The 60948-nt window shown below is 35.3% G+C and overlaps 6 protein-coding genes across 10 annotated transcripts; 4 read left to right on the forward strand and 2 right to left on the reverse strand.

The window, feature by feature from the left end:
* Positions 1–8117: 8117 nt before the first annotated feature.
* On the forward strand, positions 8118–8708 carry LOC137734175 (putative glycine-rich cell wall structural protein 1). The gene has a single exon (XM_068473484.1). It carries the CDS (start codon positions 8118–8120, stop codon positions 8706–8708), a length of 591 nt encoding a protein of 196 aa, XP_068329585.1.
* Positions 8709–11359: 2651 nt separating this feature from the next.
* Positions 11360–17621, reverse strand: LOC137733736 (protein BTR1). Of its 2 annotated transcripts, none has more exons than XM_068472903.1 (8): positions 17239–17621; positions 15912–16150; positions 15709–15815; positions 13716–13909; positions 12441–12502; positions 11957–12052; positions 11816–11877; positions 11360–11729 (listed from the first exon to the last, which is right to left on the reverse strand). In XM_068472903.1, exons 1-8 carry the CDS (start codon positions 17324–17326, stop codon positions 11633–11635), a joined length of 945 nt encoding a protein of 314 aa, XP_068329004.1. In that variant the 5' UTR covers positions 17327–17621; the 3' UTR covers positions 11360–11632. The 2 variants fall into 2 exon arrangements, with proteins under 2 accessions (XP_068329004.1, XP_068329003.1); XM_068472902.1 differs by having other exon boundaries at positions 12441–12505.
* Positions 17622–25090: 7469 nt separating this feature from the next.
* LOC137734176 (probable E3 ubiquitin-protein ligase RHC2A) lies at positions 25091–25852 on the forward strand. Its single transcript, XM_068473486.1, has one exon. The coding sequence runs from the start codon at positions 25091–25093 to the stop codon at positions 25850–25852; it is 762 nt and encodes a 253-aa protein (XP_068329587.1).
* A 912-nt stretch (positions 25853–26764) lies between these two features.
* LOC137734177 (uncharacterized) lies at positions 26765–29019 on the reverse strand. Its single transcript, XM_068473487.1, has 5 exons — positions 28983–29019; positions 28379–28562; positions 28176–28320; positions 27256–27321; positions 26765–26938 (listed from the first exon to the last, which is right to left on the reverse strand). Exons 1-5 carry the CDS (start codon positions 29017–29019, stop codon positions 26765–26767), a joined length of 606 nt encoding a protein of 201 aa, XP_068329588.1.
* Positions 29020–34712: 5693 nt separating this feature from the next.
* LOC137734802 (uncharacterized) lies at positions 34713–39209 on the forward strand. Its single transcript, XM_068474084.1, has 6 exons — positions 34713–35054; positions 35174–35364; positions 35507–35552; positions 38032–38114; positions 38208–38324; positions 38926–39209. Exons 1-6 carry the CDS (start codon positions 34856–34858, stop codon positions 38995–38997), a joined length of 708 nt encoding a protein of 235 aa, XP_068330185.1. The 5' UTR covers positions 34713–34855; the 3' UTR covers positions 38998–39209.
* A 13233-nt stretch (positions 39210–52442) lies between these two features.
* Positions 52443–58988, forward strand: LOC137735133 (uncharacterized). Of its 4 annotated transcripts, none has more exons than XM_068474519.1 (8): positions 52443–54321; positions 55172–55290; positions 56225–56267; positions 56349–56851; positions 56940–57252; positions 58058–58229; positions 58387–58489; positions 58598–58988. In XM_068474519.1, exons 1-8 carry the CDS (start codon positions 53164–53166, stop codon positions 58713–58715), a joined length of 2529 nt encoding a protein of 842 aa, XP_068330620.1. In that variant the 5' UTR covers positions 52443–53163; the 3' UTR covers positions 58716–58988. The 4 variants fall into 4 exon arrangements, with proteins under 4 accessions (XP_068330620.1, XP_068330617.1, XP_068330616.1 ...); XM_068474516.1 differs by having other exon boundaries at positions 52443–52711; positions 52860–54321; positions 56225–56851; XM_068474515.1 differs by having other exon boundaries at positions 56225–56851.
* The last annotated feature ends 1960 nt before the right edge of the window (positions 58989–60948 follow it).

Here is a 60948-nt window from a genome sequence, read left to right on the forward strand (position 1 = left end):
TATAGTATTGAAGCATGAAATTTAAAAAACCATATAGGAATTGGATCCTATATTCATATAGGAACGTAAAGAAGCATATATGTAAGGCGTGATATTATATTATGTATTTTACAGTGGAAACCATGGCACTGAGAAGAATAACAGTTTTGTTCTAGTTCAATCTTCATGCTAATGTTTTGGTTGAATTGATTTACTATGTGCCACTGATGATCTCAATTTTTGTAAGCATGCTATATTTGTTCTGACCTTACTGAAGAGGTCCCCCCGATTAGCAAGCAGAACGAAGTCATCTACCAAGCAAAATGGTTTGTTTCATTGACTTTTGATTTCCATAATGGTTTATGGTATTTTGGTTTATATATATTTGGGTTGATCCCTGAAAGCTTAAATTGGTAATAAGATAAAGATATAATTGAATGAGTGATGTGCTAATTATTGTAGAGCATGTACATACATGATTACAATGTATTGGTTAAGTATGTCATGAATATGGATCCAATTTTTATATATTTTGGCAATACGTATCTACATGGGCATATGCTTATTGATTAAGAACTAATATTATTTTCCATGAATTGCTACGGGTGATACGTTAATGTGACAAGAAACAATTGCATAAGTGCTAGTAATTGTTTGATCAAGCAAGTATACATAATTTTCTAAAGCCAATTATGTATCTACAGTTCACATAGCTTGTGTATGTATTTACATTTGTTCTAACCTTGCATTGGAGAATTTCTTAAGATCCCTCAGTCGAACAAGGCCAAAGAAGAGGTTAGTATGACATCGGTATATGAAATTCTGGTACGATCTTTCCTTTTGGTCTTCATGATAAATTATATAAGGAATGGTTATGTTGGATTCATGAAGTGTTATATTGTTCTTGCAAAATCCAACCATGTCGTGACGTCTTTCTGATTGTAGGAGACAGAATTAGTCATATCCTATAATTTATCAATACTATTGGGATATGTTATGCCTATGATTGTAATAAAATATATTACAGTTGTGTTGCAGGGAAGCATATGCTAAGTTTTATACATGTCAATTATGTACATGTCTGTTAATGAATTTGATAAAATTCCTATACATGAAAGTAAGTCATACATATTTTGGCAACATTTGTTAAGCAAATGGCGCGTATAGTGTTGCTTGTATGGTTAATTTGGTTCAAGCATGAGATGTGACAGCTCGTCCTGGATTTTTCGTACCGTAGGGATAAAATGACGGTTTTGCCCCTAGTGGTTATGTTTCGTGTGTGTTGGTTTTTGGTGTTTTGGTTGGCAGCATTTGGACCACACACACACACCCACACCTTCATCCTTATCTTCTTTCTGTCCCGTGTCTCTCTCTTTCTCCCTTCTACGTTTTTCGTACGGACAAGGATCAAAACACTCGAAAACATTACAGATCGAAGTAAAGAACTTTGCCTTTGTGTTCGTGAGGTTCATACGAGTTCAACCATACCCATTTCAGGTAAGGAAACCTTTGTTTTCACGTCGAACCCGAGATGTTCAATTCAGGGTTATAGGAAGCTTGGTAAGGTCCTTAGGAAGCTCGGGGTGGTTCGTTTGAAGGTTTTGGACGTCAGGATTGGTGAGTTGCAGGTTTGGCAGGATTTTGTGAAGTTTCTCCGGCGAGATTCCGTTGGTTTCAGGGCTTGAAAGTGGTAAGGTTTTGTTTTATTTGTTGTAAGCTTCATTTTGGTAACAATTTTGTGGAATTTGGTTGAAAAACGAGTGACAAACAAAGATTAGAAAATTTTCCAGTTTTCCGGCGACGGCGACGGCGCCAGAGGTTGGCCGGAGAAGACGATGGAATATTTCGTCAGTTTGGACGGAATATTCCTAATGGCGTTAGGTTAACTTTAACAGAATCTGTTAGTTTTAACGAAATATTCCTAACGGCATTAATGGACGCCGTCAGTGTGCCAGGCACGCGCCTGCGTGTGGGCAGCACATGTGGCGGTGCCTTGGCCGGCACGTGGGGCGCTTGTGACGTCGAAAAATTATTTTAAAAATATGGGGATGTTCATGAGGTTGAGTAGATCACGTTGGTGTATTCATACACCCCATTTGAGCATTGTATGAGAAGTTATTACCTAGTTTTGGTTATGTGCTTTAAATTAATGTTTTTATAGTTGTTTCGCATATAGGTGAGACCTATCGCGAGGACGAGCGCAGTCACTCAAGGCAAGGGGGTTACGACCCTTCTACTTACCAGTGAGTGGGCTTTTGGTTTTCCGTATATACCTATATACTTGTGATTTTCATAGAAAATGAAATGAAACGTTTATATGTTTTAAATGTCATGCATTGCGTTTGCCTATTTAATTATGCATTAGTAGTTGCATATATGTATGTTTGGTGCTGCGGACGCACAGGTAAGTGCCAGGTAAGTTATGGTTTATGTTGTGATTAATAGTGATGTGAGATGCATAGAGAGCTCATAACCTGTACCCCCGGTGTTAGTGCTCCTGCCCAAAGTAGGCACAGTTCTTCACGTGATGTTTATCTCCTGCACCACACGCTCATCTTGGATCCAAGTTAGGTGCACAGTCTTGTCGTACAGACCACTATAGATGGTTCCGACTTGTAGGTGACCCGCGATTATTCGCCCAGTCTTCACATGATCGTAGCACTTGAGCATACTTATTTACACCCAGTCCTACCGTACAGACCACTATAGGTGGTTCCGACTCGTGTGCAGGTATAGTTAGTAAGTTGGAGATTTGAGCTCTAGATTCAGCCGTACAGGTCACGTTAGGTGACTCCAGCTGACAGATTACATTGCATTGATTGACATTACCTAGGTTATCTACAATTTATGTAGAGGCATTCGACATGGCATATTTCTGAGCATGTTTTGGATATATGTGTATATTCTATTTCTGGGAAACTATACAGGTTTTACGGCGAAAGGTTAGAACTTTTGTTAATGAAATGATTTGAAAAGCTTTATTTTTGTCCACTCACACTTTCTGTTTTGCGCCCCTCCAGGTTCTAGTTTGGATTGCTCTTTTGGTGGCTCTCGAGGGATTCACGGCATATCTGACAGATTATCACCAGTGTAGGACCACCTCTGGGTGTGTTTTGTTAGTGTTTGTTCCCCTGGACTGCACTAGGTTTTCTGTGTTCTGAATATTATTTTTCATACTTACGCTTGCACATGTATGTTAACTACCTTGTGTGTAGCTTGGTTTTTATTTGTTCGTACTTTTATTTTTATTCTTAGCTTCCGCACTGTGCACATGGTTACGTCACTCTCATGTGACGGCCAACACGCCCTGATTTTGGTCAGGGTGTGTCATGAGATGACATATTTTTAATATTGCCGTGGGTTTTGGACTATAATGAATTGTAGTTTTGTTTCCACTAATATTCACGATATGTGAATAAACTTTTATGCCATTAATAGCACAAGAAATATGTGTGACTAATCAATCAGGTTTGTCTACAATTTTGCTTTCCTATCTCAGTATAGTCATTTAATTGTACATGATATTGATGCATAACTTATGGATTGACTGAGAATGACAGAAAGCATCTAGTGACAAGAACAAGGGTATTATACAAATGAATAAGGTTTGTAGTAATGTGACAATTCTCATTTGTATTTTTATCTATTTTTATATAAGAATTATGGTTGGTCGTGTGATTATATATATGTTTACAAAGAAGTGGTGAACATATGAAGGCATGAGGTATGTAATCCATTCAAAATATGTGACTTAATTGATAAGCATGAATTTCAAACATGTATTATTGTTTGTGGTTTTTCCTATGCCTAAAGAATTTAAACAGTGCTTTGATTAGTAAATTTTTATGTGTCATGAGGGGAGAAGAAAAGAAACTTCTCAAGGCTAATGTACGGCACATATTGGAGATGTTTTCTATGGAAGAAAATAATTTTGGTTGTTCCTTTTATTTAATTTGATATTTACAAAGCTAATGCATGATTTTAATGCTATGTTTAGTAGTTTTGTGTTACAGAAAGAAATATATAAAAGGAAAGGAACATGTTTGATTTAAGAAAACATTTGAGCGATTTAACTTTTAAATTAAAGGAATGTATTGTTCTTTCCCATTACATAAAGTATTTCTATTAAGTAATTGACTCCATAATGATAAGTATTGACATTCTTGTGGCGAAAACTTGTTCTATATGTGATTAATCTCCTTCAAGTATGTTGTCAGGTTTTTGAGATTAATTTAATGTCAAAGGGAGTCATGAAGGAATTAGTGCCGTTTGTTGGCAAGACTCGAAGCTCGAATCAAGTTATCATAATTTTGTCACTTACAATTAATTAATCCATGTGACTTCTTGTATTGTTTCAGGGCGGAGTTGACCAATGCCTTTTCAACTAAGCAAGACGCAATGGCTTAGTTGACGATGGGACTATGTTTTTGAGTTACTTCAGTCAACTTTGCATCTTAATTAGAATAAAAGGGATAATCTTCTTGCCTACAGGTGTGGATTACTTCTTTTAGTTTAATTAAGATGGCAGCGTATGGGTTTTATTTCACCGAAGTTGTGAAAATCTTCATCTTGCCTACATGTGTTGAAGTTTTTCATGAAGGTACTTTTGTGACATAAAATCTAGAACTAGAAACTAGTTAATTTTCTTGCCTACAGGTGTAAATTAATTTAGTTTCATGAAGTTTATTGGGATAAAGTTCCATGCCATTAGTGACAAATATTTCCACAATGAGCCCCATAAAAGGTTGTGGTTTGAAGGCATGGAAATCAGTTGCATCATGACGTATTTTGTATCTCTTCATGAGACTTGTTGATGCAAAGTATTGGACCCATGAAGGTTAATCAAAGATTGCTAAGATACGCATTGTTTTAATCTTATGCTTGTAAATCTTTTCAATTTGAACTATGATGTCGGTTTAGAGGATGAAATTTGACTACTAAAGTTTCCTTTGGACATCGAAATTGAAATGATATGAAATTGAATTTGTTATGGATGCATAAATTCATGATAGATGCACATAATTGTTTCTGGTAGATTGCGTATCTTGATTGAAATCGGGTGAATGACATGTCTAATGGTCACCAATTGGATATGTTTAACATACAGATGTCTAATATGTGTCTGCAAATTTTCAAAAAAAAATTCCATGTATTTTAATTATGGTGAATTTACTAGTAACCCATGCTCGTGTAGGCAGTTTTACTGGCAGATTGTGTTGGTCTTTTTGAGATGTGACTTTAGACTACTATTTTGAACCAAAACGGCTCTATATTTTTATTTTATGAAGATTAGTATGTGTATTTTGATCAGTATAACATTGGTAGCAATCAAGCATGTAAATTAATTATGATAAATTCTAAAGTAAGTGTAACTCATTGCTGAAATTCTGTTTGACAATTTTATGTTGGTTGTAATGTCTATTTTATTATGTCCAAAATATAAAGCAGTTTTATTTAGGTACATCTTTGAAAGAGTGTTTGCCCAAGTGGGAGAATTAGTGAATGAAAATTGGACTTCACACTCATTAACTTATTTGCAAGTATAAACTCTGAAAACTTAGTAGGAGTTGTTCTAAAATTTTGAGCATTAAGTCGACTTGCATGAATCTATTAAAGCATTATTCTATCTTTCATGAATTTGTGTTACTCGAATGTCTATAATATGTTTAAGTTGCACGAATGGATACTTGATATATGCGTACATTTTTCTGTTATTTGCAATCATTTGGATTTCTTGGTTGATCATTTGTTTTGAGGCTCATAAGGACTCAGCATAAATGTGGACTTATTAATACATATAAGATGGTTGTTGGATGCAAGTTTTGTGTAACAGTGGTGAATGCTTTCGTGCTTGGTTTTACCTTTCATTGAGGTAATATGCATTCATTGACTGAGTAAGGCTATTCCCAAAGGCATATTTTCAAAAATATGATTTAAGTATTGATTTGCAAATTAAGTAACGATGTTGCAAACCAGTGGGAGTTTGAGTTTCGTGTTAGCAATGCATTACATTTGCAGATGACCTATAAGGTATGTATAGAATCCATGTATTCATTTTAATCTCCAGTTTGATTCATTAAGTCACATTTTTCATGTACTAATCAATCATCTGATGAAATATATATCAGATATCAAGTTGTTATCAAATTGCATATTAAATGGCATGGCATGGTTTGTGCACTGGCTCAGTTGTGAGGATTTCCATCTTGCCCGCAGGTGTTGGAAATCACTATGAAAGTAACTTGTATGGTGCATAGATCAGTGTCAAAAACATATTAATTCATCTTGCTCACAAGTGTTGAATTAATTTGTTTTATGAAGTTTTGGGATATTTTACTTGGACATGTGCCTATTTGGTATTTTCAGTTGTGTTCGTTGGTTATAAACATTGTTTGTATTGTTATTGGTCTAATGAAAATGATGCATGATTGTTTTGGAGATGTATTCACATTTGTAGGTTATGGTGGTTTCATTAGATGAAAGATATCTGCATTGGCAGATTTAAGGCTTCGAAGAAGCATAAGGTGTAACTTGTGAGTTACAATAAGGTGGACCTGAGATGATATAAAGTAAGACATTTTGGTTAATTTAAAGTTTCATCTCTTGATCGTAATTTGTGTTTCATGTGAATGAGGATCTTAGCATGTGTGATTATGAAGGTTCTGGGTTGTGTCAATCCTACAACCTTGTTAGTTCCATGTTAAGAAATGCATTTGACAGAAGCTACATTAAGGACGAGATGTAATCACTATTACATGGCCACTAAAGTGACATTAATATCCAATCTCAAGTATAAATGTGAATATTACATTTTGTAGACCGAGTGGGAGAATGTTGGATTTATCCAATATAAATCAACCTTTAAATGGTCTACTACATGTAATAGGAATGTAATATTGGAGAATAATGTTAATTGTGATTTGATCTCTTAAAGATATCAATCCTAATAAGGTGTCTTATATTGGAAATAGGATTGATGGAATCCTTAATTGAATATGATTATGATACTTCACTTGGAGGCTAATAAAGTAAGTTTAGGTTTCCTTTATGGATGGAAACCCTAGCCTTTAGCCTATATAAACACACCGGCCCCTATAAGCCCTAGAACACAAAACATAATGCTTCCCATAGAGTAGTTGTATTCGGCTAGGTGTTTATAGAAGATCTTGGTGTTGCCGTGCTCTACTATTTTTGTGTTCGACTTCCATGCCCGCCATTGGAATCAGGTCAATCACTCCTTCGTTTGTAGTTTAATTGTATAACCTTATAAGACTAACAAATACTCCATAAATTGTTGAATATAGAAAACACCAAGTTAGTCAATATGGTAACCAACAGATGAGTTAATGGATAAACTATTATTCGGTATAGCTTAGCTTTATCTAAATACATCATCACATTAATCAATTGGCATTAAAAATTTGGAATAATAGTTTATGCCAATAGTGGTGTTCTACATATATTTTTTTCATTTTCAAAACTGTTGCATGGCTATAGAATTCCCACCGCGTAAGGTGTCATATCTTTTGCTATTATGATTGGTTCTCTCAAGTGAAAATGTTGCTTAAGAAGACACATGTAAAACTCATCACCACAAACTAACACTACTATTTGATTCATTATATTAATAGAAAACTCATGTACTCGTTGTGGCATTCGTGTATCGATCCAGCACAGAATTGAAGTGTGATTGCATCTTATTGGCATGGTCCCATTTTTTCTAGGTATATCTTTAGGACCATTGGAGTCAAAAGTGGAAGTGGACTTATATTCAACAGCAAGGAATTGCATGAGGACAGGAACAAAGGTATCACCCACAATACCACCACCGTCACACCCACCAGCCACCACCACCGCCAATGCCACTAATAAAAAACCGTACACATACACGTTTTGATTATAATTTAGTAAGTGCAAAAGGAAGGTAGTAGAATATTAATGTCAACAAAGTTCGGATAGTGCCCTTAGCTTTCTGATGCCTATATATAGACACTAACCCTTAACCTTGTCTACTCACAAAGTATTTGGTTTCTCAAGATACTTCACTCACAAGTCTCAACCAACACATTACACTAAAGAATCACATTGATCTCAAAAACAATCTTAACCAACGGACATTAAGTTTTTCAAGTTTGAATATGGCCAGGACTAGGGTCATTGGTGCTGCATTCTTGGTTTTGCTGCTTGTGGAGCTCTCCTTTGCTTCTAGACCGTTAAAGGCCACTGGGGGTGGTAGCGGCGGTGGTGGTGGCGGTGGAGGTGGTGGAGGGGGTGGTTCAGTCTTTGGGTCCGGGTCTGGGTATGGTTCGGGGCATGGGTATGGGAGTGGTTCAGGGTATGGTACTGAAGGTGGAGGCGGAGGCGGTGGAGGTGAAGGAGGCGGTGGTGGTGGTGGATACGGTGGTTTTGGGTCTGGATATGGGTCTGGTGGTGGCTCTGGTTATGGATCTGGTGGTGGGAAAGGAAGAGGTGGAGGTGGAGGTGGAGGAGGCGGCGGTGGTGGTGGTGGGGGAGGAGGTGGTGGAGGCTCAAGTACAGGAAGTGGGTCAGGTTATGGAAGTGGAAGTGGCTACGGTAGCGGAGGTGGCAAGGACGGTGGTGGTGGGGGCGGTGGAGGAGGCAGTGGCGGCGGTGGTGGTGGAAGTGGCCATCGTGGTGGTAGTGGCTCTGGTTACGGGGAGGGTTATGGGTCTGGATATGGTGAAGGAGGTGGGGATGATTCACCATGAACATGATCACATTAATTACGTGAACTATTCCATTGTTAGATAATTCATCATCTTTGTCCATTCGTGATTGAAATAAAATGCTCAGCTTCAACACCACTATGCATACGCGGTGGTGGATATGTCACCCTTCGATATTAATCACATTGTTACTCCTACTATACTACTAATACAAAAGCTCAATTTTCTTTTGTTAAACTTATTAGACTAGATTCGACTTTTCTTGAACGTTTTTGTTGTTTTAGAGTAAAACTACATTTCACTATTGTAAACATCTTTATTTAAGTGGTAGATTGTTTTGATGGATAGAATATTCCTCTTTAATACGGTATTTCTCTTCAACTCCATTCCACCCTGAGTGAAAATACTGTTTGTGATACATTATGCATGAAACGTTTGGTTAGGTTTTGAGACCGTTTGATTGGTAAGTTGGATTGGTGCCTACCCTATTAGATACACACTTTAAAATGCGTAAAGCACAAACCATGCAACGACAAAATAATTTAAAAATACAATAATAAAGCACCTCCTTCATGGAAATGTGTACTCAATATATTTGTCGGAAAAAAACTTGCATATCACGAGTGAATTTTTTCTCTCGACCTAACTCTTACCCAGGATAGCTTGAATAACTGAGAATAATTTGCTGCCAACGAAACAGCAGTAGGTCACCTCTACATGCACTCAAAAATCAAAATCTCACCAAAACCATTGTGGAACCAAAACATAAAAACGCACAAGACCCACTCGACGTCCACCTTATAAACTTATGACCACGCATAAGCATGGTTTCCATAATAAAACAAAACAATAATAATAATAACTTAAGTATATGAGGTTTCACAATCTCTCCTCCTTAAAGAAATTTCGTCCTAGAAATTTGTTAGGTCTTGTATTCTAACTTCAAACGTGACACTAAACTTTCTAACAGTTCACCCTATCTTAATATGCAGAACTTCAACATCTGACAATACTCTTTTCTATCTATGATCATGCTCACACATGAATTCATGGGATTTATATAGTAATTAACATGACCTTAAATTTGATTGTATTCTCTTCACTAAAATCTAAATAAATGACTTTTATAATGGACAATTCTAGTAGATACCGATCTTACAGAGTAATACTACAAACCATGAAAGATCAGTTATCTTCCAAAACTGACTTGGTTGCTCAAGTAATCTTCTCAATTTCCACCAATGCAATAGTTATCAAAAATCTCCAACTAGGGTAAGCTCAAGGAAATTCTTCGACATCAACAATCCCCATTTTTAATGTCAAATTTTTCTACAAATGCATTTACTCACTTTATATATATCAACCATAAAATATTTTATCTTACTCAGTCTGTCACAATAGTACTAGTTCGAGGCAGAAAAATCTTTCAAATATTATGTCATCAATATTTTTTTTTCCACATTCTCAAGGGATTTCAACTTAATTTTAATACTCTTCCAAGTAATTTCGTAAATTCATACACGCATTGTTGTCCAAAATATTTAAACTCTTTGTGAACCACTAATCACATACCAAGAAGCTAAAACTTATTTTATCTCTTTATGACGTCAGTTTGAAACTAATTTCACGATGCCATTGAAGAACCAATATTTCAAATTATCACTTTTCTAATCCTCTACTAACTAACAATGTCAACCCATATTAATTTTCAAGGATTAAAACCTTACATAAATCCTAGGATAACTTCACCTGATCTACTTCCACTATCTCACTGAATTCCACTTTAACATGGATAATTTTATTTCTTAAACCTACAAATCAAACACTCTACATAATATATCAAGGTACTGGAGTTCTTCTATTTGAGTGAATAGTACACAATTTCATATATTATTCTTGCCTACAGAATTACTTTGATCATCAATTCAACACTCTCCAAACTTTTCATAATATTGAAACTATTAATTAAGCCTTGAAGATAGTAATGGCAAAAAGAAAGTATATTGACCCTAATTCTCTTCAATTAAATATGAGCTTGTACATATTAACCAATCGTTATACTTCCAACAACTCTAAGATACAAGCCATTTTTATTTGCAAGCACGAACTCCACCATTTCTAGGATTAGGTTGCATCTAGCCCGGCTAGATTGTCTACGTACTCTTTGCCCTAGCACATGAATCAAACCTACGTAGTCCTCTCCCGCCTACGCCTCGTGGTATTGAACCATAGGGAGAGATATTTGTGTAAAGGGTGTGAGGAAGAAATTCCTCATGGGAATTTCGGCGGTTACTTGGAACTCATACATTAACCTTCTCCTTATGACCTCTATATATAGCAGTCAATTTAGGGTTAAGGTGTGGGATGGTGACCACTAATCTGCGTGCACAATTTAACTCGCTAATTAAATGGTGACCACTAGTGACAAAAGCATCCCCTACAGTATATATTTGGAAGTTTTGTCCCTCTTTTATTTTTTCAGGCTCAGCAATACACTGATAGGAGGAAATGCAACACAAAATCTCTACTTCTACGTACTCGAGCTATAAACCTTCGCACATTGCGCGAGGGGGAGGGTTTTAACCCGGGACGCAGAAGAACAAATTTTCCATTATCAAACTTGATTTCAGACAACACCTACAAATTCAGAAGTTACAACTGTATAAATTAAGAAATAAAGCTAATCATTCTCGTTAGTCAATAAATAATTGCTTTCTTCAACATTTTCCCTTTTGAAAATACAGGTCATCTCATGTAAGTCCCTATAAAACATAAATTGCTCTCCAGACAAAAAGAAATTTCTTCCTGTTCTTGCTTCCAACCACAGCATTCAGATTTTCTCAACCAAATTATCATACTCTGAGAATGAAAGTGGACACACTTCAATACCAGAAAATGTATAAGAAATAATTCGGGCAGCTCCACCACGAGATTCTGAAAGAGAATGAGTTCTGATGCTCGGAAAGTTAATCCATTGCCCTCTCGGATGCATAGGATACTTTCTGCATTATCATGGACTCAGCAGCATGGATTGCCCTCTGTGACCCCGTGATTGTCACCTTCCTGCAGAACAAGACACATGATGGAAAGTTATGATTTGGAGATGGTCGCTCGGAGGGGAAGATTTATGATACCATGATTTATAATACCTGTCAGTAGTTCCAGACATGAAGTCACCCCTATCAGATATCTTTATCTTGGCTCCACTACCCTGCCAAACGAAAGTGCTCTGGTTAGAGTTTCTGCATATGTTATGAAGCTAAAAGATATTAAGGTGGTATTTATAAAACCTGACTAATCTCCATTATGGTCCTTCCACCACGACCAAGAACCAACCCAATATGCTCGTCTGCTACGCCAATCGTGACCGAGTTACTCCGATCCTCCTGGAAAACAACAGAATTTTTATAGTCAAGAAGAAAACAAGAACATAAACATATAGATAGCATGACAATTATGCACTTGCTATAAAACGACAAGTTACCATTCCATTGCATGTTTTAACCATCATGGAAATAAGGTTCATGCAGCATTTTCTACTTCCAAACAGACTACCAGCCCCCAAAAGAACCATTTGACATGTTTTCAAGCACATCCACTGTCCCGTATAACTTTTGTAAAACTTAAAGTGAATTCTGAACTACTATCCCAGGCCAACACTAACAAGTCTAGAAAATGAAAACTTACTAAGCATATCTGTTCAAATTATATCACAAGTCCCTGAACGTCTGTTAATTTAAAACAAGATAATAACTCAGTGGGAAAAGGATGAACCTTAGCATTCTGAAATTTTCCTCCAGTCCCATTTGGTGGTCCATAACTCATTGCATTGTACGTTGCTGTTGCAACAGAAGGAAGCACAAATGTATATTGGATAACATGAAAACCCAAGAAGAAAACACCTATAAGTTCGGTTGGAGTGAACTTACTAGGAATTAAATCTCGCCATAATAATTTTGTATAGAGTCCAATCTAGGCAATTATATGAAATTATGCAATCATACTATGAAACAAATGGCCATCCAGAACCTCTATTCACAAGCACAGAATTTTAGTATTAAAGAATTTCACTTGATTATCAGTATTGTCAAAAAATTGTTATAAATGAAGCATGTCCAGAACCAGACCCTACAGGGATACCTCCCTCCTAAAATCCACCTACTTCCCAAGGGCTTGTCCTGGTGCAAACCCAGGACATTCCCGTCAATTGCCTAGAAAATAAATAAAGAGATATTTGGATCCTGGTCCCTGAGTCCAAATTTATTAGCTGTGTCCAATAACATTTTAAGTGTGGTTTAACTAGAAGAGTCAAATGCACGCACATAGAGCAAACCAAGGAAAAGAGAAGTCACAAACATGTCCTTCTATTTCACACACACAAGAACATCAACTTAAAGAAGTTTAGAACGTTTTCACAGAAACTAAAATAACGTCTCTTTCATTCTACTCTACCAATTTATTTTATATCAGAACACATTTAATAGAAATTTATCTCTCTTATTTTCCATTTCAGTTTTTCAAATCCATTTCAATATTATAAGCAATGGAAAATGGTAGGAAATGCCTTTTCTACACAATTGGTTTTCTAGTGATAACACACTTAAAACTATACACATTCTTTTATTAGTTATGATCTATTTTTTTCCCCTCGTGGGGAAATGAAGATCAAAAGTGGAACTTCTCTTGTTTATAATAGAATGGGGACACCGATATGTCTACTTCCCAGAAAAGTTCATTTTAGGTCTAAAATGTTTTACTATGTAAAATATTTTGCACAAAAATTAATGGAATGTATAAAAATCTCTCACTATTTGAAACCAAGCTAATGGATCACATTTCAAGGTGAAGCAAAAACACATTAAGAAAGACCTCTATAACCTCAATAAGTCATGTTCGCTACACTACATTTGAATCGTATGTGCACACAAACACACTAAGTCTATATAAATTACAAATTTTTAATTTTTTTTAATTTTTTTTAATTTATCTTGAATTTATTTATTTATTTTGAGAACAATAAATTAAGAATATGATCATAAGCGGACACACCTGGATATGAAAATGGGGCATTCATAGACTGAGCATAATGCGAGTCTTCAGATAACTTAGAAACAATTAAATCAACTGCTCGCATCTGTTCATCCAGACTTCCTGTTACTGTCACCAGCCGATCATTCAAACCAAAATAATTATTGTCTTGTGGTGATATTTTAATTCCAGCTTGTGATTCTTCAATAAATGACCTGGTCAAAGGAAATCTTAAATGTTAGCAACTTCTTTAATTATTTTGTTGGGTGACATACATACAAATGAGGACCCTAAATATATAATTGAACATCATTGAAACTTTCATCAACTATGAGTTAAAAGTATCAGCTTGAAAACCTTAACCAACAAAAAGACTTCAGCGTTCAATAACACTCTCATGAAGAGTAACTACGGGATATCAACAGGGCATAAGCACGGGCCATGGCTTTTCTCATGTAAAGAGAAGCCTAAACCCAGCTATCTCATTAAACAAACAAATGACAACATAAACAGGAAGGGGAAATTAATTGCCAAAACCTCCACTTAATAAAGTTGCCGATGCAGACTCCTAGTCACTGCACGTATTGTTTTTATTTTCATAAAAAGCTGTATCCTCGATATAATATATATACATCTTCTAATCTAGAAAATTGTGTATCTCTGCTACTTGTCTACTCAACATCTATAAATTTCTCTACTTAGGTCATGATATCCTTCAAATCTGAATAGCTGAACAATACAATCTTTCTTTTTTGGGCAACATCTGAACAAGATGTTGTACTTTTATGCACAAACGGAAGCAAATTCTAACAAAGTACCAATATCAACATCGTAGGTGAAAGCTAAAACAAACAATCTCAAACTAACAAAAGAGATTTACGTGGTTCGGCGTAAAACCTACGTCCACGAGCGAAGCACGGCAAGGAATTTCACTAAACAAACGGAGATTACAAAAGAGTATTTAAACTCTCACCACCCAAAACCCACAAATTACAAACCCTAACCCAAACGAGTAGAGAACCCAAACAAACGGAGAAGATTCTCCCAAACTGCTCTCTAACTCACAAATTGACTCTCACCAAATTGCCACACAAATGAGCCACACGAAATACACTAACCCTAAGGTCCTATTTATACTGCATAGGACTTAGGTTACAATAAGAATCCTAATAGGAAGTAAATCCAAAACCTAATCAAATAGGTAATTAACAAAATCTCTCCACCAAGGAAACCAACTAAGAAGTCAAAATCCAAACCCAAATAGAACACCAAACCACATAGGTAACACAAACCTAATTTTTTGCATCATCCTAGTTTTGAGCCGTAAAACCCAACACAAGATAATCAAGTATTTCATCTGAAACAATTTTTTAGATATGACAGTACTCCAACAATAGGATGTATGAACCAGCCTCAAGCAGAACAATTCTCTGTATCAAATAATGCTTCTCCATCTTGAGTGATGCATCTTGAGTCTATGCAATCATATTAGTAATCAATTTAGCCAATAGACTTTATACAACAGCCCACCTGGCATCATGTCACCTCCAGATGACAGTGCACATATCATTTTTCAAATCATTACACCTCCAGTTCACTCAATGATTTTGTTAGTGAGCACACCAGAAACCCAACACTAAGGAGTTGACTCCCCCCAAAATAATATTCACATCTGAACAATTTTATTATTGTAAATCCACCAATTTAGAAAAAACCTTACTGATTCTTAGTTTCTGACAGCAGAAAACTCTGATATCCAAATTTGTTTATACTCGCCTTTTCTTGCATTTCTAGGTTTTTTTCAAGTATCCTAGCCATGTCCGTAGTGAAGTAAGAACATGCTTCAGAGAAGTACAAACACCAGGGAGGATGAGTTTGTTTTGTTATTATTATTGAAGGGAACGACAAAACAAAAAAGTACTTAGTTTTACCAACAAGAATTCAGATTTTATATTCTATAAGCATGTCAAGATTGAGTAATGATACTAAAAAATCCATGAAGTTGTGTCCTTACTTTATGGTAGATCCTCCTTTCCCAATTATGCCACCACAAGAACTATTTGGAACAACTAATCTCAGCTTTGTTCTTGGTTCCACTTCTTCAATTTCTTCAGAATGAAGCTGACCAACACAGGAAAAGCACAATTAGCACCAGAAAAATCTAGTTTACTAATAGTTTAAAACTTATAAATTGTAAACCTGCATCAGAAAAAGTACCTCACTCAGTAACTTAGCAAGAACAAGGTCCACAGCCTTGACTATTTCATTAATTGTTCCAGAAATCATAATAATCCTATCAGTTGTTCCAGGGAAAAACTCATGATTGCGCGACAACTGAATTCTTGCTCCAGATTGCGATTGAAAATCAGTGATTGTTGCACCACCTTTTCCAATAACAGAACCAGCTGCAGCATTTGACACCAGAAACCTAACATATGTAGACTTCTCCGCAGAATCTGGAACAAGCAAAATAGAAGAAAACTACTGCATAAGTATAATGAGGCTGGTTTATTACATTTCCGACAACATATTCGAGTTAACTTGTGTTTGGGAAATCATTGGTTCAAATCATAACAGCAATACTACATATACAAAAACGACTTGAAAAGATTAAATATCAAGAGCTCAAACAGAAACAGCCTAAGCAGAAGTAAAGCAAAGGAACACCTGTGAGCAGTTTACAGTCGCTAAGCTCGCCCTCTTCGCCTTTGCTTAAATTTGTTCCATTGTATAGAGTGAGTTAAAAGTCTGAAACTAAGCAGTTCCCTAGTCTATTATCCACAGAGGATCTATTACATAGAAGCTACTATAATAAAGCATTTGGTCAATTACCAAATTGAGTATTTATTGGATTTATTTAGCAATAATGTACAGGCATTTGAAATTATAACCAAATCAACACAAAAGTACCGAGAGAAAAACATTGGCCCGGAAATCACAAGACAATTCCAACATACGGTAATTAACAAGCATTTCTGAAAAAAAGGCAATTCCACACGCCCCCGTGAAAATCCAATAATTTCTAAGACGCAATTTAGCAGTTGAATAGGAGGAGAAATAAAAGATTAAAACCCAAGGCATTTAAGACTTACAGAAATCAGATCCTAGTTGAGCTTTCACTCTTAAGACACATGCATCAAAATCCTATTTATGCCGTAAATATCAATTATACGAAATTCCCTCGCATCGGCATCAGTTCAGAACACGAAATTATTCAAATTACTTTCCCAACCCAATCCAACATGTTTAAACGTAATTCACAACCCTATATTCCTTCAATTGGAATCCCCTACTATTTTCTCAGCAAACAACCCAATTGTGAGGCTTAGGGCTAGGGTTAGGGTTTCAGTTTACAGAGAACAAAGGAATTAACTTGACAGAAGCTTACATAGCCATTATTGTACAACTCCATCGAACATATAAAGTATAAAAACAACAGATATCACCACTATATACACATTTCACAGACATGTAATAGAAAGACAATAGAGAGAGAAAGTGGATCAGATCAGAGAAGGGGAGAGTGAGAGAAAGAAAGAGATACCCGAACCCGGTGATTTGGGCGGCGGCGGCGATGAGCGCCTCCGTGGGGCCTCCGGTGACGACATGTAGGAGGACTCAGTGGACTCCATTGTCTTCTTCCTTCAGAGAATAAGATAGAGAGAGAATGGAGAGACACAGAAGAAAGATTCTAGAGCATTCGCAGAATTGGAAGGGGGATTTTGAAGCTTGCAGACAAGGTGTTTGATGAAATTGTTGAGAGAGAAAGCAAAACGTGAGATTTGCGAGTGTTTTGGTTTTTCGCTGTGAGCTGTTTGGGGAAGGGAACCTCTCTCTTCGCTCTTCTGCCTGCTGCCCACCTCACCTACTTATCCATCTCCCTCTCTCTCTCTCTCTCTCACTCTCTCTCTCCTCTTCTTTGTTCTGTTTTGGCCGTCAGAACCGCCTCCAAAGTCCTCGTTTTGTAATTTTAAAATCTTTTGCTTTTTCAGATCGGATGGATCAGGGCCGTTGAGGTAGTCAACTTCTGAGTGGTGGTACGCCAGATGAAGGGTCAGGATCTGAGTGATGATATTAGGAAGGGATTGATTGGGGATAGGTTTTGCTGCTCACCGCCCTCCCGCACGTTTTTGGTTCCCATGCCCAACCATACAAATCGCTTTTGTACAACATTTTTACTGATGACCAAAAGTACAATACAACTATTTACCCAAGATATTTATTCTCTGTTGCCACTTAAGACTTGTTTGGTCTTTACATTGTTTTGAAAAAAAATATTTTTACTATGAAAATAAATCATTATAATTTATAAAATAAGGTTATTGAGTGTTTAGTAATTTTTTTTTTTTTTTGTAAAAGTGTTTTTAACAAGAAAATAGTACCTGAGTATTTGATAAATTTTTATATAAATTGTTATGAATATGTTAAATGACTGAAAAATATATCGTATTTAATATGATATAATAATTATCAAATAAAATAATGTAGGGACAATAAATATAATTTTGTAAAATATGTGGGGTATACTTGTCATTTGAAAATTGGCACTAATTACTATGTTTTAAAAAAAAAAATTTTTTTTTTAGAACCATAGTAGACCCTATTTCTATTTTTCTTTTTTTTTCAGCTGTCAATGGCAACACATTTTTTTGTTTTACCAACCACAATTGATGTTACAAATTTTTCCATTATTTTTTTTTAAAGCACCAAAATCCCAAACCAACCTTTAGTATTACGGTCTAGTGGTATTTCTCATCACTTGTAAATAAGAGGTCTTAAGTTCGATTTTCGTCAAAGACAAATTTAAACCATATTATTATGGCAAGCTTATTGTAAGCCTTAGCTCTAGCTCACTCCTCTACCTCTTCATTTAATGTGTATAAAATTGTTACCAAATAAGCCACACCTTTATAGCCATCACAAGATTAAGTCATATTAAGGAACATCCTCACCTTTATAGCCATCATAATCTATCCACCACTGTCTATGTAAAAATTGTTACCGAATAAGCCACGACTGTACACATAATCTTAATTAATCATATTGCTGAATTCATGTAAACAATTAAATATCAAAGAGAATAACTCAACTTCATATAACCTAGAAGTTGAATTATAACATTGACAACAAAAACAGTAAACCCTACCCCTCATTAGTCATGGTATTAACATATCCACACCTTCACAGTCGTCATAATATATATTGCGATGACTGTGCAAGCCTTCATCAAAATCTCCAAAACCATCATTGTATTCATTATTGTACGGTGCATTATCATCTTTGTGCTCTCTATCGTAACAAGAGTCATCATCGTTGGACTATTCTTCGATGTTGACCATGTCACAAAACAAAATTAGGTCGAATAACCTTCAAGTGGGCGAACCCTACATGAGATTGCAGAAAATTTTGGGAACTCGATTTGTGAAGAGAAAGATGACCTAAAGAGTACAATTATGCTAACAAGGAAGAACAAACGCACTTTGGATGAAATATAGAGAAGTTGACGTCAAAGGTGGGGAACTCGATCGATTTGGAGATGAAAAATGTGTTATCGGAAGAATTGGTTAAGTTGACACAGAATAAAAAAAACAAACGCAGGATACCATATAGATACCTCATTTATTAAAAACAAAAAATTAATCAATGATATAAGATAATCCTCAATTTTTATTAAAACAAATTGTATCTAACGGTCAAGATCATTCGTTGAACTTATCAATAGTCTAAGATAATTGTAAAATATTATAATATTAAAAGATACCGATACCCTTCTTTTTAACAAGGTAAGGTAGAATTTTCCATAAGTTTTAGTTATATTTTTAGAAATGGAAGGAAATCCAAGAAAAAGAAGGAATTAGAAATCCAATAAAAAGGGAAAGAAATCTAATATAGGCCCCGTATAAGGTTTTACATTAATACTCTCAGGTCTCAGCAGGATTCACATCCCTTCAAAACGTTATCTGCAGGCAGGATTTGAAAATTTGGAAACCAATTAAGAATCCCAAAAGAAAATTTTTTGAACATTTAGTATGAAAAAATTAAAATCTCCCGCTCCAATTATTTATATTGCCGATTCAGCAGATATACAGTGTACCTTCTCCATAATTTCCAGAGTTATCTTCAGTTTGGAAACCCTACTATTCAAACTTGAAAGCATATACAGCTGGGTCTGCTTCGTTTTCTTTCTTAGTCTTTTTTGTACTCGAGATATAAATATTCATGGCCGCTGAAAATTGGAAAGCGGTGGGTGATGCTTATTGTAGGGCATGGCTGCAACGAGTTACTGAACCCGAAAGCGGCCAGAACTTGCTACATAACAAGTTCTTGATGGATATCAGGGCCACGATCTGGCGATGCGTGCCGCAACACCCCGTTAGATTTGACAATGACAAATCCTTATTTTTAAATGAGGATAACTGGAGTGTGGAAGACAGTGAGGCCATAATCGAACTTCAGTAGTCTAACTATCAAGATGACATGCGCACTGAAATATCCCGAACCCTTTCTGATCAATTTCAAGTCCCCTCCCTTGCTCACGAAGACATGGTTGATACAATTATATATCAAGCCGTTGAGGCCGATGTTAACAATGCAGAAAAAGATGAACTATAACAGTTGCAGAAGATTTAAGAACAAGAAAGTAATAGAGCAAATAGAGGGAATGCCTTAGAAAAGTATTCTGTTTGTATTGAATGTAAGAAAAACTTAAGAGAATTACAGAGAATGCCAGCTTATATAGCTGTAGTGCCTTAGCTTACAAGCTAACAACTTTCCTAATTGTCTAAACCAATTGCAGCACCACATTACAACTAACTATGCTAAGTTGGCAACTGTTGCAGCACCATATTACAACAAACTATATTGAGTTGGCATTTAGTCAATGATAGTCAACATCCCCCCTCAATCTTAGCTGGGATCTCCTAGCTTAAGATTGTAGCAATGCATAAGAAATGAGGGACTATGTAAGCCTTGGTTAACACATTTGCTGTCTGGTCTTCAATAGGTATGTAGAGCGCCTCCAAATCACCCTTTTGCACTCTTTCTCTTACAAAGTGATAATTCATATCTAAATGTTTTATCCTTGAATGAAAAATAGGATTAGCACTCAATGATATAGGTTACATATTATCACAATGTATGATGGGTGGATAAGGAACATAAAATTTTACATCCTTCAAAATTTGTCTCACCCAAGCAATATTAGCTGCAGTATAAGTAAGAGCTTTGTATTCTGCTTCAGTTGAACTCCTTGAGACTGGAATGTTTCTTTGATTGCCACGACATAGGATTGTTCCCAATAAACACAACATAGCCTGTCACAGATCTTCTAGTGTTTAAATTAGCTGCTCAGTCTGAATCTGAAAAAGCTACTAAGTTGGATTTTGACTTTGCTAAATACACTATGCCATGATTTATTGTTCCTTGAAGATTTCTCAAGATCTTCTTACTGCCCCAAAATGTAAATCTGTTGGTGTTGTCATGAATTGGCAAACTGAGTTGACAACAAAAGCAATATCAGGCCTAATGAAGGTAAGATATTGCAATGATCCTACAATACTCCTATACAAACTTGGATCTGTAAGCATTGTCCCTTCTATGCAAGTAATTGGTTATGAGGTTTGCAAGGTGTTGTAGCTGGTTTACAAGAGTCCATGCCTGCTTTATGAATCAAATCCCTTACATACTTAGCTTAATTAACAAAAATGTCACCATTTGGCCTATATTGTATCTACAAACCAGAATATATGTAAGCTTCCCCAAATCTTTCAAGTCAAATATTGTAGCTAGTTCTTCAAATGGTTCTCTGGATTTTAATAGAACTTGATCCAGTGAGAATTATATCATCTACATATAGAAGTAGTATGATAGTCTCCCCATCTTCTGTCTTCAAGAATAAACTTGAATCGGATGGTGATGCAGAAAACCCTATAACTAAAAGATAGCTTGTAAATTTTGAATTCCAAGCTCTTGGAGCTTGTTTCAAACTATAAAGTGACTTTAATAATTTGCAGACATGTGTTGGATAAGAACTATCAACAAATCTCTGAGGTTGCTTCATATACACCTCCTTTTGCAAATCTCCATGCAAAAATGATTCATTATGTCTAATTGTCTCAACTCCCAATGATTCGATGTAGCAATAGCAAGTATAATCCTCACTGTTGTATGCCTTACTACTAGACTAAAGGTTTCAGTGTAATCAACCCCATGTTCTTGAGAAAAGCCTTGTGCAACCAATCTGGCCTTGTACCACCAATCTGGCCTTGTACCTTGAAACAATACAATCTGGGTTCTTTTTAACCTTGTAAACCTACTTACTACCCACAATCGATCTATTTTTAGGAGCTGGAACCAAGGTACATGTACCCTGAGCTCTAAGTGAGTCATATTCCTCCTGCATTGCACTTTGCCATTGAGGAATTGATACAGCTTTCCTAAAGCATGTAGGTTCAGTTGCATCTGTAATCTCTGAGATAAAGGAATATCCTCCATGAAATGAGTCTTCATCACTTAATTGTAGTGTTTGAAGTTCATGAAAATTAGCTAGATAAGCAGCATAATGTTTCCTCTCTATTGCACCACTTCTTAGTCTTGTCACCATTGGATGAGTTGAAGTAACAATTTGATTCTCCATAGGCCTTTTAGATAAAGAATGAGATATTGGTGAAATAGGTGGAAGGAGTACCTCAAGTTGAGAACTGTGATGGATAGGCAACAAAGGTGATTGAGATGTAACTTGTGTACCAGAGTGATGGTGATGATGATGGGGACTCTGACTTGCAAGATCAGAATTCGCTACATTCACAGAATTGCTAGTTGCAGAGGCTGATTCATTTTGTTCTGAGACAACAGGACTTGTAGATCTCACTTGACTTGTACTACTAGACTGTATTGTATCTGCTGCAGAAGTTGTGTCATCATGTCCTAAAACATCATGACTGGATTGTCTTGTTGAACTCGAATCTGCATGCTTGATCCATTCTCAGTGTTTGATAATAATTCCATATTCTGTGTTGGAGGGAATATCGTTCTGATGGGGCGAGGGTTTTCCGTATGGTCGTGCGCATTGATATTTATGTTGCTGACTGGAACTTCATGAACAGATTCGGGAGCATGGATGTTGCGGATGCTTTTGATAATGGTGGCAACGAACCTACCCTTGTTCCTGCTAGTGAGGCTTCCATTGAGATGTTGGAGAAGGTGAACGTCGAATTCTCCACAACGTGTTCGGTTTGTATGGAGGAGATTAGGATTGATTCTGAAGCAACTCGAATGCCGTGTTTACATATTTTCGATGAGGATTGCATTGTGGAGTGGCTGCACAAAAGTAGGTTTTGTCCCGTGTGTCGGTTTTCCATGCCTGCTGATGGTGATCAGTGATTATACACAGGGAAGGTTGCCATGTGTCTGCATGATTGATGTGTAATCACATTAATCTGCTTTCTTGATTGTCAAATGAATCGACTTTGATGTATTAATTCTCATTAATATGAACAACTTTCCTTTTTTCTTTTTGTTGGACTGAGTAGATTAATTGTCAAATGAATCGACTCCGGTGTATCAACTATTAACCGACTATGATGAATCAATTCTCATTAATATGAACAACTTTCCTCTCTTTTTTTTTGTTGGATTGAGTAGATTAATATGAATAACTTTTTTTTCTTCTACAAACTATACCGTTAGTGGGTTAAATTGTTAAATATTAGGGAAGAGGGAGATCGGTGAGGATTGAAACCGCACCAAAGTGAATAGACATTATTAATTTCTATCGTTATGATAAAACGTCATCTGCATTAATATGATAACTTTAAGGTCCTCGATTTGTTTAGTACAACCATATTCTTTTTCCTTTTCTCATCTATGGAATATATCTTGTTTCTTTGTTACAAAATGAACCTGGATATGGTTTTTTTTTTTTTTTTTTTTTTTTTTTAATTAAGAAACCTGGTTGTAGAAATATATTTTTCTGATTAAACATATTTTGAGTTGCAATTATCAATTAATGGGATCATTGCTAAACTTTTTAATGAGTGTATTTGTGGTAATTGATATATAGTCTGTTAATTTTAGAAAAGAGCATATTTTCTCCTTTTTTTTGCTGTATCTTCTTTTCATGAGTGCAAGTCTCGGCTTGGTGAATGCACCGGCCCCTTCCAAATTCAACCTCCACTTGATACCCTGCTAATTAGGTTTCCTTCTATGTTAGTCTACAGACTTCAACATTAGATGTTACCACTTGAAATACGAAATCTGGTGTATAGGGATTTTATATTGTCGTTTAACTTTTTTTGAAAAAATAAAAATAAAAAAATTATATATCCAATTCTGTTTTGTGAAAGAAAAGTCCAACTTCTACAAAGAATTAAGGATAATGCTTCTCTCATTCCCATAACGAGCATTGTCAAATTCTTCGTTCATATGAAAGGACTAAAGAGTCTTCAAATTAAATAATTTTTTTTAAGATGCTTTCATGTGATAGTAAAGAGAATGGACAGTTCTAATTATGATGCTTATACGATGAAATGGTGTCATGTTAGTGTGGAAATAAGGTTTTCCTCCTTGATGAATAAGGTAAGTATTGTATTAATATAAATAAAAATAAATAAAATTTAATTAACTACTATATCTTGTTTTACGACTTATACGGTTTGTAGATAATTAGTTCGCTACCTAATTATACGTGGCTTAGCTCAAAGTCCCAACTAAAATTATACATAGGTTTTGGGGAGTAATTAAGATCATAGCCTTAGGAATAAGCACTTCTAGCAGATTTTATCAAAATAGGAATAAGGTAAACTTCCCACAGTGAATGCATGAAAATAGTATACAAAATGACGACACCAAAACCTAATAATAAGGGTGTTGAACATGTAAATATATCCAAAAAGCCTATTTGCTAAACCACAACAAAGTTACATGGAATAACCACGCAAAGATATGAACTGTACTTATAGATAATAGGAAACAAACATTTTAAAATACGGATTCTCACAGAAACATATTGGTGTTCACTAACGTACCCCTCCGGTTCAACGAAAAAAAATAAAATAAATAAAATAAACAAACATACATACATACCCCTCCAGACGAATTCCTAGTTGTCATGCGCACGGAAATTTGTATTTTGAAAACTCAGCACAAAGACGAAAAAGAAAGAAACCACAAAAGAGGAAAGAGTTTTTTTTTTTCCGTTTTTGTTTGCTCTATGACATCCCACCTCATCCAAAGATTGGGAAAATGATTAACTTTTATGGAACATACAGACATGAAAATCATCAATGCTCGCAAACGGTATAGGAAGGTTAAGAGAATGCAGATTAAGTCCTCAATCGACTTCTATATCATTTCAAATCAAACTAGGGCAAGAAGAAAAACCAAATGTCCTTTTGGCCATGGCCAGTCACGGAAGGGAATTAGTGGTGGGTGAGCCTTATTGTTATACATGGATTCATGGCATTGATGAATCCGAAGACAGCATACAAAGCACGCATTTCGTGATGTATATCAAGGCGACAATCAGACGCCAGCAGCCTAGGGTTTCAGAGGAAGTGGAAGAAGAGGACGCAGAAATAGAAGAACACTTTAGTGTGAATGATGCCACAATGGAACTACAATTTGACCCAGACAGTACTGACATGGGTATTCTCATTTCCAACACACTTTCGGGCCTTCATATTCCTCTCCAGGCTCATCCACCCATAGTAGCTGAAATATTATATAAAGCCTACTCCTGGGCAACGGATAATGATAGTTATTTTCCTCCTAGTCGAGAGGTTTTTCATATGGGGGTGTACGTGGAAGTTAGCGTTTATCAGACATACCTGTCAGATATTGGGGACACTGACATGGACGTGTCTGATACTGGGGACACTGACATGGACGTGTCTGATATTGGGGACACTGACATGGACGTAGAGGATGGTGGTGATGAGCCTCAATTTGTACCGGCAAGTAAATCGTCCATTGAGGAGTTGGAGAGGACGATAGTCGAAACCTCAACAATGTGTTCTATTTGCAGGGAGGAGATGATGGTTGGCTCAGAAGCAACTCGGATGCCGTGCTCACATCTTTACCATGGAGATTGTATTGTGAAGTGGCTGCAGAGAAGCAGGATTTGCCCGTTGTGTAGGTACTCCATGCCTGCTGATGAATGATGATAGAAATTATTGTCATAATAATGAGTCGAATTTGATGTGTTTTCTTTGGTTAATCTGGTTATATTTCTTCCCAATTTATTATGCATTTTGGTCTTTCTGAACCTAATTATGTTTTAATATTTGTCGTACAACAAAATTCTTGACTGCTGTGATGATAGAAAGATTGAGATTTTTATGAATATTGGGTTGAATTTGATGTTCATTATTGGTTAATCTAATTAAATATTTTACTGCGGTCACTTATACATAAGAGAAGTGATTTCCGCATAACCGTTTTGTATGCAAAAATCACTTCTCATACTACAATAGTACCAATCTAGCCCTAGCTAATCCACTGAAAGTCACCACTTGATATTCATTTTCACTTGTAATCGAGAAATCTTGGGTTTGATTCTTGTCAAAGACAAATTCGAACAAAATTATATATAACTAGTTCATTGTGAGGCTTATCTCACTCCCCCACTCCTTAGTGTAGATAATATTGTATGTATTAAAAAGATATGATAAAAAAGCCAACCGTAGAAGGAAGCAAACTTATTAGGGTTCCATAGAGAATAATAGCCCCAAGAGGTTGGAATCCACATGAAATTACTCTGGTGAAAACTAAGAATTGAAAAAGATACTTACCATTAAAACAAACATTGCAATCTTTAGAGAAATGAAAACATAAAAAGGGATGGAGAAAATGAAAGGGGTAAGGATGATACGGGAAAAAAAGCAGACATGAGAAAGAGGAAAAAAAAATGACTATAAGACATGAAAATCCACAAATATTTATTTACCAATAAAAAGCATATATAATCAATTGTCTGTTCCAACAGCAAAAGGATTTAGGCAACTTACATAAAATGATGTACTTAATACAAATTAAACCAAGTTAAACGTTTAAAGCTATGGCCACAAAGCTACTTAAACTTTAAGCCAATCATCACCAGAAACTTCAAACTCATCTGACCGTTCCTTCTTGACATCATCAACCTTCTTTTCCAATTCACTGTTGGCAGACTCCTTCTGTACATCATCAAGCTTCTTTTCCAATTCACTGTTGGCAGACTGGAGCTTTTTCTGATAACTCTTCCGTTTCTAGTCAATCACAACAAAAAAAAAAGTATAGGTTATGTAATGCGTAGACGATTCATGGTTCATCAATCCAAATCTTCCCAGTTACAAATAAAATAGGGAAATTAATTAAACAAACCTTTCATTCTTTCGCCAAAGATGCGGCCGATTCATCAGCCTTCTTTTGCTCTAAATAACCGTCCCCATTCTGAAAGAAAAAAGCCAGTACATGAGCTCCCACGCACTATATGATTCTTTTAGGCCAGAAAGCTCCCATTAAATAATAGTTACATATAAGATTATATAGTAAATAAGCTATAGTTTAAGAACAAGAAAAGAACCGTTTCGTGCAGTTGCATCTCCATCAGTGCAAGAGCTTTCATAGGATCTATCTTTTCAGCTTGAGTCTGTTCAACCAGAAACGTAAGCTCTAGCATTTCAGCTCTAGTCTACTCAGGCTCTTTCTGCTGACATTCGTTACGCTCAAGCTCTCTCTCAAAATTATTTTAAGCTCTTTGTTTAGGTCAGCTTCCCTCTCTAGCTCAGCCATTTTTTTGGTAAGCTCTATGTTCTCAAGTTGTTTCTTTCTTTCTCCTTCTTTGTAAGCTTTGATACTTCTGCTCAAGAGCTTTATTAAGGTTAACCTTTCAGCTTTAATCTACTCAAGCTCCTTCATAAGATCTTCATTTTGAGCATTAATTACTCTCCTCAACCATTTTCTCAAGCTCTTTCTTCTGACATTCATTTTGCTCCAACCTTTTCTGAAAATCATTCTCAAAGCATGATGAATATATATATGCGATTTCTCTCCTCACGCTATTTCCTCTGAAATTCAACAGTCACACAATTATCCGGGTAAGCATTGTTAGTCTAATCGAATATCAAACCTCATGACTCATGATAATGTCCTCCAGTTCTAGTTTATGGCAGAGACAAGTCACTATTTGAAGAGGTTTTAGATTTTCATCGTCCAATAAAATTGTTTGTCATTACGCTATGCATGCATGGTTGATTGAGTTTTAATTAGATTCAATATAACCATGTAAAAAACGGTAGGTCCTTCGGTTATGTCCGTTATTATGATCTATACTTGGATGCATACTAAAATACACTTATGACCATAGTCAAAGTCCAAACCAACACTCAGGTTTATTGGAAAAGAAATCATGCCTAAGAATGACAATGCAATCTATTATTAATTTTAATCCTAAAATAAATTTATGTAATTTAATTGATGTTAACTTGCGAGGAAGAACGATACCAGCTCTTGCAGTTTCATCCCAAAACGTTCAAGGGATTTCTTAAGCTCGGCCTTTTCAGCTTCCTTTTGCCTAAGCTTTTTCGTAAGAGCTTCCTTTTCAGCATCCTTCTGTTCAATCACGCTCTTTGTTTTGATCAACCTAACTCTGGAAATCAACCAATTTATTGCTAAATGCCTTCTTATCAACCTCGATCTGCACAAACTTGTCTTCAAGATATTCCTTTTCAGCGTCAATTTTCTCGAGAGCTTCCTCAAGCTCTTTCTTTTCAGCCTCAGTTGTCTTGAGATCTTCCTCGAGCTCTTCCTTTTTAGCCTTAATCTCCTCAAGTTCATCCCTAAGCTCTTTCTTATGAGATTCACTCTGTTCAAGCTTTTTCTCAAGATGTTCTTTAGTTTTTTGTTTTGATCAGCTACATTTTGCAGCTCAAGCACTATCATTCCAAGCTGTTTGTTCATCTTATCTTCGTTCTGCAGCGGTGCAGCCCAATAAGTTTTTTCCTAAGTGTCTCCTTATCAGCTTCAGTCTGCGCAAGATTTTTCTGAAGTTCATTAACATCTCTCAAGATGTTTGGTAAGCTCTTTCTTTTCGGCATCACGCTGTGCAATAATTTTCTTAAGTTTCACGGTTTGTCGAGCTTCAAACTTCTCACTTTTCTCAAGCATTTTCAAGTTCTGCTGGTATTTAAAGTACGCTCTTGACAACATAACATGAAAAATAAAACAAGCTAATTATCTTTCCTGCCCTTTTCCGAGGCAAAGGCAACATGGGTAATCAGAAACCTAATTACTTAAGAAAAAGTTACTCACCAAAGTCCATATATCTGCTGAACTGCATGTAATGCATGTCTTCAATCCTATAATACAGAATAAATTGAAGAGTAATGCTATTCATACCATGTTTTTGTACCATATTTTTATACTATCTTATATGGCATTTGATGTGGACAGCCATATTATTTGAATTAATCAGATTTTTAAATTGAGTCATTATTTAATAAATTAATAATTAAGAAAAACTAGTTAATTAAATGATAATGATGATTGTGGTATACGAGGAGTCTTTCTCCTTCCTTTATTTGGTTTTGCAAATTTTTCAAATGATGTGACTGTTCACATCAAATGCCATCTAAGATGGTATAGAAATATAGTATAAAAACATGGTATGAATAGCATTACTCTAAATTGAAACAATCCAAGTAATTAACCACTTACACCAGTTCAAGATATATATATATATATATATATATATATATTTACAGATGTGTATGCATTTTATGAAATATAGATGCATTCATTCTAAAAATTACTGTATATTATGTAAATAGTACTTCAGCGAAATTTGACAATTAAACAATCAGGATTAAAAAGTAATACTTATTTTTATGTATTATATGTAGTATCAAAGAGACAGGTGTAAATACACTTGAGATACATCGTTTATGTACAATGCATTGAGTCTTGATTGGGGAGAATAACTAAGATGTCACAGCTACATCATCATTGTGGCATTGCGTGTCAATCATACAATGTTATGAGGAAACACTAACACATCACATTGTCCTGTTGGCAAGTGAGGTCATGATGATATTGTACCCGTGCCATACCATATTAGGCATTCTCCAGTTTGGTGCTCGTTTTATGCCTAACCAAATCATGATGAGACTGAATGCATACAAAGGCAACGAAATCGTACGATTTCTCAACATGGAGAAAGTTTCGCATCTATTGATGATCATTATAATTTATAACTCATTGTACTAAAAAGCTATATCAGGTAAAATAGAAAAACTCCATAACTTAAATAAGTGGAAGGTGTCCCTCAAGCCATCCCTCATAACACCTGGGGGAAGAATGATCAATTATAATATATCATGTGTAAATTTATAATTCTACAGAAAAAATGAAAAAGCTGGTCTAGCTAGGGTTACTTGCTAGGGTTTCAGGACCATCGGAGGTCCTGTGGGTTAAAAAAAACTGGTCAAGGCAAAGGTCAAGTTAGTTTCTGAAAAATGGTGTCTTAACACCATTTCAATTTTAAGCCATTCTTCTCCAGATTCAGTGATTTCAAATACAAGGGAAACACATTCAGATATCAAATATCATAATAACTAAAAGGCATCCAAACTCACTGACTTGATATGATTGAAAATCTCAACTTCGACTTGCTGATTAAGATTTCTCATGTTTCTCAACCCTAACAAGAAAAAAAAAAATTAAATACCGAATTTATAGTAATCAAAATCAATTAGAAAAGAAAATGTGATGTCTTTGGCTAGTTCTATGCTAACAAAATTACTTAGAAAAACAAATTTGTTGTTTCAAACAAATATGATAAATTCATACCACTCAACATGAAATATATGTATACGTACGTATGATATCTGCATAAAATAAAGATTATGGTATACATAAGAACTTACGCGTGTAGTATAACTAGAGGAAATTCAGCACTCACAGTAACAAGAAGAGTCAACCTTGGATTTCGTCCTTGTTCAAGGTCGAATCGAGAGAGCTAGGGTTTTGGGTGTGTTCTCTTATGCGCGAACCCTATAAAAATACAGGTCTCCATTTTGTGTTCTTCTACATAACTTGGGAAAAGGGTTATATATCCAAGCTAACTACAATTCTAATTAACTATGGTAAACAAAAATGAAATCCCATAAAATAAAATAGAGCAAAAATTAATATCCTCTTCAATTTTTTTATCGATCCCTACAATACTGTAAATAAAAGGCATTGCCAAATGCCAAAAAATATTAATAAAACCAAGTAAATTATTTATTCCTTTATTCTATTATTTTTTTCCAATCTCAATCACAAGTGTAGCATGTATAGAGTCTATAGACTGCTAGTAAACTATAAACATAAATTTGACATAAATAAAAATTGATTTGGGTTATTTGAAAGGCATAGCCAATTGCCAAAATAATTAATAAAAATGGTATTTTTTTTTATTAAATCAATAACATGTTACAATATTGGCAATATGTCAAATTCATGTTACAATTTTTTATTTATTAGACGTGATTAATTTGATTATTTTTTTGGGAGAAAAAATATTTTGGGTGATTAATTTGATTATAATAAAATAGAAACTGCAATGCGGTGGTTTCAGACTCCTTCATAATACTAAAACAAATATTAGACGTGATTATTTGATTATAATAAAACAGAAACTATAATGCAGTGTCTAAATTCATGAGACTGAAGAACGAAAATTGCAATTCAGTGTTTGGCTGGAATTTAATTAAAACATGCCAAAATCAGATCTGTAGAAATATTATTCCTTAAACAATTCCAAACGGCATGCGTTGTGTCATTATGTCATAACCAATGGTGGGAGATAATACGGATTCAGAGATAGCACTAGTAAGATAACTAACCGCCAGGTAGTCTTGATGAATATTCAAAGAGGATAAGCAGGATTGGGGATAAGGAGTCCAGGGGCGGCATCTGTTGCTTTGTAACAAGGAATGGCTTCATCTGGCGAAGCCAAACAAGGTAATTGGACTCGGTGAGTTTGAGAAAGTGGGTGGTGTTGGGACCGGGGAGGGAAGGAGAAGAAGAAGAGGAAGACATAATGTTGAAAGGAAAAAAGCCCTAGACCTAGACGCAGGGATGATAGGGAAAAAAAAGAGGTTGACGTTGGGGAGAGAAAAGAGAACCCTAGGACGTAGTTAGCAGAAATATTATTCCTTAATCAAATGTGTATACAATGCTTACAATATATAGGGTATTAGATAACCCATATTTGATGGGAATTTAAATATAACTAGCATATGATAGAAGAAGAGAGCGAGAGAGAACGTGGAAGTGGGGATAAAGAGAAGAGAATAGAGGTTTGTTTTTTATATTTTTTAATTAGAGATATATATGTAAGAATTACATGCAGGTGATGTTTAAAAAAAACAAAATTTTGGTTGTTTGAATTACATTATTGCTCATATCTTTTATTTATGTTTGCTTTTGATTAGAGAGTTAGAATAGTAATTCTATATATATATATATATATATATATATATTAAGGAGAAGAATCTGGAGATGATGATTATACTTTTAACATGATCACTCTTTCGTCCCTCATCCCAAACCCCTGAACTAGTAAACTCCTTCTTCATCCAACCAAAAAAACCCAAGAAATCAACTTCCATGTTCCAACAACAATACCCAAATTATATTGAAAAGAAAAAACAAACAAATTTGATCTCTCTTTAGCAATCATGGTTGCTCACCCCAACGGCTCCAAATTATGAGCTGCTGCTTCATGCATTCTCTTAATTTCTTTGTATATAAATGCCTATTTCTTTCAGGCCCCATTTGCTTTGATCGATCTTTAGGTTGGGCACAACAAACTATCTTCCATTATCACGTGAAACGTATTCAAGCACTTAGAATGATTAATTGAATTCATTTTCAAGAAACCACTCGCAATTGTTAATTATTAAATTCGTAATCAAGCAAGAGTTTTGCAGAGAGTCGTAAAACTCAATTGTAAACCCAATTACCATAAAGAAATAAATAAAAAATTGTAAACCCCTAATTTCTTATTCTGATAGGCCTTGTTGGATTAGGACTTTGTATTGTTTTCTTGGGTGTGCAAAGAGAGATAAAAACACGTGGTGTACCATCTGTGTTCCCGTCACAACTAAAAATTTCTCAAAGAAGAGAGAGAAAAAAGGACCAGAGAGGAGAGAGAGATAGATTAAGAGGGAAAAGGATCCGGTCCGGATCTCTCCCATCAAAGGCCTAAGATCAAGTGATCCGGACCGTTGAAATTTGATCCAATGGTTACAATTATTATAACTTTTAGAGGAATCCCCTGTTTGTAGCCGTTGAATCTAATTTCAACAGTCCAGATCACTTGATCCTGGGGCTTTGATGGGAGATATCCAGACCGGATCCTCTTCCGATTAGGACTGCCAATTGCTGAGACTGGTTTACAATATTACTAGCATAACATTAAGGTTTGCCTAGTGTGGCATGCAATGTACCATCCTTCTCAGCTGCCTGCTAGGGTTTAGATCTCTATAAATAGGCAACTCAAAGGAGAAAACCGATCATCACCACTTACGTCTCAGAACTCTCTTAAGTTTTTTTTTTTTTTTTCCTCTCAAATTATTTATGACTTAAGCATCGAAGCCCCTTTGGCAGAGACTTCTTTTTCTAAGCACAGCTCGATGAAAACAACAAATGAGATTTCAAACTTACAAATCCAGAAGATGTAAAGTGAAATGGCAATGTAATTTTTACATCTCAAAATTACCTCTCTACATTGGAGATGCTTTTTTACGTAAACTTGGTCTACTTTAAGATTGTGTAGTTATTAATGTGGCTTCGTTAATAGAGATTGTTTAGAGGTATCAGGAAAATTTTAAGCTAGCTTTTTCTTCAAAAGATAACTTTTGAACCATATAATTTGACTCTTCGACTACGTTTGGATATGGGATATGGGAAAGAAAGCTTGTGAATGGGAAAGTGTTGCATTTATGAAGGTTCATCTATACGGCGCAAGGAATATATTGGTGTGGTTTCAGAACTTACCTTTGTTGGAAAACGGTGGAAACTCACCAGGAAAGTGCTCCGTGTCAGAGCCTTTGACTCAACGACTTAGTGTTCAAGTTTCGCGAAACAGAGCCCAAGGCTACGTTGGTGGTGACAAGAGGAAAGTGATCGATATGCTTAGGAAATTGAGGTGTTGACTTTGTGGTTGTTCGAGACAGACGAAAGTGGGACGAGAGAGAAGGGAGAGAATGAGGGGGGAAAGAAGCTGCATTTTCAATGAAAATTTATCATACTCAATATACTTCAAATTTACATTTTTAATTAAAATTTATCTTAATGTATTCCATATTACTTCGAATAATATCCTCACACTACACTCTCAACATAAACTTTACATTTTATACTGACAATCCATACTGTTTTGTGCATAATTCAAACAATTATCCTAAATATGGTGATGCTTTTGGGTCCCGCATGCACAGTGGAGCTCATCATCCCTTTCCCAGGCAATACGAGCAATCGTCGCTTCCATACTTTTCTGAACATTATATTGAAAACAATCCTAATCCACATGGGCCTTTACCCGCATAATGGATTGTTTCACCATCCTACTTGCCCTTGCTTCTATTGCTATGACAAACACCTGCAGGGTTCAGCGCAATACGAGATGGTCAAGTGACCTTAATCCCCAAATGGGAAGCTTTGTTCCTTCCCATCCAGATAGGGTGGTGTTAACTGGTGGTGGCCGGCCATGTCTTCCATTTTCTGGTGGTGCTCCTTTTGTTTAGGTCAAAATTATCATTGCATATTAGGGCGTACAAGTTATTTAAAATGTAGAGTATATTTAACATTGTTTAAGATACCAATTAAAAAAAAATTACTTTTGACTTCCAAATGTCATAAAATCTTCGTTATATCTCTTAATTTTGCACACACACCAAAAATGTTTTGACTTCATAAAAACATCATTTTCATGGAAAATAATAAGGAAGTATAAGCAGCACATCAGGAATTTTGGAACTACATGTTGATTTTTTGTGTTATCCTATTATCCTCCACCCAACCCAACCGCTGCTTCTTCTTCTTCCTCTTCCTCTGCCTTGTATACAACTATTTTCCCTACTTTTTGGGGAAAAGAAAAATTAAAAAATATTTGTTCATATATAAAAACAGAGAAGATGGCACTGAGCTCATTCTCTATAAAATTCGGTTCGATTTCGTGTCCCTACGAAGGCCACAGGACCGGTACGTCTCCGAGACTCCTCAAGCTCAACCATGTCCTTTCGGTTCGCGTTTCGGCCGATTCGACCCCAAAAGCCCGATTCGTCGCCCGCCGAACCGAGTCCGTTTCGGTTCCGCAGCTCCAGCGTCCTCTAAGTAATGTTAGAATGATGTTTCGGATTCTTTCCATGCAATATCATTGCTTTGATTTCTCAATATTCGACGAATTTTTTTGATTTCGTGTAATTAGGGTTTTGTGGTTGTTGGGTTTTCAGGTGAGTATATGAGCTTGCCGGCGAGTCAGTACTCGGTTTTGGACGCGGAGAGGATCGAGAGAGTGGATGCGAATACATTCAGGTGCTATGTGTATAGGTTCAAGTTCTTTGCGTTTGAGGTTTGCCCTGTTCTTCTTGTTAAAGTCGAAGAGCAGCCCAATGGCTGTTGCATTAAGCTCTTGTCCTGCAAGGTGCGTGTGTTTGTGTTTGTAACTGTCTCATTTTCGTTATGGCACGTTTACTAATCCGTAAGCGCAATGGAAGGAATTGAATTGAATGGAATTGAATTGTGAATATTTAATGAGCCCTTTTGCTTCTGTTTCTTGCTTACAGCTGGATGGTTCGCCGATTGCAGTTGCGCAGAATGACAAGTTTGACGGTGAGAAAATGTTTACTTAATCTTATGGCATATGAAGAATGAGAATATGTTTTGAAACAATTAGAACCGTAGACGTACTATTTTTAGAGATGATTTCGGCAAGTTGCTATAGCTGTAGTGCTTCAATATTGAAAACTACACTTTAGGGCTCAAAACATTTAAGTGCACTCTAATTGGGTTATTGTGGAAAAATCTTATCACTGAGCTACAAAAAAGTAATTTGAGATTGCCTGCTTAATTCCAACCAGTTGTTTCACAAGAAACAGATCAAGTTTTAAGGTTAACTAACTAATTCGTGGTCTGATGAGTACCTACTATAGTCTATCATTAAGTAACAATGAAAGAATTGAGTTCATTTGCAGTTTTACCAGTTACCCTCTAACCTTTTGATGTGTCACAAAGTTTTTCTATTAAGTAACAATGAAAGAATTGTGTTTGTTGGACCTTGGTTGGGTACATGCATAACCAAGCTCAAGATCATTTGAGCTCAAATGTCTAGGTTTGAATTGGTTAAGGCACGGTGGGATGTAAATGACTGAATTTTGAATTTGTCGAGGCACGGTCGGAAGTAAATATTGGGATAAGTATTTACTAGGGAGGAAACAAACTGGATGGTTACACTTTTGGTAAAAAGAGGTGTTCCTCTTATTTTCTTTTCATTGATTCAATCATTGTGAGATTGGTAAAATTACAAATTCTGGATGTCAATTTGGAATATATTGACTCAAGTATGTAATGGTAGAGTATGACTCAAGTATGTAATGGTAGAATTGTTTAGGACAGCCCTTAGTGTCTCCTAGGCCTGACAAGCTAAGAGTAGCGAACCTTGGGCTTTGGTTGTTAAACTTACTGAGTTGAGCTTAAACTTGGATCAGTTTCATAACTGAATGAGCTCAATGGAACCTTTAAATCAGATGTAGTTGTCACATTTATATCCTTATCTATTTCTGTGGTAAGGTGCATTGACTACAAATAATCTTTTTCACATTTGAATTGAAAAGGTAATGCATCTACTACTGAAGTGGGTGCATTGATGCTTAAGCTTGTGGAGGTCTTTGTACAGATCTGTTTACAAATCTATATGTGTGTGGGTGTGTGTGTGTGTACCCCTCCGTATTGGAATCCAATTATTTACCCTCCGTGTGCTTTGATGCTTAATCTTTTTGGGAAATTGGCCGTTATAGAAAAATTACAATTACTGATTGTGGAAATCGAAATATTGACATGAACTGCACGAACAACATAATATTGAAGGAGTGAAATGTCTAAAGTACCCCTACATAGATTTAGTGTTGATTTAGTGTAGATATCATAGATATAGTATTGATATATAGGGTAGATATTGTTGATAGGATGTTCATAATGTAGGTATACCGTCCATATGTTTACAATGTTGTTGATAATGGTAATTGATATTGTCAAAATGTGTTGCTATAGTTATTGATATATGTTCAATATGCCGTCTATATGTTCACAGTATTGTTAATATTGTTGATATTTTACACTCACCACCATCCACAATGTTACTATCAGCAAAACCTAAAACTTAAGCAGTCACAAGCAAGAAGATCCCCAAAAGGAAGGACAAACTCAAATCGATTGGAGATTTAACCTAGAACTAGTCAGGATCGACTCCAATTCAGTGAGAGAGTTAGAGTTGCATAGAGAGAGGATTTTTCTAAGGTAGGTCATTTAAGAAAACTATTGAGAGAATCGTAGATGTGTAATGGGAAAATGAATTGGATGGAGGAGAGAGAAACATAGTGGGAGTGATAGGTAGATATAGACATGGGTCTTGGTCTCCACCTGGTACTCAATGATCAGAGGCTACTCCAATGGTGAGAACCCATTTTTTATCGGTGGTAGAGTTGGTGGAGACAGAGAGAGAGCATAAGGGGTTTATAAGCAAGGGCTTTCTGGTCTTTGACACTCTAAAATTTTCTATACCAGCACACCCAAGTATTTCTATTCCAGCACTACCGCCCCTTTGAATCCTTCTACGACGACCAATTTCCAATCTTTTTCATAGATTTGAGAATGGATAAGTGATTATTTGTGGTTATCTATTGTATAAGTTGGGTGGTGCTATCCACACACCTTTTTTTAACCTTCCCCATACTCCTGTCAATTTTTTACCATAGGTCGAATGAATTGAAGAGGATCAAAGGACATAAATTAACAGAGGGTGTGTGGAAGGAAAATGGGGTGTGTGGATAGCACCACCCTATAAATTTCGTCTGCACAAATTTTCTTTGTATGTTTGCTTTTGCACAGTTGTTACAGCTGCCAGGCTGTGCCAATGACTGCACAAGGATGGTGGCTGTGGTAGTGTGCAATTGAATTTGGTTTTCTTTCCAGGCGATTCAAAAAATTGCTATTAAGAGTTTCTTTTCTACTAGAGAAGTCAATCATTATGTTGAGTCATTTGATTTATGCTTTTTCAGGAGTTCTTTGACATTGATTTGGTATGGGAATGCAGCTTTTATGGTGAACCAAATATCGTGTGCTAGCAGCCAAACCAACTCCTCACGACAAGAACTCAAATCAGATACTGTCATTGAGGTGGCATAAGATCTTTTTTTATTGCTGCATAACTATGCTTGTTGATATTTTACTATGTCCGGGAACTTATGTGGATTGTTTTGTGAAATTTAGGTTAGCATTGAGATTCCTTTTGCATTTCGTGCAATCCCAGTGCAAGCTATTGAATCATCTGGGACCCAAGTCCTTGAACAAGTACTAAGAATTATGCTTCCCAGGTTTATGTCACAGGTTAGTGGACATTTCTTCAATGCTGTTTGTTCAGTTTGTTCTTCTGTTTGTATTTTCTTCGAATGTTTTTTGTAACATATGTAACCATGGCCTCTGAAGTATTTATTGTACTTTTTAGATTGCAAAGAAAAATAAAATCATCTTGAAAATTTTCCATTTTAGATAGGTAAATTACAATACGTTCAAACCTTATCTTTCTCTAAGTGGATTGCTAGCTTTTTTCTTTAATTTTTTATGGGTGAGTTGAGCATAAGTTTTCTGCTTTAAGAGTTGACGCATGATGTTGTATGTTCTTGGGCTGTCTTCACATATAGTATATCTTGTGAACAGCTTTCTCAAAAACCTCTCAAAACTTGCCTTTGAAATTTGATATTTAGAGTGGAGCAGGATATGTAGCGTGACCGGGTTTCCCATGCAAACTGAAATGGCGTTTTCGCATATCATGTAGCATTTGATTATATAACCTCATAAACTCAAACTCAATGGTTACCTATTTGATCATAAAAATTGTAAGATCAGCATTAGGGTTTACTGCAATATCGTAATTCTTATACTGTATGTTGGAGAGGGTCATATGGTTTTAATATCGTGGTTTGTGCAGCTTGTGAGGGATTATCGAGCCTGGGCTTCTGGTGATAGATCAAGGCAGCCTCTTGGAACTGGCGAGATATGAAGTTGTAGATGGTAGCACTTGCGAGTTCTTTTGGCTTCTTGTGTTGATCCATTATGTTAGCAGTTGTATTATACGCAGTGAGAATCCTGTCTGCCAACACTTGATTTTATTATCTCACTAGTTTGGTTTGTTTGAGGAAGGAAAATGGTCAAGTAAATGTATCAAAGAAATGTATGTTCTTATTTATTGCCCTAGCTAGATTGCGTTATCAACGTCTTTGGTAACTTAGTTTAGGATACCAGACTTTGCATGAATTACATCAGTGGCTGGTTCCTTCAGTTTACCAGCACCGTCAGCCCTTTAGTTTAAGGGTGTGTTTGTAAGTGTATTTCAAAATGACTGAAAGCTTATGGTCAAATTGATTTTGGGTTCCAAAAGCATCAGATATGCGTTTCTTGTAGGAAACACTTCAAGTGCTTTTTTAGGTTCCACTTAAAATTTTTACTATGGATTTGATTTTAAAAACATTTTCATCAAAAATGTTTTTAGTCATTTTAAAAGCATTTCTAAGTGCACCTTAAATTGTTCAACTTTCCTAGCTAGAAACATGATCCATTTCCAGCTATAGTGATTGTAAGTTGTCACTTACATAACTAACTAAACAAATTTTTTTTTTAACGAGGATTAAGCAAATCTTAATTAAGGGAAAAAAGCAATCGAATAAATAAATATAACTCACCTACCCAAAAGCACTGACTAAAATTTTTTTGGTATTGTTAGGAAAGAAAAACAATCTACAATTCCACATATACAAGTATTAGCACAAAAATGGTAAATTAGTTCTCAAGCCCAGCAGTGCCTGGTGAGAGGATAAGCCCAACCGATTGAATAAATGATCACGCAGAATCAGTGATGGGAAGACAATCCCTATAGACTGGCCTGTGTGGAATTGCTTTAAATTTTTTTTAGACAAAACGTTTTTGAGTTTTAAAAGTACTTGAAGTGCTTTTTGCAAGAAACATCTGTTATATATGTGATTCTTCCAGAAAAGTGCTTTCTTATGATGCATTTTTATTGAGGATTGTTCCAAAATAATTTCACCAAAAATGTTTTCAGCCATTTAAAAACTCTTCCCAACAAGCTCTATATGATCTTCGATGTGATTAAGAGTCTTTCCCATATGAGAATCTTAGTGACGTCACTTGTCATGTCTCTCAAAGTCAAACGACTAATTGACTTGATGAATATGATCATTCTTTATAAGAATTAAACCAATTAACCAATCCCATGTCACTTGTGCCCTATTGAATCATCTTTAAGTTTAATCTTACTAGTATATAAGGACATGACCTTCGATTCATAAATAAGTAATTGTTCTTCTACCAAGAAACTCAAGCTTTTCGATTCGCTTTCATTCTCTAAGTCTAACTTAGACATAAAAAAGCCCTTAGCTCATACCATGTCAGGGTGACAAAGTCTAATGTATTAGAATATGAGTATGAGAATGTATGTTATAGCCGACTATTATGATTTAAATTGGTGCAAATAAGTCTAATAGAAAGAGGCTTTGAATTGTTCTAGAAGTTATGCCGATTGAAATTCGGTTTCCATCCTAGCTAGGTTATGCACTCATTGTTGGACAAAGATTTCTTGCCAGTGTTCCACTTGGATTCTAATAGAAGAGACAAGTGGATTGAGTGTGTATGTATGGTAGACCTCTGCTCTCACAGAACACGCACTTTATATTGAATAAAAGGCTTGTTATTGATTTCAGCATTGAAGGTTTTGTCAAAGAGGAGAAGGATTGCTATAGAAGATTGATGACTTCATCATCTTTGATCTCTATAGAGAAAGGAGCTCTATTGTGGAGTTTGATATGGCTTCTTTTTCGACTGCTTCTATAGGATAAGTTAGATACTTGTGTTTACTGAATTGTAATTTTGATACTTACATGGTTTGTGAGCTTAATCTGTTAACTTATGTTTTCGATAAGTTTAGTGTTCTACTTGGTTAGTATTATTCAAGTAATAGTTCGCTTGTGCAGATTATGTTTTTCTATTTCATTTCTATTAAATTATGCAACTTTTTGTTTTTTTGTTAACCTTCTATATTCTTCTAGTTTCTAGGTTACTGTTCCTACAGAAAATACCACGTGCGTATCCTGTATATGCACATTCTCTATAGTTATATGCAACTGCTCACTTGAAAACAAAAAGAAGAATCCCCAAGACAACCTGATGAAAAGTGACTGGTTTTAGTTGGGGTCACAGATGATAAATAAATATATGGCATATTCCCTTGAACAGAACTAGACAGTAACAAACACCCAAGTGAGATGTATTTTATGGACCCAACCTCACAGATTCTCTTTCATTTTTAACACCAAAATCTCTATCCATAACCTAGGATTCTAATCCCTCATCCCTTCCCACCTCTAAATCTCTCTAAAAAAACCAACAATCCTTGTGGGATTGCGATGAGATTTTGTTTCCCAAAAAAGCCACAAATTCTGACCCAATTATTCTCCTTGGAAGACCAACCCCAGCTGGGTACGTTTCTGGATAATTCCGAAGGACCAAAGTGTCATGGAGGAAATGATTTTCTGGCTTCTTGGAGATGGAGTTTTGCTGAAAGTTGAAACCCTAGAGAATGATTTGAGTAATTGAGAGGGGCAAAGCTGCATGGAATTGTAAGAAAATTAGACCGATTACCTAACATAACCAACTTTGTTTTCTCCACTCCGATGCATTTGTCCATATGTTAATGGACATATGTAAATAATTATTCTTGTATTACGGCTTTCCACACTCATCCAAATATGATATGGCATGCATGTCTGAAAAATCATTGTTAAATAGCCTCCACACGTTTTCATTTTAATTTTTATGTTTTATTTTTCTCGCTGTGAATAATCAATATCATTGACGGTTTATTAATCTTAATTTCATTCCATTCATATTTAGGAAATTGTTGCATTCATTCTCTCTATTTTTTTTCGAGCAGAACAAAGTACAAAGCAAAGATGACATTTCTTTCGTTATTCGAGCAATATTTTCAACGTATCTAAAATATAAAAATGGTCGCAACTTACTACTATAATCTAGTTATTCTACTTGTTGCTATCGGTCGCAGCATGCATGGGCTTGGACACGTTGGATAACTTTCGAAGCCAAGGGAAGGAACGCAATGTGTCGCCATGCAGAACCAGATGCACGTGGGCTCCCTTGTAACATTCTTTCTTTCTTGGACATACATGCACGATAGATTCAATTCAATGCAGGACACCTGTACCTTCAGAGCATGTGAAGATAACGACCCATGCAGGAGAATTCTTCGGTAATTGTTAGTATTATCCAATTCCCTCTTGTTTTGATCAATAGTTTTTATTTTTATGACATTAAAGATTGCAAAGATGATCCTTTATGACATTAAAAACCATACATGTTAATTGTAATTAAGGATGTACAATCTTCCTAATTTTTTGTCGCAAAAGGGCAAAACGAACTACGTACTGTTACATATATATACGTATATTGTTTACTTAAAATTTAATGACATGAACGGCTTATTTGTTCAAGTTCTATTAATTTTATGGATCGTTCTTACGAAACATTAGTCACGTCGGAAATTGATCAAACAAATTGGTAATCATAATGTTGCAAGAAATATTGCAATTTCATGATAATTAAATGGCTAAATAATTTTAGATTAAATCGATTTTTTACAAAATGATTTTTATGAATTTTTTTTTTGTAAATAGAAAGATGATTAAGAAGTGGAAGGTGAGTCATTATAAAAGTATGTGGATCGTGCGTCCGGCAAGCAGTCCTCGTGTTTGGTAAATTAATGAAGAGAGAATATTAAGGTAATGTTATGAATACTAAATTTAAAAATTAAATTATTTGAATATAGATGATTGAATTATTACTTACGTGTTGATTAATGTGTTTATTTTTTATTGATGACACATAATGTGATTTGTAAATTTGGTTTAAAAAATTAGTCTCCCTAAATTATTCATACTAAGTAACATCCCTATATAGATACCCGATATATCTAAACTACCTATTAACAAAGGGTAATGCTAGGGTGACACAAATTTTAACCAAATTTTGTAAACCAAATTATGTGGTTGTTGATGATTGGACTGTTACTTAAATGTTGATCAGCGTGTGTATTTCCTATTAGTGACATATCATTTGGTTTCTCATTTGTTTAGAAATTGGTTTCTCTAACATGATCCATTAACAAAACTCTCTTAGTCAATCAAGGTGAAAGACAATATAGTCTTCTATTACAAATAAAATCATGGGCTGTAATGTAATTTTGCACAAACCAAATTTGCGTTTTTTTAAAGCCTCACATATATGTAATCCTAGCATATCTAAAAAAAAAAAAAAAAAACTCTCTCCCAATCCCACGTTCTCTTTCTCCCTATCTCCTTCCCCTTTTAAAAACAAAAATAAAAAATGTTCACACACACAAAGTGTGTGGACGTCTGTTAGTAACGTATAATGAAAACATCTAATAGGAATTTGATGAGAGTATTTTGATCAATTATTGTATAAAGAAACATGCATTTTCCAATATAGACTAGCAAGAAAAATAAATACAACATACAGTTTGGAACGAGCATTTGAAGGAATGTACTATAAATCTGAAGAGAGAAACAATTCACAGTACTCTTTTTCACGCGATATTCATGTGTACAAGAGCTCAAATGCCACCTTACATATTTGCAAATATTTTATTATATTTTAACCAAAACCCCTCCCTTCTTGGAGTCCGGAGATGAGGATTCTACTCTAACACAACGAAAAGAATAAAGATCAAACTGCGGTTTGGTCAAGCGTAATGATAGTGAGCGTTTTAAATCTTCACACATTGGTCTACAATAAAACTATTGAATTTTACTTCAATATTATTTATAGGCATGCTAGAGAACTTAAGCACCCTCCAATATCACTACCGACATCAAGAGATAGCCATATAATTAAGTACCAGCTTCAATAATATACTTTAGACTTTAGTAGTATATGAGTAATAGAAATTTAATTATGACAATTTCTCAACTTTCTTGACTTTGAGATAAAGCTAGCTTAGGGAATCTCATTCTCCAATCATAAAAGGTGCTCAATTATCTGTTTATTAACTTGTGTTTAGGGCCTTGTTTCATGCTATAGATTATCTTTGAGTTTTCAATTTTCATATTCTTCGTGTACGTAGTTTCCCAACTTTTTGGTCAAAATATATGCATATAGTCTCCCTATATGCATGTATTTTGAAGGAGATTTTTGTAGATGTAATTTAAGTGGTTTTTTCAATTTTTTTTTAGGTTAGTATTCACTCCACCCAAGGTATAAAGGAGGTAATTAACTAGAAAACTAAGTACTTTGTTGCATCGGACATGAAAAAAGAGAAGAAATTGCTACTTTTATCATTGGAAAAGAAAAGAAATTGATACTTTTCTTAATATCTATATTTTTATGCGGCTTTGTTTAGAACTACTTTATGAAACTCAAGATAAGACTCGTGGCGACTTTTTAATCATATTCTCAAGGTCACGGGCCATTAACATAATCATATACTTTTGCTAAACTATGAAACATTAACAAAAAAGACCATTGTGGGCTAGATTGACGAAATTACACCAACAAGACAACAAACACTACTAGCCTAATTGACGAACGCCCCAAAAAAAAGGAGGATGTTTGCCAAAGGCCCTCCGATTCCCAATTCAAATAAATAGTTCGAGAAAAACTAAGAATTCTAAGTAGTAAGTGGCAACTACCATTTTTTCTGTTTGACTTGGCTATTAATAGGCCTAAACCCTAGCATGCAGCTGGGAGGGTGGTTTCAGGCCATACCAGACAAACCTTAATGTTTTGCTAGTGATGGTGCATACCAATCTTCGCAGACTAGTTACTAGTAGTCCTAAAGGTCCCAGTTGGTAGGAGCATAGGAGCGTTGGGCAGCCAAGGGAGAAATTTGAAGAGTCGGCTTCCTACCACCATTGGCCCGGGTATTGGGGCGGTGACATGACATATTATATATGGGTATAAAGCACCTTTGATATGTTAGTGACCCGAAGGCCTTGTACCCATAGGACAGACAAGTGCCACGTTCTTTCATGTGGGGCAGACGATGCCACGTTATCTGAAGTACCCTATGATTTGCTCATAACGTTGAGGGTAACCATTATAGCGAGTATAAAATCCCCAAGTCCTTTTCCTATTTGATGTGGTTAATTTATGTCTTCACATCAATCAAATAAATGAATCAGTTAAATCATATTTCCAACGAGTACTTCGTAATTGGATAGTTCATTCTAGGATTTGGTCTTATCAATATTTATCATTTAAATATTAAAAGGCATCCCAAGTTCGAATATTTTTTTTTCTTGATGATAAAAAAAAAAAGCCTGACAAGTAGTGAAGAATAATAATGCAACACTCAAAAATAGCAAGGAACATTCGTTTACAAGGTGTGTTAGAAACGAGGAAAATTTAGATGGCAAAAAGCCATTTTGTTAAACAGAAAACCACGATCACTTAAAATGCAAAACCTAATTTTGTAAAAAAAAAAAAATGCCAACCTAAGTAATGTAGAATGAATTGTCAAGGAGATTGAGTAATGGCCAAACCACATGGTCTAATAAATTTACACAACAAAGCTTTGCCGTGGGACAAAATACAGGAGACTCAAGAAAGTACGCATCTCGTGTAATCAAATTAAATTGGACCGAAGATATTTCCGTAGACACGCGCAAATAGTTTTCATCAATCATTTATATATGGTCAGTAGTGGCAATGCAACTAGAGCGATATGCTTGTTTCCCAGGTTCTCCACCAACAGAGATTGAACATCTAAAGTTTGGATTCTTGACTGCCTTGTTTGTCTGCCCTGAACAACCAATATGGCCTTGTTTTGTTTGAGTTAAAATTTCGACCAAGCACCCAGAGAGCAACATTGAAATGGGCAGCCTAACGTGCAAGAACGACACCGGCACGCAACACCCAATGTGTACGTTAAGAGCAAGACAAGGACCTGATTTTGCTCGTGTGCCACATTCCAACATATCCCAATTTGAAATGGTCCTTCACCCACAAAAAGAGGTACTCACTCGATCTATTCATGACTACCTCCCTTTTAGTCTCGATATTTGGCTTTGAAAAGAGCAACTTACATACAACGTGTTCATTATGATGTCCCAATCTAATAAGCTTTACATAACTATGAATTATTGAATTAAAATGTCACGGTGAAATTGAACCCCTTACATGTAATTCCTTCTTTACTCTGAGACTGCTAAACATAACATGTAAGTCCTTAGCAGTAGCTTTTACAAACTAAAACATATCACTCCAAAGTCTCCAATCTTTGCTAACTACTCCAAAGTCTCGAGAAATAAAAGCCTCACAGTTATACTTCACTTATTCTCAATAGGTTTCGTGCTTAACATCTGTTCACATGTGATGTCCTACAGTTACATATGCTCTCATGTAACATCATATGTAGAATATAGTAGTTACACGTACATCATACCTAAGTGCATAGAGTAGTTGTTGTAAAGTAAATGATTGAAGTTGCTTGGATCTCTCGATCCAATATATTTTGATCAAGCTCTTGCCTTTTGTCGGCATCTTTTATCAATTATTCGATTACAAATAGATGACTAATTTCCTATTCGACTGATTGATAAATATAAATTGTAAGTTGGAAGCTCCATTCACTTTGATGTATCACATTATGTTGAAGGATACATCATACACGTGAGAGTGGAGGGAACTATTCTCTATCCAAATGTTTACTCGTAATTGGTCAACTTGTATATTCTGACAAAGACTGATAACAAATCTAATAAATCAAACATTAGGTGTCATAATATTGGATACTACGACACGCGAAACTTTGGTTTATTTTGTTTTGTCATCCTTGTCTGTTTTATTCAACTACTAGGTGGAGCCCAGCTTATGTATGTAAAATATAGGAAGGATAATACATGAATTTCCCCGCATATCGCGACTCATACAAACGTAGTTTCTTCGAATAAATTTTATAGTTAGAACTGTTCGAGTTTTTTTTATCTTCACTTGGAGATTATTACTACGAAAAAATCATTTGAATTGGGTATTATTGGTCATCTAAGACCAACTTCAATGGTAGACTAAAAATCAAATTACCTCCCAAAATTTCCCCCCACAACCACTCCAACCCAAGGGGAAATTTTGGGCTAAATACTAAATGCTAAACCAATGCCAAATTCCCTCCAAAATTTAGCCCAGAAATCGAAGTGGACTCCACCCAATATTTATCGGAATTTAAATTTTTTTAGGTTAAAATATTCATAAAATTAATTTACAATAGTCTACAATTTTTTTTTTTTAAAAAAAATAAATTAAGTTAACAAAAAAAAAAAAAAGCCTAAGTTCATTCTTTAATAATCCCGGGTTAAAATTTTAGGCTATAACGGTTGAAGCAGAAAAGTTGTTTCTGGGCTAAAAGCTAAATTTTTCGGGCTAAAAAATTTGGCTTTTAGCCCAATCATTGGAGATGGTCTAAGTGTGCCAAATGAATGGACTGTTCATTAAAAATCTATTACTTGGTACTCGCACCGTTGATTTGTTTCATACATTTGGTGGTATAAATGGTAATGGTTTTGAAAGATATTTTATAAGGATAAACTTTAAATAAAGATTAAGGAATTGACTGGTTCTGATTATAAAACTTATACGGCGAAGTCATATTATTAGCACGGGGTGAGGTATGTGCACTCTCTCATACGGGTGCAAGTATTATCCTGAAAAAAGGGCTGAAGGTGGATGTTATGAGAGAAAAATTAGAATGTGAGGGAGAAAAGGTTTATGAGTAAAATAAATATAATTACTATCTTGCGTTTGAATTTATATTTGTTATTTAAGTTAATAACTATTGAGAATGAATCACATATTGATGAGGAAATGGATCTTGTATGTGCTTATAAGAGGTTAGACTATTTCCCTTATTGCGAATTGATTTTATTGTGAAACCCCAACTTTCTTCAATAAGTATAAAAATGATATATAGTACTTTTCACACAATGAGGGTTTTGATAAAAATAGTATAGATAAAGCATACATATTAAAGGAAGGAGTGCAAATAAAGAAAATAAAAGTGAAAATCACGGTATTCATTTTTACTTGTAAATGAGGTCTTAAATTTATTTCCCAGTTCTTCATAAAAACAAATTGGATTTTGAGTTAGCATGACAACCATTCAAGGCAATTTTTACTCCACCAGAGTGAATGTTATCAATAAAACTATTTGGACACGCCCCTTGTCGATCCAAAATAAAGATTTCTTTTATTTTTTTTTAGTACATTGATATTTTTACATTAGAGAATGGGGGAGGGGAGAGTTCAGCTAAGCCACACAATGAGTAATTTAATTTTGTATCGAATTCACCATCCACGAGATTCGAACATAAGACCTCTCACTTTCAAATAAAAAAGAATATCACCAGACCGTAGTACTAAATGATAAAATAAAGATATTAGATATTTGGATAATGAGGTCTTTTTCAAGCACAAATAGAAGGATCGTGACTGATCATTTTGTTATTAGGGAGAAAGGTAGCTTCATGTCGGCAGTCGTGGTGGCTCTTTTGATGTTTCAGGTTAGAGGGTTTTTTTTTTCTTATCGTTTGGGAAAAAAATTATTCAGACATATAAAATTATTGTAATTGTTGACACACACTAATATATGGAGATCCTATCATTGTAAGTAAGCTTTATCTGCATTATCATAAACTGTACTGACAAATATATTAATTTTGTCTGTCAAAAAATAGCACTTCGAATGATCGGATGAAGATTTTCTAACACAGGACACCCAAAGGCTGATGCTTTTGTTTATAATATATCGTCCTTTGGTCAACATATATGCATTTAATATAATTTTCAGAAAAGTGACTCGCACCAAATTTTATTCTTTATTTTTTATAGTTTAAAAATAGTCATTTAAACAAACACAGCAACAAATACTAAATGACTCTAGGATATGTGTGTGTATATATATTTTCTTATACATAGGTAATAGCGATTTCAGGATTCAAATATCGGGTAATCCCACTAATGAAGATAATAAATGAGAATATATTGAAAAATTCAACGATAAATTACCAATTTTTCATTCATAATTTTTGTACAAACATCATTATAAACTACAAAGACTAAATTTATCTACGACGAGGTTAATTACTCTGAAACTGTGTCATGATAGTTTCATTGTTAATACAAGAAAAATCTTCTTACTCAATGAGAACAACTGAACTATCTTTAACCATTGGGTCCTCCGTTTTTTGTGGAATGAACACTTAGTGATATTCATGGCGAAAAATGTTCTCGCTACTGAAGTAGTTACAATCGGTAAAACCAAAACCAATTCAGTAAGTAAATATAAATACTGAAATACTTGATGCAACCCTTTTTCCACTATTTTTTTAGCAAGATCACTAATCCCTTGCAATTGAGAAAATTCAATTCTCAAACGCATAAAATGAATATAAATATCAAGTTGATCTTTAAGTGAAGATAAGTCTTGGTCTGTAAAATCTTGAAAATACAATTGAGTAAGTCAAAATAGCTTTTCTTTATCAAAACTTACAAAAATAATCATTTTGAACTCAAACTAGTCAAACAAATGAGCAATTCGATACTTATAACATCTACAGACCTTTGAAAAAGGCATGAAAATATATATTATTAACCATGCATTTCAACTATTCAAGTTTAATTCAACGATTAAGAAAGAAGAATATAGTTTAGTTTAATATATTTTTGTTTTGCTAATGAAAAATTTAAAATGATTATTGCATAAAAGGAGGGATCCTTTAGTTTAATACCAATTCTGAAAAAGTTTTAGCCAAAATACCGTAACTTTAGTTTAGGTACCAATAATAAAGTAAACCAAAATAGTTTTATAAATACTATTCTAATTCAACATAATTACATGATTGTCACTCAATTCTACCATATTTTACGATTGCTAATTTTTTCTAGCGTTCGACCGATCAAATTTTGTGGTCTCAAGGTTAGTGTCAAAGAATGACTTAAAAAAAAAAGTTGAGTAGTTCTCTAATTTTATTGTATATACACATAAAAATACAATAAACTCATACAACAAATATAATTAAAGATGCATCTATTGATATTTTATCACTGTTGAAAAATGACATAAAATTTTCCGACGACTTGAATTTTTTTTGGCACTAATGACAAGCCTAACGACAATTTTTAGTAGTGGCACAGGCGAACTATGGGTCATGTGCAATGAGTGCAAAAATGTAAACATATTTATGCTTATAATGTCTTCACCCACAAATTGTGGCCTAATTAAAGAACAAGCCTATTTCCACACGTCTACGTGTGGCAATTTGCTCTTTTACATCTTATTCTTTACTTATAATGTCTTCGCCCACAAACTGATTTAAAAATTTTAATTAAGATGGAGTAATTTTGAAATTACGAATGTTTCACTTTTTTTTGTCATCGCTTTAGAAATGTAGGTGAGTTGGGCTTGGTAGTTTTGCTTAAAATTGGTATTTAACTGAATTTTCTCCTTGAATTAAGCAATATTATTTATCTTATTTTGTTTCTACTAGCCTCTTGCAACATGGGAATTGGCCTCTTTATATTAGATTATGTCTTTTAGATTTTTTATTTGAATAATTGATTTATATTTTTTCTATTAAAACTTATTCAAAAAAGAAAATGAAGGAAAGCCATGAAACTACTATTTTGTCCCTCATTAGTTATTTGATAATGTTTTGAATTTTTAATTGATGGACTTTATATATAAAAATGAAAAATTAACATCAGATTTCTCTATGTGGAACAGTCTAGTAAAAAGTGAAATGTTCCATAAATAAAACCTAGTAATAAAATTAGAACACAAGTCATAATTTAACCTCATGATTTCTTCCTATTCAAAAACTGCAAACATAACCCTTCGATTGTGCGGTAATTTTATCTACACAGATCTATATCAAGTTAGTTGCTATTTAGTTTATGGGGCACTTTAGTGTGCTTATTTTTTGCTTACGTGGATGAAAAGTAGATGTCACATATACTATTTAATTCTAAAAATAATTTTATTTATTTCCTGTAGAATATGTGTAAATCAACGTGTCATGTAGTGTTCGTGCAAACCAACTAAATACACCATAAGAAGAAAAAAAAACTCTTTCATTTTGCTTCATGAGTTTTCGAATATTGTCTCGTTTGGAAGTACATTTAAAATGATTGAAAGCACTTTTAGAGAAAATATTTTGAAGTTCCAAAGAATATTTTCACCAAAAATATTTTAGGTTCCAAAAGCACTTGAAGTACTTATCCAAGATGCATTTGTATTTTTACTAAGGATTGGTTTCAAAAATATTTTCGCCAAAAGTTTTTCAATAATTTTAAAAGCACTTCCAAACAAGTCTATATATCTAAACTACATATTTACAAAATCTTCTTTGTCAACCAAAAAAGGGTGTAAAAATAATTTAGTATTATATCATATAAATAAAATCATGGGCAACAACGTTATTTTGCAAGAACAATTTTTGTTATTCTTTTACTTTCCTCACTAACATGTCATCATAGCATATCTCTAATTTTAAAAATATAAATATAAACTTCTCCCAACTCTCACTCCCTCTCTCTTTTGCATTTCTCTTTAATTTATCTATGTCCCATATACTTTAAAAGAAAACCAAAAAAGAAAAGTTTCTGCTTCGCACACAAAGTGTGTAGGCTTAAGTTAGTTTCACATTAATTAATTTTAGTACAACAATATAATTATAGGGGTAAGAGGATTGGAACTAAATCACACAATAGGGTTACCATATTAATTTAGTATCTCATAATTCATGAGATTTGAACTAATATATCTTACTTATAAGTGGAAAAAATAGCACTAAACAATAATATGGCGCCATATCAACTTAAGCTACTCAAATATGACATGGATAGTGTTACTCATACACTCATTTTATCTCACACACTTCTTTGTTAACTTTTCGTCATAATCTTCTTTAATTCATTCGATTTCACGGCTAAAAGTTGAGAGAGACGTGTGAGAAATAAAATATGTGTATGAATAACACTACCCATATGACATATCAACTTTTTTTTTTCTTTCCAATTTTAATTAAAATGTTTATATCTTCAACTAAAATAGTAAAAAAATATTCTGAACCAACACGATCCCAGCTAAAACAACCCCTAGTTTTTTGGATAAATGTTTTACAAGTGCCTATGCCCTATCAACATGGTCAAACATCTATGCAGTTTTGGATATTAGATTGGTTTTATAAAACTGAATTATTGAAAAAAAATCGGTTTTGTAATTTCTGACGTGACGTGGAAAATACCGCTGACCCACGGAGAAAATGGAAGTTAGTATTTAAATGAAAAACAATGAAGTACGTGGCATCACCTAATAGCTGCCGCTCTCCTCTCTCTCTCTCTCTCTCTGTTCTTTTGGATCGTTCTTCTCTCTCTCTCCTGTGTTTCTCTGAAATGTTAATTTATAAATTCTGAAATAATTCTCCTCTCTTCTTTGATCTCTCTCTCTCTCTCTTTCTCTTTCTTCCTTTTTTCTCTCTCTGCGTCTTCAACAATTCTCTCGTTCACTCACATTTGCCTGAAGTTTAGGGTTTTGTTACAGACGAAACTCTCCCTATTTCACCCCTCGCTTTAACATACACCCAGTGAGATTAGGAAACCAAAACATTGAAGCTTCAGAGGTACGTCTTCTTCTTCTTCAAACCAATCAAAATTCCAACATTCCCGCGATTTCTCACAGGGCGATCTATTTTGCCTCCAATTTTCGTGTTTTCTTCTTCCCGGAATCATCCAATTTTCTGAATTGGGTATTTGTAATTTTGTTTTTAGGGGTGTGCGTTTGCGAGCTATGAATGAGTTTTGATTTTGATTTAGGTCGGTGCTTACTGTTTCTTCGATTGTGTAATTTTCTAAATACGGAGTCAATTTGGGGGTTTCATTCTGGATTGCTATAGAATTAGAATGTGAATGTTGGTTAAGTTGCAACTTTTTATTTATTTATGTATTTAATACGTTAGTTTTGACTTTTGGGGTTGGAAATGGAGTGTTAAGGTGTAGCTGAGTGGTGGGAATGGAATAGAGGGGGTAAAGGTTGGTGCTTGGGTGCCCTAGTGTCGGATTTGATAGGCTAGTGATGACGGATTTTGAGCCGTTACAACAGAAGCCGGAATCCGCTGATGCCTGTGCCGATTTTGAGCGTGGATTTGAGGAATTCATGCGGGGGCACTTGGATGAATGTATGTCATTTGCATCATGTAGTTCTCCTCGTAATCCTGATGATGAAGATGATGAGGGTGAGCAGCTTGTGCGGAGGAGACGGAGGTTGGATTTGGAGGGTGACGATTTAGCAGAGTCATCTGCTGCACGGCGACACCACTCGCGGATCCTGAGCCGTTGGGCTGCGCAGCAGGCGCAGGAGATGATAACAACGATTGAGAGGAGGAATCGTGAATCAGAGTTGATGGCACTTGCAGGCCTGCACACGGTTTCGATGCTTGACTCCTCGTTCTTGAGGGAGTCACAGTCTCCTACCTCAAGGCGGCAGGGGGCTGTTGAGAGGCCAAGTACTCAGGCATCCGCAATATTGCAAATGTGGAGGGAATTAGAGGATGAGCATGTGTTGAATAGAGCGCGTGAAAGAGTGAGGGAAAGGTTGAGGCATAGGAGGAGTGTTGAGTCTAATACTAATGAGTCGACCACAAATATGTCTGATAGTCGGGGGAGTGAGAATCAGGGTAGTTTGGCGGACGCAAGTGAGAGTGAGAATGAGTTTGGAACTTGGTCACATGATCAAATAGGTTCACAACGTGAACACGGTGCCAATGACGTGTCTAGTAGAGAGCAATCTCCTGATCTTGGTGAAGTGGAGAGGGAGAGAGTGAGTCAGATTGTACGGGGATGGATGGAAACTGGCATTGGTGATCGTTCATCCAATGTTGCTCAGAGAAACACTAATCCCAGAGCAGAGTGGCTTGGTGAGACAGAGCGTGAAAGGGTGAGAATTGTTCGTGAGTGGGTGCAAATGGCAAGTCAGCAACGAGGAGCTCGTGGGGGCCAGAGGGATGATCAAGTTGCCAGTGGTGGTGCTCAAGTTGATCGAGCTCGTGACGGGACAGTTGCTGACCATGAAGAAGGCCAACCAGACCACATTCGCAGGGACATGCGGAGATTGCGTGGAAGACAAGCTCTAATTGATTTGCTTGTAAGGATTGAGAGGGAACGACAAAGGGAGCTCGATTGTTTGGTGGAGCATCGGGCTGTCTCTGATTTTGCTCATCGAAACCGCATTCAGGTCAGTTGTCTCATGAAGATTGTTTAATAATGTCATTTTAAACATAATTCAATTTGCTCCAGTGGTATGGTTGATATTTAAGAATTGTCTGTATCAATGAATGTGATTTCTATGATTGTAGTTTACAGATTTTCTAGAATACTTAAAGTTTATGCTCAGTAATTTGTCTGGCTTCTTTAGAAGATCAAAATAGCTGGGTACAATTGTTGTCATTTGAGTTGCAGATTAAGTCCGCATATTATGTTTGTGATCCCATTTTCTATTATGAATTATTTTTTCTGGTCCTATTTGTACCCTTGTATTAGTGGATAAGGATGAGCCAGAGGCCCAGAACTTATGTTTCAAAATGGAACGAGTTTTCTTCTTTCTCTGATATACCTTGCTTCTCTCTCAGTGGGAGGTATGGGCTTATTCTTAAGTGTATCATTTTGGGTGCTATATCCAGTTGCAAAGATACCATTGTATTCACTTGGCTTGCTCCCAAATTAGAATGTCCACCCTGCAGCATACATTTTAACTCAAACGCTTATCCGAAATTGTATTGCTATAAGGTGCATGATGATGTTATGTTAATATGAGAAGAATAGCTATTGGTTCTCCCCTAACCTTTCCCCCTTTTAGTATTCATGCATATTTGTAAGGTGTTGTTTCCTATTTATGCCAGTTCTCATCACCATCGTCTATAACATAGACATACTACAAGTTGCATTGATGTTATCCCAACATAATGAAATTGTGTATTTCTTTCTGGCTCTGCTACCCAAAAATTTCCCTTTTATGACACTGTAGATGTTAAGTTTCCTGCATAAATGGGCATGATTTGGCTACTAATACAATTAAACATTTCCAGTCATTACTCAGAGGTAGATTCCTGCGCAATGAAAGACCTATTGAAGAAGAAAGACCACCTTCCATGGCTGCTGGTGAATTAGTCCAGTTGAGACAGCGACACACTGTTTCTGGTTTAAGGTATGTGATGTTTTTAGTCATGCCGTATGTCTTAAGATGCCAAAATTTTTCATCACTTTTTTTGTTCTTGTACTTAGCGTTGGTATTTTTTTTTACGTTTATTTTGTTTAGACTCTTAGTAGTTCTGATTTTGAAAAGCTATCTATTTAATAAGAAAAATCTAAGGGAACATAGCATACTGTATGTTTTTCATCACTTCCTTTTTTTGTTCTTGTACTTAACGTTGGTATTTTTTTTACGTTTATTATTTTGTTTAGACTCTTAGTAGTTCTGATTTTGAAAAGCTATCTATTTAATGGGAAAAATCTAAGGAAACATAGCATACTTTATGTTGTCTTGAAGGAACACATTTATCATCGCTTTGTCATTTCTCTCTAGTTTTTTTGTTGAGTCAATTTACTATATTATATGAATAATTTGGTTGAGGTTAGAGAATTCCTTTGTGAACACATTTATTTGTTAGTATTTGTAGGAGATTTTCCTTTAAGTCTACTGTGCTGTGTAGAAGCATTACTAGTGATGGGTTTGTGGGGGTGGGGGAGAAACACAAGATTTCTAGATGGATGGCCATTACTTTAAGCATCCGTTTTTTCTCTGGGTTTCAAATAGAACAGATAAAGTCTTATAGATGAATAAATATGCATCGGTATTACATATTAATATGAGTGGCTATGCTATAAGGCTTGCAATTACTTTACAATATTTCTTCCTGGGATAATAATAAAAATACAGAATAAATATGAGATACTCGTTTGATCTGCCTTATTCTTGATTTTACTTTGGTTTACTTTATCGTTTGGGTTTTAATGCACCAGTTATATCTTTTGAGTATTTTTTATTCCATCAAGTGAATGATGATAATTTTTTTTTGAAAGACAAATGAGAGTTGTGGATGTTAGTTGTTTGCATAATGACAAGTTTGTTTCCTTGTTAGGGAAGGGTTCCGCTACAGATTAGAAAATATTGTTCGTGGTCAGGTTGGCAGCCAAACTGATTCTACGATTAACAGTAATATTAATGAATCTAGAAGTGAGCATACTCAAACAAATGCTTCACAGGATGTCCAACAGGAAAGTAATGATCAATTGCAGCCTGGTAGTCAGGCAACTGACATCAATCAGTTGCCTGATCAAATGGGAAGCTTGGAGAGCAACACTACTGATGAGCGTCAAGATTGGCAAGAAACTGCTAATCAAGGAGGGAATTGGCAGGAACCAGTTGCTGAAGATGAGACACGAAACTTGGAGCAGCCAACTTTCGGTCAGTTGAATGAATGGAGAAATGGTAATGCCGAAGATACGGCTGAAAATTGGCAAGGAAATTCAGTCGATAATTGGCCTGAGGAAACACCCAGAAATGTTGATGGAGAAGCAGATAATCGACAAGAAGCCCAGGGAATGTGGCATGAGAATGGTACTCGGGATGCTGTTGGAAATTGGACCGAAGGGCCTTCTGGTCCCATGAGAAATCGCCGTTCAGTTCCAATTAGAAGATTCAATAGATTTCATCCGCCAGATGATGATAATGTGTACAGCATGGAACTCAGGGAACTTCTGAGCAGGTATTTGATTCTTGTAGATTGATTATATGTACAACATAAACTTATTATTTGGTTCTTTTTATGATGGTTATGATTTTCTATATTGTAGGAGAAGTGTCTCTAATCTTCTTCGCAGTGGGTTCCGTGAAAGTCTGGACCAACTGATTCAGTCATATGTTGAAAGACAAAGTCATGCTCCCATTGATTGGGATTTGCATAGAAACTTGCCAACACCAATTCCAGCTTCACCAGATCATGATCAGGAGCAACAGCGGGATGGGCAGAATGAAGATCAACATGATGCCATTAACAGACCTTCACTTGTTCTACCATCTCCACCAGTGCCCCCACCACAGCCATTATGGCATCAGGACCTACATCACACAGGCTGGTCTCGTCATAGCATGCATCGTTCAGAAATTGTGAGCAATCCCTTCTCTCTTAATGCAGCTTTTTTCAGGCTTTCCGATCTTTCTCTCAAAATTTTAGATATGGCTTACTATACATAATCGTGATATTCTATGATTGTGGCTTTTACGGTTTATACCAGGTTAATAAATATAATATATTATTTCCCTGTATTGAATTTTTAATCTATCAATAAATATATTAGTATCTAATATCTATTATACGGATATTATTATTATATGTATTAATATATGATTTAAAGTTGCTATATATTTATTTTGTATTCAAAATGTATAAGAATTCATAGTTAATAGAGTAAAACTATATATAATTTGAAATAGAATTCTAATTTCTATTTATAATTCATTTTGTTGGTCATTAAGTAATTGGGACCTCAGTATCATATCACTTCTAGGATTAAATGACACATGTTTTCCTTTTTTCACTCTTTCATTATATTCTATTTGTAATTCACTTTAGTCCATTTATAATTTCTGTTTGTAATTTATTTTATTCCATTACTTCTTGTAATACAATGTGTTGTTGTGGTTGCTATCTTTAGACATTCATAAGACTTAAATATATTTGGGAATTATCAAACTTTTTACAAACTTTAAAGGGTCTTTCATTGCTAAGACAGCATACCATAACTAAAATACTTGTAACAGTATAAAATAGTACAATGTAAAGTCATGTAGAATGTAATGTGCCTGTTTAGTTGATGATTGATGCAAAATGGAGTTGGAGTGGATTTTCTATCCCGCGTCTATTTTTTTCTCGTTCTTTCTTTTGCTTTCTCTGAATGTGGATTCCTACAAGAAGCAGGAATGGGAGATGATTAATGATCTCAGAGGAGACATGGGTAGACTCCAGCAAGGCATGAGTCACATGCAGAGGATGTTGGAGGCCTGCATGGATATGCAATTGGAGTTGCAACGTTCTGTTAGACAGGAAGTCTCTGCAGCTTTGAATCGTTCATCTGGTGAAAAAGGTTGGTTTCAGGTTCAATATGTTAAATGACACAGAAACATGTTTGTTTCAAGAATTTGTGTGTGTTCAACGAAACCGTATGAATGCGGTCTCTGCCTCCATTAAAGCTGCATTTTAATCTTCGGTTAATTCATATGAAAGATGCTATCACTTTGCAGGCTTGGGTGCTGAGACATCAGAGGATGGGTCCAAATGGGGTCATGTGAGAAAAGGGACCTGTTGTGTTTGTTGTGATAGTCAAATTGATTCTCTCTTGTACAGGTATATTGCTTGTAACCTCGATACATTTGATTTTGATGGTGTTGATGACTATCATTTTGTAATAAACTGTTCTGTGTGTCTTTTGTCCCTTTTTTGTTTCGGGTGCAGATGCGGGCACATGTGCACTTGTTCAAAATGTGCAAACGAGTTGATTCGTGGCGGAGGGAAGTGCCCACTTTGTCGAGCACCGATTGTTGAGGTGATTCGAGCATACTCCATACTGTAAATTTAACTCTTAACAGGAAAGAAAAGAAAGAAGGACAAAAATATAAACTGAATAGAATGACCGGAATGGTGGAAAGAGGGGAGACAGTGGTTGTTCCATAGGATGAAGATGAATGGGAAGCTTCTGTGGTCCTTTTCTCTGTAGAGTGTTTTACTAGTTTCCGATGTTTCTCTGATTATTTATGGAAATTCGAATGCGTTGTATAATTAGAATAACATATGGCACGCTCGATTCATCATTCTTACGTAAATAAAATCTTCTCTGAATTTTTTCTTTTCGTGTGTTTCGTTCCCTCTCCATTGGTTCTCAGCTCTAGCTATCATAGGCAAGCATAACCGTGATTAGTAAAATTGGTACAAATTTTTATAGGGCGGAGAAAGTAGGGCAGGTGAGAGAATAAAACGGGGACTTGGTATACGTAAGGTAATGTGTAATTACTGTATTAACTTTAGTTTTTAAATTATTTACTGTAATGGGAACATAAATAAGATTTGCTTGTGTCACGATTCCACAGATTTATTTCTTAACAGTAGCATAAAAAATGAAAAAGAAAAAAAAAGAGGGCAGAATGGGATCTTGTTATCTTTGTGTACTGAAGCTTTGGGTTTGATGATTGTCGTGTAAGTATTATTCTCCCTAGTACTCGAAAAAAAGATTTTTTTAGTGTACCAGAAAAAGTGGTGAAAATTAAAAGAGAAAGCTTGCTTCGCTCCATGCAGCATATTAATGTTCCAAACATACGAAATCAACCCTTAAAAAAAAAAAAAAAAAGAAAAAAAAAGGAAATTGGAGTTTTGGTTCTTGTACTTTTGATCTCTGAACTAAAATGCATGATCAGTATTGATCATTGAGTTTGTCACAACGTGAAACAATAGTCATTTTGGGTAACCGTTAAAATTTCCAATCAAAATAAAAACTTTAAGGGCAAGATAAGCGACATAAGTTCTAAATGGAGTTACTGATAAGCACTATTGTACTATGCTGCGACTAGATCAAGTTGTTTTAGCTACAATGTAAAGCATGAAATCATTTTCATCTTATTAGTTTCAGTTTTATTTAATTACCGCAGGAAAAAGTCGTTTTTTGAATTTGTACATCCAATCCAATCTTCCAGAGCCATCAAACCCGATCAAATTGAACTGGTCTGGAATGGTTGTTTGCTTACAGCTCAGAAGAAAACGTATTCAAACTCGATCAAATTGACTTGGTCTGGAATGGCATCATATACCTTTTCTACGTTGCTTTTTAATTTACTGGAAGTGGAAGCAAAAGGCAACTTAATTATTGGTTCCAATAAAACTCTGAGCAGACAAAAATGTCGTAAGCAGCTGGAACTTTACCGCAGTGACAGAAAGTAATAATGCTTATGCACTTTATTGCGGTTTCAATCCTCTCTTCTTCCTAACATTTAACTTAGTATCACTATCATTCGTCTCATTTTTGATGTCCTCGTTCTGAAATTATAAAAAACTAAATAAACTAACTAATCTAGATTATTATAATTGTGTATGACATTGCAAACCCTAACGCTAGCGGAGTCAATATGGTTTCAGAACGTAGTCATCAAATGTGATCGACATGAGTCTTGAAAACCAGGTCATTACACTAACTTAACGCCTTTCAACTTTCGCATATTTGAGGCTCTTTCGGAAGTAGAATTCGCGCATTTCTCGTACTTTGTGTCTAGTAACAGTACCTGCTTGTGTTCATGTGGATGTGCTTCAATTTCCTTGGACAACAGACTAACCAAAGATCAATCAGAGTGAGACGGAAGCATGGACTGGTGTATGACAGATGAATACATAAAATTTTGCATCTACTACTTTGGAATAGTGATTACGTGTTAGTAATCGGTAATCTCTCTCTTAATTTGGGCTTTATATCTGTAATTGGAAAGTTCAATATTATTGAGATTCTTGATCTTTGATACATTAGGCCATCTCCAATGGAGGTTAAAGGTCAAAAAACCAAAAAAATGACCTGATTTGCCAAAAAACTCATCTCCAATCCATGACTAGGCTATAATTTTATGGAACCTACTAGACAGTTATTTGGCCAAAGGGCTATTAGGCTAGCCAAATGTAGCCCCCACTTAGCTCTTTTTTTAGGACTCAGCTCCTCAGTTGCAATAATTGATTTAAATTCAATAGCTATATTTAAAAAAATTCAACGGTAGTTTAACTAAATTACCAATAAGTTTAAATTATAAACTTAAAACTAATAAATTATTGAA

The sequence above is a fragment of the Pyrus communis genome, chromosome 5 (genome assembly GCF_963583255.1).
Source record: "Pyrus communis chromosome 5, drPyrComm1.1, whole genome shotgun sequence".
NCBI classification, from domain to species: domain Eukaryota; kingdom Viridiplantae; phylum Streptophyta; class Magnoliopsida; order Rosales; family Rosaceae; genus Pyrus; species Pyrus communis.

Coding starts and splice junctions, on each gene's coding strand:
- LOC137734177 (XM_068473487.1), bottom strand. CDS start 29,019: ATGCATTACATGCAGTTCAGCAGATATATGGACTTTG. Junction 28,563..28,982: donor CAGCAGATATATGGACTTTG/GTGAGTAACTTT, acceptor AAAAAACTAAAG/AACATCTTGAGAAAAAGCTT. Junction 28,321..28,378: donor AAGGAATATCTTGAAGACAA/GTTTGTGCAGAT, acceptor GTTGATTTCCAG/AGTTAGGTTGATCAAAACAA.
- LOC137734175 (XM_068473484.1), top strand. CDS start 8,118: ATGGCCAGGACTAGGGTCATTGGTGCTGCATTCTTGGTTTTGCTGCTT.
- LOC137735133 (XM_068474515.1), top strand. CDS start 53,164: ATGACGGATTTTGAGCCGTTACAACAGAAGCCGGAATCCGCTGATGCC. Junction 56,852..56,939: donor CTCAGGGAACTTCTGAGCAG/GTATTTGATTCT, acceptor TCTATATTGTAG/GAGAAGTGTCTCTAATCTTC. Junction 57,253..58,057: donor GCATGCATCGTTCAGAAATT/GTGAGCAATCCC, acceptor GATTCCTACAAG/AAGCAGGAATGGGAGATGAT.
- LOC137733736 (XM_068472902.1), bottom strand. CDS start 17,326: ATGGAGTCCACTGAGTCCTCCTACATGTCGTCACCGGAGGCCCCACGG. Junction 16,151..17,238: donor GCCCAAATCACCGGGTTCGG/GTATCTCTTTCT, acceptor TGCTTGTTCCAG/ATTCTGCGGAGAAGTCTACA. Junction 11,730..11,815: donor ATGTCTGGAACTACTGACAG/GTATTATAAATC, acceptor CTTGTTCTGCAG/GAAGGTGACAATCACGGGGT.
- LOC137734176 (XM_068473486.1), top strand. CDS start 25,091: ATGGCCAGTCACGGAAGGGAATTAGTGGTGGGTGAGCCTTATTGTTAT.
- LOC137734802 (XM_068474084.1), top strand. CDS start 34,856: ATGGCACTGAGCTCATTCTCTATAAAATTCGGTTCGATTTCGTGTCCC. Junction 35,055..35,173: donor GCAGCTCCAGCGTCCTCTAA/GTAATGTTAGAA, acceptor TTGGGTTTTCAG/GTGAGTATATGAGCTTGCCG. Junction 35,553..38,031: donor GCAGAATGACAAGTTTGACG/GTGAGAAAATGT, acceptor ATGGGAATGCAG/CTTTTATGGTGAACCAAATA.